The sequence below is a fragment of the Meles meles genome, chromosome 2 (genome assembly GCF_922984935.1).
Source record: "Meles meles chromosome 2, mMelMel3.1 paternal haplotype, whole genome shotgun sequence".
Taxonomy (NCBI): domain Eukaryota; kingdom Metazoa; phylum Chordata; class Mammalia; order Carnivora; family Mustelidae; genus Meles; species Meles meles.
The window spans coordinates 90,321,187-90,393,275 of NC_060067.1; positions in this window are offsets into that span (position 1 = coordinate 90,321,187).

Consider the following 72,089-nt stretch of genomic DNA (forward strand, 5'->3'; position numbering starts at 1 on the left):
TTAATGACTATAGTAGATATTTGGATTGACTTTCTCAATTTCTATTTTACCCTTCTACTTGGAGATGGTGGTAAGGTAACATCTATTTTCTATTCTCAGCTGCAACTAGATGCACACTACTAAGATATGGAATATGGGAGTGAGGTGAACAATATGTTACTACTATGCGCTTGCAAGTAGTTCGAGAAGTTCAGTGCTACTTTACCAGATTTGTGGCATAAGAACTAGTTATAGAGGTAGCAGTGGTGGCAGAAGAAGTAGTAGTTTTACGACTCCTAGATTGCAGTTTATAGTAGTATGCTTTTGAAACCAGTAGTCCAATGACAACACCTAACTTCTATGATTCCAGCCCTTCATGCAAACAATTCCCTGTGGTAAATTCCTTTCAGCTTAAAAAAAATTTCCACCTGTTTTTTTCTGTGCTCATCCTTGATTGAGTTGGTGCCAGATGTAGTTGCAAAAAATATAAGCTCACAGGTAGGTATCTTGATTGCTTATCTGGATTGATTGAGTTTGAAAGCAGTGATGACCTTATAGCCCTGAAAATAAGATACTGGTAATGGGCAGGGTGAGAGGCAGACGGAGAAGCAGCCTTCTGGGAGAGCAGGCTCCTTCCCAGGACCATGGGATCATGACCTGAGAAGGCACACTTAACTCAATGAGCTGCCCAGGCACCCCTATATGTATACATTTCAGAATAAAAAATCAAGAAGAAATAATGTTCTCTGTCCCTTTGCCTTGCATGATCACATGGAAAGTCACTCAGGATAGAAGCCAAAGGTCTATGGAAATCTAGGGTATCTAGTCTCTCGTGATAATCTTCCTTTCCTTCCCCCCGGATTCAGTTTGTAGCATCTCCGAGAATTTTTGTCTTTCTGGTCTGGGAAAGAATTGAGAATTTGGCCAAGGAACTTTCTTAGCATTACGAGCATGGTGACATCAACAAAATCTCCTAAGATCTGCCAGCCAACTAATGGTTTATGTATGTTTCTTAAGAAAAACATATGTATGTTTCTTAAGAAAAATGAAGCCAAATTAAAGATTCCTCCTGGAAGTTGACACAGTTATGGTACTGGCTATATGTGCTGAAGAACAAAGAATGTAGATTTTGGGTCAAACTGGCATGGGTTTGAAACATTTTACAATTACCCACGAACTATGTGATCTATGTAATTTTGCTTAATCCCTCAACACTTGTTTCCTTATATGTGAAATGAAAACAATAGTCACAATCCTATAGGCTTGATGTGAGGAATTAAAATTATGTATGTAAAACATTCATAACTTATATGTAGGCAGTATTTGTTAGTTATATGTTATAATCTTTTATTTCCCAGTTTTTCCCAGATGAACATAAAATGCAAAAATTATTATACAGATTAGTTCATAAATCTTCATATGGAAAGAATTTCTACAGTTCTATAAATTGCATGCTGAGAAAGTTATTTACATTAAGAGAATCTTTTAAGTTTTTTCCTGTGGGGAGGATTTTAAGCAATTTATTTGCTTTTAACTCTGTAATTACTGAAGGAAATTTAGTTAATTCTTCTATATCTGTTAAAATCTTAAGAAATAGGATTTTCTAATTGGCTTTTGCTGCTTTTTCTAAGTATGGGTGTTGGATTGTGTGTGTGTTGAAAAGGAGGGAAACAGGTAGAAAATAATAGAATAGAAAATGAGCGAGAACATTTGTTTTCATTTTCATAATGACTCATATATTTATTCCATTCATTTCTGATGTTCATATCTGGAGGCTTTTTCACAAAATTTACCATTCATTATAAGTAAAATATATTCTTAATGCGTATGTCTTTGTTTATTTCTTATGTTGTAACAATACAAGATTTCAGAAGGCATATCAAAGACATAAGATGCTACAAGATAAAAAAAAGAATGAAAGGATATGTAGGCCAAAGGAGGTCATTAAGTGAGTTTAATTCACAAGGCACATGTGAGGTTACTAAAGAGGAGTTCAACAGGCTGGGGCACATGCTCAGTTCTTGGTTCTTTCTTTCTTTTTTTTTTTTTCTTAAAGAGAGAAATGCAAGCTATATCATTCATGACATTCATAAAATAATAGTAATAATCACTATGGCCCAGGTAAGGTATAGCTCTTCTAAGTAGGGAGAACCATGGAATAACTTCCTAATAGATCAAGAAGTTATCTCAGCAGTGATCCATCTGATAGAAATATCTTATAAGTGTGACACTTGTCCCAGCCCTTTGAACGATCCACATTTTCTGGATTTTTAAATACCCTATTTCATCCATTTTTAAAATACATATTAAAAAGTATATGTTAACATCCTTGAAGATGGAATGTATTTGACAGTGGCATTTTAGATTCAATGAATTCAGTATGCTACTTTATTTATTTATTAAATTTATTTCACTTAAACTCAATTAATTAACATACAGTATATTATTCGTTTCAAAGGAAGAGTTCAGTGATTGATCAGTTGCATATAATACCTAGTGCTCATTACCTCAGGGGCCCTCCTTAATGTCCACCACTGAGTTACTCCATCCCCCCAGTATGCTACTTTATTTAGACTGAGTTTCAAGTATAAACCCAGGAGGTTACACACCTGGTCTTTATTATGTACTAACTTCAGTGTTTTAAAATGTCTGATTAAGAAAAAGAAATCATCTGACATACATTCTGCACAGGCTTATCATGCTAAATTTAAGTTTTACAAAGTCCCTTAGACTAATTTCTATTTTTTTTTTAGTGCATATTATGTTTTCACCTGTGTTCATTGTTTGCTTAGGGTAATGGGGAGTGTAGTTTGCATTTCTAAGGCCACAGAGAAAACTATCTGGGATAGTACTGGGTAGCAGTTTTGTTTGAAATTTAAAAGAATACATGGTGTTAATTCAGAGGGGTTATGAAGAGAGAAACAAGGTTTGTTATTGTAACCACAGTGTTTAATTTTCCTCTCTCTATATAGTGATTATTTTAATAAATAGCATTGCCCTATCATATAATTTTCATGAAGAAATCATTAGTAAGTTTGCCAAAAGATTTCTCTGAAATAGTGAAGACAGCAAGCTAAATTTATAAATGAAGCTAGGTAGGAGTTGGGACAGAATATACTGAGCTTACTAAACTTCTAGTGATACTTGGGGCACGTGTACCCGAATGTTTATAGCAGCAAAGCTACCTTTTGATTGAAAAATGATGTAGGCTGGAAGAGTACCATGTTCTGATCATGATGTGAAACTTTTATTGCAGTGAGCTGACTTTTTTCTCCCCATGTTATCATGCCATTCATTAAAAGCAAATTAGCGATACTTCACATTCCTGCAGCACAGACAACTAGAAAGAAAATCTATTTCAGAATGAATTGCCTCACATATTAAACTGTTGCTTGAGGGCTTTGAAAAGGCATCTAGAGACACTGATTTCTTCAGTTAATGACTTTTTGTTGTTGTTGTTCATTCTTTTCTGACGTTGGTTTGGAGACCATGTAATTACACACACACACACACACACCCACACACACGTGTCTTGATTTAAGAATAAACTTACTAAATAAATCAAGTATTTAAAGGTTGAATTAGATTATACAAAATAATAAACCTAATGAATATGTGATAATAGTGGACATTAATTGATTTTTCAAGAAGAGAGCAGGGAACAACAGATAAAAATGCTCAACAGAAAAATTCTAAAATAAAAATGTATATAGTTGTAGGCTATAGTTAAGCACCATTCTCTATATTTATACTTTAGGTTGTTTTAATAAATCTGGCTCTGGATCTAGACTTTAGGTTGTTTTAATAAATCTGGCTCTGAATCTAGGCAGATTCAAGATAGCCTGGCTTGAATCCTGATTTTACCAGTTATTCCTTACGTGCTTTGAGGCAAATTTCTTATTTGTGTATCCATTTCCTCATCTATAAAGTGGGAATAATTACTATAGTTTTTTAAGGTTTTTATGATAATAAGATGAGTAAATACATATAATGTATTTAATTAGAACAGTGTTTGACACATAAGTATTACATAAATATTCAATATGTGTGAGCTATTGCTACTACTTTAAGATGTCAATTATTCACGTATGTTGATGTTAAGATATCTAAGATCAGCCTTTATAAACAAACATGTAGGAGTAGAGAGAAAAACCCAGTCTTATTGGGCTTTATAAGAAATAGAATCACACAGGGCACCTGAATGGCTCAGATGGTTAAGTGTCTGCTTTTGGTTCAGGTCATGATCTCAAGGTCCTGGAATCGAACCCCACATGGGGCTCCCTGCTCACCAGGGAACCTGCTTCTCCCTCTCCCTCTGCCTCTCTCCATGCTTGTGCTCATTCTCTCTCTCTCTCTCTCAAATGAATAAATTAAAAGAAAGAAGTAGAATCATGCAATATTTAAGCCAAAAGGAAGTTGAGTCATCTTGTATTCAGATGATGAAGAATGTTTGTGGGAGAAAGAGATGTGTCTAACATTGTACAACAAATTATTGCCACTGTAAATTCTTAAAAAAAACCCCTTAAACCATCAATAACCAAATCTAATGCTCTTTTCAAGGCTCTAGGTTTCCTAACAGAGGTGTCATTATGGAACATTTCAAGTGGAGACTGTGAATGGATGAGGCCATGACTCAAAATCTAAAATAAAAACCAAACTAAATTTATTGCTTACCTAGTAAGGAAGAGTTAGACTGAACAGGCAGTCTTATTAAGTACAGCAAATCGCTAATGTTATATAGGGACTTGAGGAAAAGTCTGTTTAGTGTGTGTTGATTTCAGAGGCAAGAGAGAGCTGATATCAGTCCAAGAGGCATGGTTGTGTTGCTTACACAAGAGAATGGGTTGACAGTGTGTTCACGTAAGTTGGCTGCTTACTGGCTGACTTTCGAAGCATGAGAATATCACTATGCAGTTGGCTTTCAGAGACTTGTTCACTGAAGTAGTCATTGATCAATTAGACAAGTTAAACAAGTTAAACCAATTAGACAAGTTAAATCAGTTCTGCTGGTTATTACCAAGGCTAAAGAACAATCAATCTTTTCCTAGAAGAATGGGGACACTTTTTGTTCTTGAAATAATCCGCTAGTGAAAAATAATTCAGAATGGTGAATAAGTAGTTACGTAGATGATTTCTTTGAAACCATATAGAGGCAGCATGTAAAAGAAAGATAACAAAATAAATATACAGAAAAAAGGAGGTGATCCTAGAGAAAAGAAGACACGGTGCTTCCTTACAAGAGCAGCCAGAGCTTAGCAAGGCCATTTTCTTTTCCCTTATAGAGGTCCATTAAGCAGGAGAGGGCAAATGGATCATCTTTTCTTACTGGCTGGAGACCTTAAAAACCATAATTAGCTCATGAAGGAGCTTTTCTGACCTTACCATTGAGTGTATACTCTTCACCTGGCCTTGTCACTATGTCTCCTCCAGAGCTGGGTATCCTGCCTCATCCCGAGGGCTCCATCACTGTCCCCAGATCCTCTTCTGTATAACAGGACACTGAGCTATAATATGTGTCTGATGGGTCAAACCACATTCCATGAACAGGTAACATATAAATATATCTATCTACTCCTACATTTTTTTCTTCTGTCCTTACCTACTTAACATAAGATGTTAAACTAAATGTATCATTACTACTAAAAATAAAAATAAGCAAGGGGAAGGAATTTCTGCTCCTTTCTTCCATAACTAAATCATCTGAAGTGTAAGGACCAGAAATGAATGACTTTTTTTTTTTTTAAGATTTTATTTATTTGACATAGAGAGACACAGCAAGAGAGGGAACACAAGCAGGGGGAGTGGGAGAGGGAAAAACAGGCTTTTCGCTGAGCAGGAAACCCAACGCAGGGCTGGATCCCAGGACCCTGGGATCACAACCTTACCGAAGGCAGACGCTTAACAACTGAGCCACCCAGGTGCCCCAGTGAATGACTTCTTGAATCAAGGAGGCTTACCAATGCTTCTTGGTCAGTGCATATTATCTGTTGCTAAACCCTATTGTGATTATATCTGCACTGTTTCCTTTTCATAACACGAGACTTAAATTGCACAGCTCTCACCTGAATTAATGCCACCTGTTTGTCTCTGGACTTATCTGCTTATCTGCTTTATGTACAAATAAAGCTGTCTTTATTACTGGGGCTTTGATCTGGTTACTCCTCTGCACAGAGATTTATATAAAGATCAGAAGATTTAACCTATAGTTCAAAGGCTTTTACCAAAGTATTCCAAGCTTTTGGTAGCCAGGGGACTCTTTCCTACCTTGAAGCACAAACCAATGGAAAAAACATGGGCCAAACATGTTAGTGTTTGCAGACACATAGTAGATGGTCAGGCATCTCACAATTACTATTGCAATCTTTTTTCAGGGTTTCCCTAGGAAAAGCAGGGCTGCAGGGCAAACATAATAGGCTCAAGAACTTTCTGAAGTCTCAAGTTACCAAAAGACCCACTGAAAACACCTAAAAGCGTGGAACTTGTTCAGCATATGAAAAAGAAGTATTGGAAGTTGTTTCTAAGGAAGAAATAAGTAAAGCTATATAATAATTGTTATAGTTGGTGTTCACCTGCCAAAACTGTAAGAATGCCACATCTAAAATAAGAGATTGGAATGAAACTTTTATTGAATACTAGCACTGTACAAGATTTTTTATGCATATTATTTAATACATAAAGTCCCATAAGACAGGTACAGTAGGTCCTCCACCCCCTTATCCATGAGGAAGATGTTCAAAGACTCTCAGTAAATGCTTGAAACCATGGATTGTATTGAACCCTAGGTATGTCTTTTCCTATATACACATTGTCAGTGATAAAATTTCATCTATAAATTAGGTATAGTAAGAGATTAATAATAGTAATAAAATATAACAATTATAAACATGTAGTATAATCAAGGTTATATGAATGTGGACTCTTTCTGAAAATATCTTGTACTGTACTCATCCTTCTTGTGATGACGTGAGGTGAGAAAGTCTGATGAGATGAGAGGAACCGAGGTAAATGACATAGGCATTGTAATATAGCTTTAGGCTACTATCGAACTTCTAATGATATATCAAAAGGAGGATCATGTACTTCTGGACTATGGTTGACCGTGGAAACAAACCATGGAAAGCAGACACGCGGGTAAGGGAGGACTGCTTATTATTATTCTATTACTCTGTAGAAGAGGACATTGAGGCTTAGAAAAGTTATTTGCTTTAGGTCAGTAAGAAAGGAAGGACTGACATTACACCTACCAGTTTATTTGTCTGAAGGTCAATCATCTTTTTATATCATGTTGAATTCTAAAAAAATTGACACAGTTAAAAATAACTTGAATAAGATTTTCTCTGCTCTTTGGTAGATAATATGAAACAAAAATATAAAGGATCACATATCTGGAACAAAACATTTATTTTAAAAAATTTGTGGAAGAAGAAACAAACAAATGTTCCGGTGACTGAGGACGAGTATAAAAGAAGCTACTGTTAGGGTGAAATAAGGGTTGGAAGCGGAAACAAATAGGATCCTGGTGCAAGCCCTGGAGGGATGTCACTTGTGTATGGACAACAAAGAAGATATAAAGACTTATTCTGATGGTTTTCTATTTTCCTAAATTTTGTATCCTGCAGCATATATCATAGAGTAGAGTCCTAGTAGATACTTTTGAATTAATGTTAATTGTAGCAAGATTAGAGTTTGGCTTCTTTAGTATAACCTTGCACCCCAGGCTCTTAAGGAAAACTTGGAAGAAATATTGACTTGTGTATTCTTTGTGACAGGCATGTTTAATATTCTGGTCATTCAGCCTTGAAAGATACTGGCTGTGTCTGACATAGCTATTGTGGATATATGGTGGAATGAGAGCAGAGAATCCTGTGGAACCGAAACCCCAGAGGCATATCATGGCTGCATCCAGGGCTCTCTAGCCTGGCAGCCTCACATATATCACCAAAGATGGAACCCTTTTCTAGAGTTGTTGTTCTTAAAGGGTGCTTATGAGTATTTATTATTTGATTTATTTGGATATTTATTTTATGTATATCTTATAGGGACATGCAGTACTTTAGTTTCTCAAGGCTATAGATGAAAAGAGAATGAAACATCGTCCTATTGTAATGAATCCATCTTTTATTCTTAGATAATTGTGCTTAGCTTTTCTCTGCAGAGAAAAATTATCTTTCCACTAAGGATTAACAATCATCAGTGATTTAGAAAAAGAAAAGTAGGGGTGCCTGGGTGGCTCAGTGGGTTAAGCCTCTGCCTTCGGCTCAGGTCATGATCTCAGGGTCCTGGGATCGAGTCCCGCATCGGGCTCTCTGCTCAGCATGGAGCCTGCTTCCCTCTCTCTCTCTCTGCCTGCCTCTCTGTCTACTTGTGATCTCTCTCTCTGTCAAATAAATGAATAAAAAATAAAAAAATAAAAAAATAAATAAAAAAAAAAGAAAAAGAAAAGTAGGTTTCCAGCCTCTTTTTAAAAAGTCGACTTCACTGGGTGTTGTACATAACTAATGAATCATTTTACATTATATCAGAAACTAATGATGTACTATATGTTGGCTCATTGAGCAATGTCCAAATTAGCCAAACTATGGAAGGAGCCAGGATGCCCTTCAACAGATGAATGGTTAAAGAAGATTGGTACACATATATAATGGAATGTTATTCAGCCATCAGAAAGGATAAATACCCATAATTTGCATCAACATGGGTGGAACTGGAGGGGGTAATGCTAACTGAAATAAGTCAAGCAGAGAAAGACAATTATTTTATGGTTTTACTCATATGTGGAACAGAAGCAATAGCTTGGAGGACCATAAGGGAAGGGAGGAAAAATCAGAAGGGGGAGAAATCAGAGAGGGAGATGAACCATAAGAGGGTAAGGAACCTGGGAAACAAACAGAGTTTTGGGGGGAAGTGGGGGAACAGGGTAACCAGGTGATGGGTATTAAGGAGGGCATGTTTTGTGATAAGCACTGGGTGTTATACGAAACTAATGAATCATTGAACACTACATCAAAATCTAAAGATGTACTATACCATTGCTAACTGAACATAATAAAAATAAATTATGTGAAAAAAACTATATTTTGGCTAATTGAATTTAAATAAAAAAATAAAAATAAGTAAAAAAGCTCTACTTCAGAGAGAGCCAGCTGTTTCTTTTAATAGGCTTTTGCTAGATAATACTTTTAGTGGAAAAGGTCATATACCATAGATGTGCTTATAGAGGCATTTGTAGAATTCTGTTATATGGTTAATAGGCAGTATTATGCTCCTTTAAATATATAATTCATTAACTATGCAGATAATTATTGAAATTGGTATATGTTATGGGTTCTTTTGGAGAATCAATAATTTTTAATGAACAGTTGTTGGGAAATCTAATCAAAAAATTCTAAATCTAGTTAGAAAATAACAAAGGTCAGAGCAGAAATAAATGAAATAGAGACTAAAGGACAACAGATAAAATCAAACTAAGTGCTGGTTCTTTGAAGACATAAACAAAATTGACAAGCCCTTAGCTAGACTCACCAAGAAAAACAGAGAAAGGGCTCAAATTTGGGAATGAAAGAGATGTTATAACTTCTGCCTCAGGAATGCACAGGATCATAAGAGACTACTATAAACAATTATATACCAACAAATTGCAAAACCTAGAAGAAATTGATAAATTTCTAGAAACATAATCTACCAAGACTAGGTCATGGTGAAATAGAAAATCTGAACAGACCAATTACTAATAAGAAGATTGAATCAGTAACCAAAAACTTCCCAAGAATCACAAGTCTAAGAATGGATGGCTTCACTGGTGAATGCTACTGAACATTTAAAGAAAAAGAATAGCAGATTTCTCAAACTTTTCTAAAAAGTATAACAGCAAGAAATTCTTCCAAATCCATTTTTTGAACCCAGCCTTACTCTGATACCAAAACCTTGATTAAGACAAGGATACCACAAGAAAAAAAAAACACAATGGAATATTAGTCATAAAAATAATGAATTCTTGCCATTTGCAATGATGTAGATGGAGTTAGAGATTGCTATGGTAAGCAAAATAAGTCAGAGAAAGACAAATACCATATGATTTCATTCACATGTGGAATTTAAGAAAAAAAAGCTGATGAACATAGGGAGAAAAAGACTGTTAACTATAAAAATATAAAACACATAAAATGGATACATATCAATGAAACAGAATAGAGAGCCTAGGTATAAGCCCATAATATAAACCAGTTAATTTACAATAAAAGAGCCAAGAATATACAATGGAAAAAGGACAGTCTGTTCAATAAATGGTATTAGAAAAACTGAACAGCTATATGCAAAAGAATGAAACTTGATCACTATCTTAAATCACACATAAAACTTAACACAAAACAGATGAACAACTTGAATGTAAGACCTGAAACCATAAAAATTCTAAAAGAAAACATAGGCAGTAAGCTCCTTGACATAGGTTGTGGCAATGATTTTTTAAAATATGACACTAAAAGCAAAAGCAATATAAGCAAAATAAATATGTGAGAATATCATACTGAAAAGCTTCTGCTCAGAAGAAAAAAAATCAACAGAATGAAAAGGCTAACTACTGAATGGGAGAAAATATTATCAAATCAATATCTGATAAGGGGCTAGTAGTCAAAATATATATATTAAAAAACCGACACAGCTCAATAACAACAAAATCTTGTTCAAAAATGGGCAGAGGATTTGAATAGATATTTTTCCAAGGAAAATGTGCAGATGGCCAACAGGTACATGATAAGATTCTCAACCTCATCAATCATCAGGGAAATGCAAGTCAAAATCACAATAAGATTATCACCTTGCACCTGTTAGAATGGCTATTATTAAATCGACAAATAACAAATGTTGGTGAGGATATGGAGAAGAGGGAATCCTCACATACTTTAGAATGTAAATGGTGTAGCTGCTATGAAAAATGGTATGAAGTTTCCTCAAACAATTGAAATAGAACTACCATATGATCTAATAATTCCACTTTTGGGTATTTATCCAAAGAAAATAAAAATATTAACTTGAAAAGATGTATGTACCCTTATGTCCATTGCAGAATTATTTACAATAGCCAAAATATGGAAACAGCCTGTGCTCATTGATAAATGAATGACTAGAGAAGGTGTGATACACACACACATACACACACACACACACACACACACACACACACACACACGAGTATTACTCAGCCCATCAAAAAGAATGAAATGTTGCCATTTACAACATGAGTGGATCTTGAGGCCATTATGTTAAGTGAAATAAGTCAAACAGAGAAAGATAAATACCATATGATTTCTCATAACATAGGTTCTAAAAAAACAAAAACAAAAACAAAAAACCACCAAAGAAACAAGCTTGTAGAAACAGAGGACAGATTGGTCCTTGCAAGAGGCAGGGGGTAGGAGGTGGAAGGATACATTCATTTTAAAAAATTTCAAAAAGGACACACATTCTCCTAACTTACCCACCATTCCATTATTGCAGTTAAATTAATAGTAGTTTGATGATATCCTCTAGTATCCAGTCCGTATTCAAACAAAAAAATATGTAGCAATTACAATTCAGCCAGTAGCTTATTGTGTAATTATAGACCGGGTAATTGCCTTCTCTGTGTCTCTTTAGTTTTTTAATCTGTAAATTGAGGAGGATAACAGGAAAGTGTGATACTTTCCAGCTTTACGATGCCATGACATGACTAGGGGTTAGAAGGGTTTAAAAGGAAGACAAGGCAAAACAAAACAAGCAAAACAAAATTCCTTGACTTAAGGCTCCCTAGCTTTTTTCAGCTCCTGCAGCATTTCTCTGCTCCTCACAAGCATGGCAATGCTCCTAAGAGGAGTAGTCTGTAGGACAGTCTACACTCCATTGAAGATACTCATATCTTCCAATGACTGCCATGTTGACACACCCAGTGGTCACTTAGCTATCTCTTAGCATCATTTATTACGCTCATCTTTTTTTTTTAAATTATGCTTATCTTGAAACACTATCTTCTCTTGGCTTTCATGGGACTATATCTCCCTTCTGGATTCTTTTACCCCTCTTGATGATGCTTCTCTGTCTTGTTCTTTTTATTTCTTCCTTTTCTGCTTAATCTTCAAAAGTTAGAATATTCTGGAGTTCAGTTATATTCTTTATTATCTGTACTGTAGTCTTGAGTGGATCTTATCTATTCCTGTGGCTTTAAATGCTATTTATATGCTGGTGGATTTCAAAATTATATCCATCGTAGGCTTCTTCACTTCAAATGCATAGCTAACAGACATTTCCAAATCCAACATAAGTGAAACAAAACTTTTAATTTTTTCACTTCTAAACTCCTCCCCCCTCAGCCTTCCCCAACTCAGTAAGTGTCACTATTTTTTAATCATGCTGAAGCCAAGCATTTAAAACATGGATGGGACTAGAGATTATGCTGAGTGAAATAAGTCAAGCAGAGAAAGTCAATTATCATAAGGTTTCACTTACTTGTGGAACATAAGGAATAACATGAAGGACATTAGGAGAAGGAAAGGAATAGTGAAGGGGGGGAATTGGAGGGAGTAGATGAACTGTGAGAGACTGTGGACTCTGAGAAACAAACTGAGGGTTTTAGAGGGGACGGGAGTTGGGGGATGGGTGAGCCTGGTGGTGGGTATTAAGGAGGGCACATATTGCATGGAGTACTGGGTGTTAAACATAAACAATGACTCTTGAAACACTATATCAGAAACTAATGATGTATTGTATGATGACTGACTAACATAACACAATATAAAAATAAAATAAAATAAAACTCCACTTCAAATGCATGGCCAACATACATTTCCAAATTCAATGTAGGTGAAACAAAACTAATTTTTCACCTCCAAACTCTTCCCCACTCGGTATTCCCCAACACAGTGTCACTATTTTTTAACCATGCCAAACCAAACATGTAAAACCCATCCATAGGGGCGCCTGAATGGCCTAGTCATTAAGTGTCTGCCTTTGGCTCAGGTCATGATCCCAGGTTCCTGAGATTGAGCCCTATATGGGGCGCTCTGCTCAGTGGGGGGCCTGCTTTTCCCTTTCCCTCTGCTGTTCCCCCTGTTGTGCTCACTCTCTCTGTCTTTGTCCATGAAATAAATAAATAAATAAATAAATAAAATCTTTAAAAAATAAATAAAACCCATCCATAATTTTTCTGTTTCTCCTACTCCAGGTATCATCTGTTTCAGCTACATGCCACTGCAAAAAAAACTACCAAATATAGTAGCTTAAAGTAATTTATTATTTCTCACAATTGTATGGATTAGCTGAAATTTCTTTTTGTTTTTAAAAAATTTAAAAATTTTAATTTCGATATAGTTAATATACAGTGTTACATTAATTTCAGATATTACAGTATAGTGATTCACCAATTCCATATATTACTCAGTGCTCATCAAGATAAATGTATCTTATCCCCTTTTTTCATCCAACCCTCCACCTGACTCCCCTCTGGTAACAATCCATTTGCTCTCTGTAGTTAAGAGGTTTTTTTTGGTCTCTTTTCTCTCCCTTTGTTCATTTGTTTTGTTTCTTAAATTCTACATATGAATGAAACCATATGGTATTTTTCTTTCGTTGACTTGCTTATTTCACTTAGTATTATGCTTCTAGATCCATTCATGTTGTTGCAAATGGCAAGATTTCATTCTTTTTTGGGGCTGAATAATACTCCCCTATATATATTACCACTTCTTCTTTACCCGTTAATCTATTGATAAGCACTTGAGCTGCTTCCATAATTTTCTATTGTTAATAATGCTGCAATAAACAGGAAGCCATGTATCTTTTTGAATTAGTGTTTTCATAATGTTTGGGTAAATACCAAATACTGTAATTACTCGATCATAGGGTAATTATATTTTAAATTTTTGGAGGAACCTCAATACTGTTTTCCACAGCAGTTGCACCAGTTTGCATTCCCACCAACAGGCAGGAGGATTCCTTTTTCTCATATCCATGCTAACACTTGTTTCTAGTTTTTTGGTTTTTGCCATTCTGACAGGTGTGAGTTGATATCTTATTGTGGTCTTGATTTATATTCCCCTAATGATTAGTGGTGATGAGCATCTTTTCATGTGTCTGTTGGCTACCTATGTGTCGTCTTTGAAGAAATGTCTGTTCATGTCTTCTGCCCATTTTTATTGGATTATTTGGGTTTTTTTTTTGTTTGTTTTTGTCCTGTTTTGTTTTGTTTTTGCTGTTACGTAATTTCTTTATATATTTGGATACTAACCCCATATTGGATATATCATTTGTAAATATCTTCTATTCAGTATGTTCTGTTTTAGTTTTGTTGGTTGTTTCCTTTGCTGTACAGAAGACTTTTATTTTGATGTAGTCTCACTAGTTTGTTTTTGCTTTTGTTTCCCTTTGCTCAGGAGACATATCTAGAAAGATTACATCAGTAATTGCTGATGTCAGAGAAATTACTGCCTATGCTCTCATCTAGAAGAGTTTTCTTGTTTCAGGTCTCACATTTATACAAACAAAAACAGGCAAACAAAAAGACTGATAAAAGTATATGACAAGAGAAAAAAATATATATATAAGCAAAAAAGGGAAGAACCTCATCAGAAAGAACCCCAAGTATAAGATTTATGTACTATTAGGACAAACACAAATACACAGAAACACTGGCAGAAGGAAAAGTTGGGAGAGTGGTTATAAATTCTCAGTGTGGGCAAGGAAGGTTATTTTGGTTCTTCCTGGATGTATCTTGATGTTTTTGTTAAGGGACTCAACTTTCCTATGATACAGGGGGATTAAAAATTGGTTTGCCTATAGGGGTAGCATTGATTGGGGAAAGGGGATTACCTTGAAGTTTAACTCTATATGTATATTAGAAAATAAAAATTAAAAAAGAATAAACTAGACTAAACTAAGTTAAAATTAAAAAAAATTTTTTTAAATAGAAAAGCAAAAGAAAAACACGGGTGTATGTATCAAAAAGTTCAGATTAGAAGGTTATTAAGGAATTTGATGTACTGGACATCTCAGTGTGGTGGTAAATACGTTAAAAAATTATCTGTATGTATAAAAAAACAAAAAGAACCAGAATACTGGTAAAGAGTTAAAAATAAAAGTTGTATTTATGAAGTAGTGGTGGTCGTTCTCTTGTAGTCTTCTTCTTCTTTTTTTTTCTTCCTTCCTGGATGCTTTTCTGGGGGAGGGGCCTGCCACATGGGTTTTCAGACAATGATGTTCCCTGAGTTAGGTCCTCCCGCCCCTCTCAAGGGTGTGGGCTCTGAGGAAACTGTTTTTTTCAGGCTTTTGTTCTCTGGAAGTTTTTATGTTCTTTCATCTGTTTTCTCTTGCCTTGACAGTTTTTGATGGTTTTTGGAGGTTTAGAGGAGAGTAAACTGCACCCCGACCTCCCTCTCAGAGAGAAGCCTCAGAATGCTCTGCAGAGCTGCTGGCAGAGTAGGTTCTGAGTCACGGTCCCTGGGGATGCAGGATCTCCTCCTTGAACCCAAAACCATAGCAGCGGTGGCTGTCTGGGCAGCTCCAGACCGCCAGAGAGGTTCCAAGCAGCGATAGCACACTGAGATTTTCCTGCTGTCCCGGGCGGGGAATGTCTGTTTTTTCCGGCTGCCAGAGCTCCAGGCTAGCACCTATGAGCACCTCTCCCAGGGGAGGGTGTGGGATGTGCATGCGTTTCAGGATTGCCATCTGGCCAGGCTCCCAGCCCCTCACAGGAGCTGGACCCCACTAGTTCTTGGGCGTGCTGGCAGCTCAGGCGTGCTGGCGGCTCACTCACCAAGATCTGATTTCTCCACTGCACTCTCTGGCTCAGCGCCAGGGGAGGCTGTCCTGGGTCTGGGGACTTAGGTCTCTGTCCCTAACCGCCCTGGTTCCCACTATTTCCCCCGTGATCCTTTGCTCTTTTTTTTTTTTTTTTGAGTGCTTTCAACTGGACTCCAAGTTAATGCTGGTCCCCAGATGCAGGGCACTCTTGTATTGGGGTATTACTTTCCAATCGGTCGCCTCTGGTGGCTCCCTCCCCCTTTTGTTTATCTTCCAATATCAGTCCGATGTTCCCACTCTGCTTAACCTGCCCACTGGCATCTTCTGCTCCTGTAGAGATCCAGACATGTATAATTCTGATCTCAGGCTTATTTCATGGGTGATCGGAGTTCTTTGGTATGTAATCAGCTCACTTTAGGGTACAGGGTGAAACAGCGCCTCCTCCTACTTCCCCGCCATCTTGACTCCCCCAGTCCTTTGTTTTTTTAATGTGGTATATCACATTGATTGATGTTCATATGTTGAATCTTCCTTAAATCCCAGGATAAATCCCATTTGGTCATGGCATATAATCTTTCTAATATACTGTGGGATTCAGTATGCTAGTGTTTTTTTGTATTTGACAGAGAGAGGGAGACCACAAATAGGCAGAGAGGCAGGCAGTGAGAGAGAGGAGGAAGCAAGCTCCCTGATGAGCAGAGAGCCAGATGTGGGGCTCGATCCCAGGACCCTGAGATCATGACCTGAGCCAAAGGCAGAGGCTTTCCCACTGAGCCACCCAGGTGCCCCTGCTAGTGTTTTGATAAGAATTATTGTATCTGGGGGCACCTGGGTGGCTCGGGTAGCTAAGCATCTAACTCTTAATTTCTGCTTAGGTCATGATCTCAGGGTCATGAGATTAAGCCCTGTACCTAGCTCCATGCTCAGCAGAGAGTCTGCTTGATCTTTTGTCTCTCTCTGACCCTCCACCCTTCCTCATCACATGCATGTGACTCCTTCTCTCACTAAAATAAATAAACAAATCTTAAAACAATTATTGCATCTATGTCCACCAGGGATATTAAGATTCATTGTTCTTTTCTTGTGCTGTATCTCTTTGGTTTTTGTATTAGGGTAATTCTAGCTCATAAAATGATTTTGGAAATGCTCTGTTCTTTTCAGTTTTGGGAAAGAGTTTAAAAAAAAAGGCATTAATTCCTTAAAACTTTGGTAGAAAGTGAGGTCATCTGGCCCTGGGTTTTTCTTTGGAAGCTTATAATTACTGATCCAATCTCTATAGTAGTGATAGTTCTGTTCAGATTTTCTATTTCTTCATGACTTAGTTGGCAGGTTATATCTCTAGTAATTATCCATTTCTTCTAGGCGATCTAGTTTGTTGGCATGTAATTTGCTGTATCACATAAGTTTTGGTATATTGTGTTTCCCTTTTCTTTTGTCTTGAGGTATTTTCTAATTTCCTTTTTGATTCTTCTCTGACTCATTATTTAAAAGAGTGTTGTGTTGTTTATTTATTTATTTTTTTTAAAGATTTATTTTTTTGACAGAGATTACAAGTAGGCAGAGAGGCAGGCAGAGAGAGAGAGAGGAGGAAGCAGGCTCCCAGCCAAGCAGAGAGCCCGATGCGAGGCTCGATCCCAGGACCCTGGGATCATGACCTGAGCCGAATGCAGAGGCTTTAACCTGCTGAGCCACCCAGGCGCCCCAGTGTTGTGTTTTTTAATTTCCACATATTTGTAGATTTTCCAGTTTTCCTTCTGCTATTGATTTCTGGTTTAATTCTATTGTGATAAAAAGTGATATAATTTTAATCATAAATTTGCTAAGACACATTTTGGCCTTAACTTGTGATCTAGTGTATAGAAAGATATGTATATACTTTAGAATGTGTATTCTCAACCACTCTGGAAAACAGCATGGAGGTTCCTCAAAATGTTGAAAATAGAACTACCCTATGACCCAGCAATTGTACTACTGGGTATTTACCCTAAAGATAATCTATAAGGAACTTAGCAAACTCAACACCCAAAGAACAAACAATCCAATCAAGAAATGGGCAGAGGACATGAACAGACATTTCTGCAAAGAAGACATCCAGATGGCCAACAGACACATGAAAAAGTGCTCCACATCACTTGGCATCAGGGAAATACAAATCAAAACCACAATGAGATATCACCTCACACCAGTCAGAATGGCTAAAATTAACAAGTCAGGAGATGACAGATGCTGGCGAGGATGTAGAGAAAGGGGAACCCTCCTCCACTGTTGGTGGGAATGCAAGCTGGTGCAACCACTCTGGAAAACAGCATGGAGGTTCCTCAAAATGTTGAAAATAGATCTACCCTATGACCCAGCAATTGCACTACTGGGTATTTACCCTAAAGATACAAACATAGTGATCCGAAGGGGCACGTGTACCCGAAAGTTTATAACAGCAATGTCTACCATAGCCAAACTATGGAAAGAACCTAGATGTCCATCAGCAGATGAATGGATAAAGAAGAGGTGGTATGTATACACAATGGAATACTATGCATCCATCAAAAGAAATGAAATCTTGCCATTTGTGACAACGTGGATGGAACTAGAGGGTATCATGCTTAGTGAAATAAGTCATTCGGAGAAAGACAACTATCATATCATTTCCCTGATATGAGGACGTGGAGATGCAACATGGGGGGTTAGGGGAATAGGAGAAGAATAAATGAAACAAGATGGGATTGGGAGGGAGACAAAACATAAATGAGTCTTAATCTCACAAAACAAACTGGGGGTTGCTGGGGGGATGTGGGGTTGGGAGAGGGGGAGGGGGTTATGGACATTGGGGAGGGTATGTGCTATTGTGAGTGCTGTGAAGTGTGTAAACCTGGCGATTCACAGACCTATACCCCTGGGGATAAAAATACATTATATGTTTATAAAAAAAAAATTGGAAGGGGAGGCGAACCATAAGAGACTATGGACTCTGAAAAACAACCTGAGGGTTTTGAAGGGTCAGGGGTGGGAGGTTGGGGGAACAGGTGGTGGGTAATAGGGAGGGCACGTTTTGCATGGAGCACTGGGTGTTGTGCAAAAACAATGAATACTGTTACGCTGAAAAAATAAACAAATTAAAAAATGGAAGACTCAAAAAAAAAAAGAATGTGTATTCTGCTACTGTTTGGTAGAATGTTCTGTTTATATCAGTTAGGTGAATTTGGTTTATAGTATTGTTCAAGTCTTTTGTTTCCTTATTGATCACCTATCTGGATGTTCTACCTATTATTGATAGTGAGACATTGAAGTTTCCTACTATCATTGTATTACTGTCTATTTCTCCCTTCAGAAGTTCTGTTTGATTTACATATTTAGGTGCTCTAATATTGAGGCACATACATTTATAAATGTTACAGCTTCCTGGTGAATTGACCCTTTTATCATTATATAATGTCCTCCTATGTTTCTTTTTTTCTTTTAAGATTTTATTTGAGAGAGAGAGAGAGTGAGAGAAGGAGCAGGGGGAGGGGGAAAGGGAGAAGGAGAAGCAGACTTCCCACTGAGCAGGGAGACTGATGCAGGGCTCAGTCCTAGGCCTCCAGGATCATTACCAGAGCCAAAGACAGATGTTTATCTGACTGAGCCACCCAGGGGCCCTGCCTCCTTTGTTTCTTGTGACAATTTTTGACAGTCTAGAATTACGTTCAGACTTATTTTATTTGTTGCAATGTAACCACAGGTGCTATTTCTTGGTTATTGTTTGCATAGAATATCTTTTTTTCCATTCCTTCACTTTGAGCCTCTGCATGTCCTTAAATTTATTGTTTTTTTTTCAAGATTTATTTATTTATTTATTTTTTTTAAAGATATATTTACTGACAGATAGAGATTACAAGTAGGCAGAGAGGCAGGCAGAGAGAGAGAGAGGAGGAGGCAGGCTCCCAACTAAGCAGAGAGCCCGATGCGGGGCTCGATCCCAGGACCCTGGGATCATGACCAGAGCTGAAGGCAGAGGCTTTAACCCGCTGAGCCACCCAGGTGCCCCAAGATTTATTTATTTGATAGAGAGAGAATATGAACATGAGTGGGGGGGGGAGTAGGGGAGAGGGAGAGAGAGAATCCCGAACAGACTCCCCACTAAACATGGAGCCCAATGTGGGGTTCAGTCTCACAACCCGAGATCATGACCTGAGCTGAAACCAAGAGTCAGGCACTTAATCAACTGAGCCACCAAGGCACCCCATATCCTTAAATTTAAAGTAAGTTTCTTGCTGATGACATATAGGTGGATTTTTTGTGTTTTTTTTTTTTTTTCATTTCTCATTCTTTATTTAAATTCAATTTAGTTAACATACGCTGTATTATTAGTTTCAGGGGTAGAATTTAGTGATTCGTCACATGTATATGACACACAGTGCTCATTACATCAAGTGCCCTCCTTAATGACCATCACTCAGTTATCCTTTCTTCCCACCTACCTCCCCTTTAGCAACCTCAATTTATTTCCTAGAGTTCAGCATCTCTTATGGTTTGCCTCCCTCTCTATTTTTTTATCTTATTTTATTTTCCTTCCTTCACCTATGTTCACCTGTTTTGTTTCTTAAATTCCACATATGAGTGAAATCATATGGTATTTGTCTTTCTCTGACTGACTTATTTTGCTTAGCAAAATACCCTCTAGTTCCATCCATGTCATTGCAAATGTCAAGATTCCATTCTTTTTGATGGCTAATATTCCTGTGTGTGTGTGTGTGTGTGTGTGTGTGTGTGTGTGTGTGTATGTGTGTTTGTCCTCTTCTTTTTTCTTTTTTTTAAAAAATATTTTATTTATTTGACAGAGAGAAATCACAACTAGGCAGAGAGGCAGGCAGAGAGAGAGAAGGAAGCAGGCTTCCTGCGGAGCAGAGAGCCCAATGCGGGGCTTGATCCCAGGACCCTGGGATCATGACCTGAGCTGAAGGCAGAGGCTTTAACCCACTGATCCATCCAGGAACCCTGTGTGTCCTCTTCTTTATCCATTCATCTGTTAGTGGACGTAAAGGCTCTTTCCATATTTTGGCTATTGTGAACTTTGCTGCTATAAATATTGGTGTGTACATTGCCCTTCAAACGACTATGTTTGTTTTCTTTGGGTAAATACCTAGTAGTGCAGTTGCTGGGTCATAAGGTATCTCTATTTTTAACTTTTTGAGTAACCTCCATACTGTTTTCCAGAGTGGTTGCACAGCTTGCATTCCCACCAACAGCGTAAAAGGGTTCAGCTTTCTCTGCATCCTTGCCAACCCCTGTTGTTTCCTGAGTTGTTCATTTTAGTCATTCTGACTGGTGTGAGGTGGTTCCTCATTGTGGTTTTGATTTGTATTTCCCTGATGATGTGATGTGGAGCATTTTTTATTGTGTCTGTTGGCCATTTGTATGTCTTCTTTGGAGAAATATCTGTTCATTTTTTCTGCCTATTTCTTGACTGGATTATTTGTTTTTTGGTGTTGAGTTTCATAAGGTCTTTATAGATTTCGGATACTAGCCTTTTATCTGATATGTCATTTGCAAATATCTTCTCCCATTCCGTAGGTTGCCATTTAGTTTTGCTATTTCCTTTGCTGTGCAAAAGCTTTTTTTCTTGGATGAAGTCCCAGTGGTTCATATCTGCTTTTGTCTCCCTTGCCTTTAGAGATGTGTCTTGCAAGACTTTGCTGCAGTCGAGGTTGAAGAGGTTACTGCCTGTGTTCTCTACTAGGATTTTTTTTTTCCATTTTATTTATTTTTTCAGCGTAACAGTATTCATTCTTTTTGCACAACACCCAGTGCTCCATGCAAAACGTGCCCTCCCCATTATCCACCACCTGTTCCCCCAACCTCCCACCCTTGACCCTTCAAAACCCTCAGGTTGCCCCAACCTCCCACCCCTGACCCTTCAAAACCCTCAGGTTGTTTTTCAGAGTCCATAGTCTCTTATGGTTCGCCTCCCCTCCCCAATGTCCATAGCCCGCTCCCCCTTTCCCAATCCCACCTCCCCCCAGGAACCCCCAGTTTGTTTTGTGAGATTAAGAGTCATTTATGGTTTGTCTCCCTCCCAATCCCATCTTGAGCAATTCCAGAGGACAAAGTACTCTACTAGGATTTTGATGGATTCCAGTCTCACATTTAGGTCTCTCATCCATTTTGAATTTGTTTTTGTGTATGGTGTAAGAGAATGGTACAGTTTTATTCTTCTATATGTGGCTGTCCAATTTTCCCAGCACCATTTATTGAAGAGACTATTTTTTTACCAATGGATATTCTTTCCTTCTTTGTTGAAGATTAGCTGACCATAGAGCTGAGGGTCCATTTCTGGGCTCCCTATTTTGTTCCACTGATCTATGTGTCTGTTTTTGCACCAGTACCATGCTATCTTGATAATTACAGCTTTGTAATAGAGTTTGAAGTCCAGAATTGTGATGCCTCTGGCTTTCGTTTTCTTTTTCAGCATTCCTCTGGCTATTCAGGGATTTTCTGGATCCATACAAATTTTAGGATTGTTTATTCCAGTTCGTTGAAAAATGTTGATGACAGTTTGATAGAGATTACGTTGAATATGTAGATTGCTTTGGGTAGCATAGACATTTTATAGTATTTATTCCCTTGAACCCCTCTTTGTCTTTTAATTGGGGATTTTAATTCATTTACATTTAATTATTGATAAAAAGGATTTAATGTTGCCCTTTTGTTAATTGTTTTCTACTAGTCTTGTAGCTCTTTTTCTGTCTTTTCCTCTCTTGCTATGTTCCTTTATGATTTGTTGACTTTGGGTATTGTTATACTTTGATACCTTTTTCTTTTATTTTGTGTAACTTGTATAGTTTTTTTTTCATGTGTGTGGTTATCTTGGGGCTTACATAAAATATTTTTAGTTTAACACTTTATTTTAAGCTGGGAACAATTTTAATTGCATTAGAAAAGTATAATTTCCTTCTCTGAGTTTATGTTATCACAATTTACATCTTTTCATATTGTATATTTTAATATATTTTTAATTTGGTTATTTTTAATAAGTATTTTTAATACTTTTTGACTTCTGTTATACTAGAATTAAAAGTGATTTACCCACTACCATTACTCTCATGCTATCATATTTATGTTTTTGTTCTTTCATTTCAACTTAAACTCTCTTTAGCATTCCTTGTAAAGTAGTTCTACTGGTTTTTGTTTGGGAAAGTCTTTAACTCTCCTTCACTTTTGCTGACTACAGCATTCTCATTTTGCAGTTTTTTCTTTTAGTACTTTGAAAATATCATCCCGTTTCCCTCTGGCCTGCAAGGTTTCTGCTGAATATCCAATGATAGTCTTATGGGGAGAGGGTTCTCTTTTAGGGAACAAGTCTCTTTTCTCTTGCTGCTTTCAAAAATTTCTCTTTGTCTGACATTTGACAGTTTGATTGTAATACCTTAGTGTGGATTTATTTCATGTGCTATTTGGTGTTCTTTGAGATTCTTGGATCTGGATGTCCATTTTCTTCCCCAGATTTAGAAATTTTTCAACTATTATTTCTTTGGATAAGCTTTCTGGTCCTTTCTCTCCCTCCTCCTTCTGACAATCCCCCAGTGTACATATTGATATGCATGATGGAATCTTATAAGTCTCTTATACTTCACTTTTTTCATTCTTTTTCTTTTGTTTTCCTAATTGAATATTTCCAGTTGCCCATCTTTGAGATTTCAATTTCTTTTTTTTTTTCTGCTTGATCTACTCTGATGTTGAACCCCTTTAGTGAATTTTTCAGTTTCATTATTTTGCTCTTCAACTCCATGATTTGTTTAGTACTTCTTAATGTTTTTTACCCCTCTGTGGAAATTCCCATTTAGGTCATCTATTATTCTCTTGACCTTAGTGAAAAGCTCCCCCTCCCCCCATACATGGTTTTATTATTTACATGATACAATATAGCATCAATGCTGAATAGCATGGTTATGTGCAACACATAAATATAAACTATCTGTACACATCTGCAGATCTAACTCAGAACTAAGGTACATAAAATTGAAAGCAAAACTGAATGCTTTAAAGTGAACATCCTTATGACAGCAATTTTAAATTTTCTGCTGAGTAAGTCATATAACTTCATTGCACTAGAGTAAATTTCTGGAGATCTGTTCCTTTGTTTGGAGCATCTTTACTTAATTCATTGTTGTCCTTGATCCTCTGGTTTGTGAAAGACTGAAGCCAGCCCTGTGAGGTGCCTCCCCTGAGTGTATGAACTAACTTTTTCCCTCCTCTGAGAGAAGTTAGAACAAAGGAGATCTCTTCTGATCATATGGTACTGCACCAGGGTCAGCAACTCTGAACAGAGAATTTTCTGAATCTCCCTACTGGCTTCATTTTGGTTTTGTGTTTGCCTGTGGTGCAGGAAAATTTCAGTTAGTTTCTGAATTTCTCACAAAGAAAATGTGCCCATAAATTGTTGTTAACTTGGTGTGTTAGCAGAGGAAGGAAGGTCCAGTCCAGGTCTTCTTACTCTGCCATCTTGCTGACATTATTCCTTTGCCAGCCATTCTTTATTACATCACCATATATTATTTTCTTTATAGTTATTTTCACCCTCTGAAATTAACCTACTCATACTTGAATATATTTGGTTACTTTGTTCTTCTTCACTATAAAATTATAAGCTCTACAAGAGCAGGGACCTAAGCTGTTGACCTTTATGTTTCAATTGTCTTAAGCTATGCTTAGTACATAATAAAACTTCAATAAATATGTATCTGGTAAATTAATTTATTAATCAGTGTTAGGTTGTAATTGTGTCTCTGCATCCTAAAATCAAAGTTATTTTCCATGCCCTTGATAGAGACAGAGCAGTCTAATACATGGAATGATGGTGGACATTAGGTACTGCTCATTATTTTTCAAGCATATTCAGTGTAACTTGTGATTTGTCTCATATGAGATTAAGTTTAAAGTTCTTCCTTCCCTATTTCAAAGGAATGATGTCACTGTGAAATAAAATCATTTTTGCAAACCTCTTAGACAAAATTCACTGTAAACCAGACACTACGTAAGTACTTTCAGTCTGCTTTAGTCATGATTAGTTGGAAAATGTTTTATGGCCTAATAAATTGTCTTAGGGAGCATGGGTTACAGTTACTGAGTTATTTTGTATAAAATAAATTCAGTTAATAGGTATAAATATTATGTATATCAATATATTATGTCAAGTACCTAATATTCCTCCCAAATCTTTCTAGATCATTACCAAATGCTTTAGGCAACATAGTCTTTTTACCATATAGTTGGGAATATTGCAATAAAAAATAAAATCTTTTGTTTAGGTATTACCCACAAATTATTTTAAAAGCTTCCTCTTAATTTTAAAAGAAAACATACTGCTTCTGCTCATTATTGAACTACGAATATACTATCTATAAATCTATTAGCTGGCCTATATGTCACTGTGCTAAATATTTTAGATATTTTTATGTTTGATAACTATGAAATAGGTGATATTATTCTCATTTTACATAAGAGACACTTGAGGTTCAGACTAGTAAGTAAGCATAGCAGAGTTGGCTTTTAAACCCAGGTTAGTATGACTCCATTGATCAGAGAACACAAAACCAAATGTTGGCAGGAGTTAGGCAGAGAATATGAATATGTGAGGCATCTGTGTATTATATAAATGTGTATTATATAAATAGGCTCTTTAGCTAAATCAGAGGGCAAAATCCACTGTTAAAAGGCATTCCAAATTAAATCAAACAACAACAAAACCCCAGATGCAACACAACATTACGGAACACAGGCCACTACCCTGAATCCTAGAAACTCTATGAGGTCAGAGTACTTTTACTCAGAATTGTATTCAGCAGGTGCTTCACAGGTGCTCAATATTCAGAACCTACCCTCTCTACTACATTCTATTGTGTATTAAACTTTGAGAAAATTTGGGGCACCTGGGTGGCTCAATGGGTTAAGCCTCTGCCCTTGGCTCAGATCATGGTCTCAGGGTCCTGGAATGGAGCCCCGCATCAAGCTCTCTGCTTGGCAGGGAGCCTGATTCCCTCGTCTCTCTGCCTGCCTCTCTGCCTACTTGTGATCTCTCTCTCCGTCAAATAAATAAATAAAATCTTAAAAAAAAAAGTTTCAGAAAAGTTAAATATTTTATTGCTTCAGTCTGTGACAAATACTTTTGCTACTAATGTGAGAGAGAAATTGCCTATCATTATGTACTTACGTGAATTCCAGCTATTTGTGAGAAAACAAAGTAATCCTAAAAACTTCAGGTTTCAGTAAAGACAGTAGTCAACTGTACTATAATTTAACAGTAGTTACAGAAAGAAAATACCTTCAGGCAGTGATGGAAGATTGTATTTGTTGTCAGAGGAACATTTTGGCCTTTTCCTTTTTAAAAAGCAACATCACTAAAATAACTTACTAATTTATACAAAGAAATCAAATATTATTATTGAGAGCAAACTCAATTTAAATTGATTTATGCCCCTTGCCAAAAGATCCAATTTAATAAATTTTAATCATAAAAAGTGTTATTGGTCTTTAGCAGTATTGAATATTCTTTACAACTTATTATTGTATGCCTCATTTTTAGAGGCTATATAATTTAAAAGCCATGTTTAAATTTTTCAAATAAGTTTTGCTGCTTTAGCAGTGAGTTATATATGAAGCAACTACAATATGACTATCTTATGCAGGTCAACATGTAAAATTTAAAATATACATTTAAAAAATAAAAATAAAATATACAATTAAAGAGCCAATGCAATTTTTGTTTTATCTTCATATTCATTAGTAGATTCAGAAAAAAATATATGAATTTTATAATTCCACAATTAAATTTCAAATTCAAATGTATAACTCCAAGATAAGAAAAGTTTTTACAAAAGCAAGAGAATAGATTGTCGCAAGGTGTATTATTGTTTTAGTTTACTTTAATGAGTTCAGACTCTTAAGTGACTTCTTCTAGAGTACTTTAAATCATAATAAGTGTATTTGTCACTCTTGAATGACCCACCTTTAGCCCTGAAATGTATTCTAAGTGATATTGGAGTAGGATGATAATGTAAAGGTTAGTTATATTTTATTTACCCTAAAGAACTTGCTCTGGCATTGAGTTCTAAGGATGTTAGCTAGAAAAAATAATTTGGAAATAGAGGTTCATATAAACATTTTAAGGTGTATGTGACTAAATTATCTCTAATATTGTATAATTATGTATTTCAGTATTTTTTCATAGCACTTTCTTAGAATTTATATCTCAAATTTTAAAATATATGCCTTTAATTCAAAATGCCTAAATGTTACACTTGCAATTTAAAAGTTTTAATAATTGCTTGTGGTTAAAACTGGCAGTTGAAGCTCATGACTAACCCAATCCTTTTCCCCACACTCTGCAAGAAAGGAGAAAATCACAATAAATCTGGGATGTTAAAAAGCAGGTATACAAATAATAAGTGATTCAGCAGACCCAATAAACTCAAAACACATTAGTAATGGGGATAACTGAAAACCAGTCCAAGGTACACTGCAGAATCCTCAAAAGGCCTAGGAAAGCAATGTCAGGTACCTCTGAAACTAGAGATTGTCCATGGTCTGAAATCAAGAAGCCTGAATGGGAAGCTGGTTGAGTCTCAGGGTGGACATATTTTCACCTATTTTTCTGGACTTTCAGTGGAGACTTTAACCCTGGTAATTTATGTGTTTCAGTTCTGGAAGGAGTCTTCTTAAGTTATTTTGTTAATAATTGTACCCATTGTTTTAACCCTGGTAATTTATGTGTTTCAGTTCTGGAAGGATTCTTCTTAAGTTATTTTGTTAATAATTGTACCGATTGTTTTTCTCTTCTCTCTTCCTGGAATCCTTAGATTCTTCACCCACTATACACTGCTGGGTATCTGCCCTTGACCACCTACTCTGACAGAAGTCTGGTGTTCTATTCTTGGGAGAGTATCAAAAGAGAGGGGCTCTACATGGAGCGAATGAGTATCATTTACAAAAAGGAAGGATTAATTGACATTTTAAATAATCAATGCTGAATACAAAAATATTGCTCTACTTCCAGAACAATGGGAGTCAGATTTTTACCCTCTGGGAAGGAGATTAAAAAATAAAAATTCTCTTAGGAATTTGGCCAGCCCAGGATAATATTTAGTAATATTAACATTGGAGTTTTTCTCCCCTAAGGCCTCCCCTACCCCAAATTACTTTACAGTAATACTCCAAATCTACAAATACTACCTGTGTGTTTAGAGATTCCAAGCAGCATTTTATGTTCTACTGTCAAGGAGAGGAAAACAAACAATAAACAGTTAGAAAGTATATTATAAAATGTGCAGTCTCTCTAAAATTTAAGTCAGATCACATGACTTCTCTGCCCTGAGGCTTCCAAAGGCTTCCAATTTCACATAGGGTAAAAGTTCATTTTGTTACAGTCTCCAACCCCCTTTGCTTCTTCGAAATCCTCAAAATACTTGCAGCTTATGTCATGCTAGGCACCATGGCCTTTTTGCAGTTCCTTGAACACACCATGATTGTAGACATGCTTCCACCTTAAAGTACTGTTCTAGCTATTTCTTCAGTCAATATAATTTTGTCCCAAATTACTTCTTGGCCAAATCCTCACCTCTTTCAGGTTGTTACTCAAATTTTGTCTTCTCAATGAGGCCAGCATGAACCACAGAGAAAGGAATTAAGGATGAGTTCTAAGTTTTGTAGGATGGGATTGCTTTCAGCTGCATTTGGAGATTCTGGGGGTGGGAAGCTGAGGTTAGAAATTTATCTTTGTGGCCAACAGACACATGAAAAAGTGCTCCACGTCACTCGGCATCAGGGAAATACAAATCAAAACCACGATGAGATATCACCTCACACCAGTCAGAATGGCTAAAATTAACAAGTCAGGAAATGACAGATGCTGGCGAGGATGCAGAGAAAGGGGAACCCTCCTCCACTGTTGATGGGAATGCAAGCTGGTGCAACCACTGTGGAAAACAGCATGGAGGTTCCTCAAAATGTTGAAAATAGAACTACCCTATGACCCAGCAATTGCACTACTGGGTATTTACCCTAAAGATACAAACGCAGTGATCCGAAGGGGCACATGTACCTGAATGTTTATAGCAGCAATGTCTACAATAGCCAAACTATGGAAAGAACCTAGATGTCCATCAACAGATGAATGGATAAAGAAGAGGTGGTATATATACACAATGGAATACTATGCAGCCATCAAAAGAAATGAAATCTTGCCATTTGCGACGACGTGGATGGAACTAGAGGGTATCATGCTTAGTGAAATAAGTCATTCGGAGAAAGACAACTATCATATGATCTCCCTGATATGAGGACATGGAGAAGCAACATGGGGGGTTAGGGGGATAGGAGAAGAATAAATGAAACAAGATGGGATTGGGAGGGAGACAAACCATAAATGACTCTTAATCTCACAAAACAAACTGGGGGTTTCTGGGGGGAGGTGGGGTTGGGAGAGGGGAGGGGGTTATGGACATTGGGGAGGGTATGTGCTATGGTGAGTCCTGTGAAGTGTGTAAACCTGGTGATTCACAGACCTGTACCCCTGGGGATAAAAATACATTATATGTTTATTAAAAAAAAATTGGAAGGGGAGGCAAACCATAAGAGACTATGGACTCTGAAAAACAACCTGAGGGTTTTGAAGGGTCGGGGGTGGGAGGTTAGGGGAACAGGTGATGGGTAATAGGGAGGGCACGTATTGCATGGAGCACTGGGTGTTGTGCAAAAACAATGAATACTGTTACACTGAAAAAAAAATAAAAAAAAAATTTATCTTTGACATTGAGTTTCAGATATCCACTAGAGGTGTAAGTCACATTTCCAAGAGGGATATGAGTCAGAAATTTGTGAGAGAGACCTGGTGATGAATTTATTGAGGGTTGTCATCACTAGTACCCCCATTGTCATTGTATTATCTTTTTAAAATTTTTAATTGTATTATCTTTTTAAGCTGAAGACAAAGGTCAGATGATCCTGACTCCACTTTTAATCTGTACTAGGTATATCCTGAGCAGTGTGGATATCATTTCTTTTTTTAAAATCTTTTTTTAATTGAAGAATAGTTGACATACAGTGTTATATTAGTTTCAAGTGTACAACAGATTCAAAAATTCAATACCTTATTCAGTGCTCACCATTAGTTATCATCTGTCCTCATACAATGTTATTGCAATATTATTGATTATATTCCCTATGCTGTACTTTTCATCTCTGCATTTCATTCATTTTATAACTGGAATTTTGTACCTCTTAATCCCCTTCATCTATTTCACCAATACCCCCATCGTTTAGATGTCATTTTTTTCTAGTATCCCTCTCATGTCTTACAGCCTGGGTCAGTTGACAAGAGGACATTAATTTCATCCAACAGAATTGTCCTGTCCTGACCTTCTGTAGGCTGGTGGTAGGTATGGTGCACCAGGAAGAAGAAATATAGAGCCATCTACTCTTTTCCACCATCTTTATGCCAGATGTCTAATTTCTAGTTCTCCTTATAAACCTGCCCGATAACCCAACTGCAAAAGCCTAAGGATTCCCAGGACTCACTCTTAATCTTGTCCATTGCATTACTCAGGACTGATAAACTCTTAGTAAAACTGAAAAATATGTTAATTAAGGTATAACTGACATACAACATTAATTTCAGGTGTACAACATAATGAGTCAATATTTGTATATAATGCAAAATGATTACCAAATAGTCTAGTTAACATCCGTCATCATACATAATTATGGAATTTTTCCTTGTGATAAAGACTTTTAAAATCCACTGTCTTTGCAACTTTTAAATATGCAAAAATCCAGTAAAGCTAAAATTTGATTATAACTCAGACACAGTTCCACTTATCTATCTCCTAGGAGCTTTCATCTGATGGTGGCTGTATTGTCCTTTTTTTTACACAGCTGGGTTCGTCCTTGTTACTTTAAAAAAAAAAAAACAAGCAATATATTTTTTAGAGATTTTTACATTGTTAGTAAAAACCATAAGCAAAGGCAAGGAAATGATTAAGATAAAATCATGTCAGTGGTTATTTCCTGCAGGTGAGAGGAGTATACATTTAAGAGGTATATAGGGAGCTTCTAAGGTATTAGTAATATCCTATTTCTTTACTTGGATCATAGTCGTATGGGTTTTTATTTTAATATTCTTTAACTGTGCATAAATATTTTTACCATCATCTTTATGTGTGATATATTTCCTAATAAAAATTAAGTTAAAATAGCTGAAAAAAAGAAAGAAAGAAAGAAAGAAAGAAAAATATAAAAAGGAGCAAATTCCTAACAAACTGAAGGGTAAAGGGGGATTTCTATTGTGAATTTTTATAGTCAATTCTCCTGTGGATATAAGAACTGCTCTTCCTGATGGAATTCTAGTAAACGTTACTAAGTTAGTGTGAGTAGATAGAGCAGGAGGAACGAGTAGAGAAGAAAACATGGGTGGTAGATTGACAAAGTCCATGCCTGCTTCTCCCTGGAGTGTGTAGAGTGACTGGTAGGGTGGAAGGAAAACTGATTTCTAAGGAAATTGAAAACTTTGCATGCTGGGGTCTAGGGCTCTTGGTGTAGACATTAGCATCTCAGAACAATAGCATTCTCTATATTTTGGCATTTTGGGGTGGGTGGGAAAAGTGAATCACTTAAACACTGTTGTATAGCAAACTTGAAAAAGGATAGACAATTTAGGAAAGAGCACAAGAGACATGGAAAACAGTGTGATGGTCAACATTTACAAACAGATCTCCTTAAGAAGAGGAGAGAGAAGATGGGACAGAATAATGTTTAAGAGAACCTGGCCTAGAATTTTCCACATAAATGAAATATCAAACCACAGTTGCAAGAAGTTCTACGAATCCCAAGTAGGATACATTTTTGTAGGGAAGTACATCGCAGTCTAACTTTAGAAAGCAAAGAGGAAATCTCTGAAGTCAAAGGGAGAAGAAAAAATATCTTCAAAGGAAAAAAAAAAAACAACCTGTTAAGATGTCAGCTAAATTTTAAACAGAGACAATGAAGCTAGAAAATGATAAGTTATCATCTTTAACATGCTGAAAATAACTGCAACTTAGAAATCTATTCCTGGTGAAAATCTCTTTCAAAAATGAAGTATAGAGTCCTTGGGAGGCTCAGTAGGTTAAGTGTCTGCCTTTGGCTCAGGTCATGATCCCAGGGTCCTGGGATTGAGCCTTGCATAAGTCTCCCTGCTTACTTGGGAGTCTGCTTCTGTCTCTGCCCCTCCCCTCTGCTCATGCTCTCTCTCTCTCAGATAAATAAAATATTAAAAAAAAAGTAGTCACCTCTGGAAACTGAGACTACTATATAGGTCATAGCATAACAAACTTTTACTTTTTGTCTTATGGTCTTATCTACTACATTTCACTATGTACATGCAATATTGTGAGAATATGTTTTTAAGCAACATTTTTATATTAGAACATTATATACTTTACCTACTTTACTTAAAAACATTTTAAACATTTAGTTATATTTAGAGTTAGAGTTCTTTGTCTTTGTTGTACTAGTGAATTTCTGATTCTTTGAGACAGTTTAAACATTTTTTTCCACTTTATTTATTTTTTATTTTATTCTTTCAGTGTTTCAAGTTTCATGGTTTATGCACCACATCAGGTGCTCCATGCAATACATGCCTTCCTTAATACCCACCACCAGGCTCACCCATCCTCCATCCCCCTCCCTCCAAAACCCTCAGTTTGTTTCATAAGAGGCCACAGTCCACATGTTTCATCTCCCCCTCCGATTTCCCCCAATTCACTTTTCTTTTCCTTCTCCTAATGTCCTCCATGTTATTCCTTATGCTCCACAAGTAAGTGAAACCATATGATAATTGACTTTCTCTGCTTGACTTATTTCACTTAGCATAATCTCCTCCAGTCCCATCCATGTTGATGCAAAAGTTGAGTATTCTTCCTTTCTGATGCCTATGTAATATTCCATTGTATATATAGGCCACATCTTCTTTATCCATTAGTCTGTTGAAGGGCATCATGGCTCTTTCCACAGTTTGGCGATTGTGGGCATTGCTGCTATGAACACTGGGGTACATATGGCCTTTCTTTTCACTACATCTATATCTTTGGGGTAAATACCCAGTAGTGCAATTGCAGGGTCATAGGGTAACTCTATTTTTAATTTCTTGAGGAATCTCCACAATGTTTTCCAAAGTGGTTGCATCAGCCTGCATTCCCACCAACAGTGTAAGAGGGTTCCCCTTTCTCCCTATCCTCTCCAACACTTGTTGTTTCCTGTCTTGTTAATTTTGGCCATTCTAACTGGTGTAAGGTGGTATCTCAATGTGGTTTTGATTTGAGTTTCCCTGATGGCTAATGATGATGAACATTTTTTCATGTGCCTTTTAGCCATTTGTATGTCTTCTTTGGAGAAGTGTCTGTTCATGTTTTCTGCCCATTTTTTTGACATGGTTATCTGTGTTTTTTTTTTGGGGTGTTGAGTTTGAGGAGTTCTTTATAGATCTTAGATATCAGCCCTTTGTCTGTAGTGTTATTTGCAAATATCTTCTTCCACTCTTTGGGTTGCCTATTTGTTTTGTTGACTGTTTCCTTTGCTGTGCAGAAGCTTTTGATCTTGATGAAATGCCAAAAGTTCATTTTTGTTTTGTTTTTTTCCCTTTGCCTTTGGAGACATGTCTTGAAAGAAGTTTCTGTGGCTGATGTCGAAGAGGTTACTGCCTATGTTCTCCTCCAGGACTCTGATAGATTCCATTTCTTTGAAACAGTCTTCACTCTTCTGGCCAAACTTCATTGCTTTAATCTCTGAGTTGTTATAGTGCTTTGCAGTTACTGTACATCTCTTAAAGTGGCTGTGGTGTCTTTTCTTACTTCTAGTTTGCAGGCAGAGATTATTTTCTCATCCTGTTACCTCAGCACCTAGCAAAACTCTGATACTTTTTGGTTATTAATCACTAAATGTTGAAAAGACAGGAGGGTACAGATCCTTTACCTCTTTGGTTGGGTTTATTCCTAGGTATGGTCTTTGGTGCAATTGTAGATGGAATCAATTCCATAATTTCTCTTTCTTCAGTCACTCTGTTGGTGTATAGAAATGCAACTGATTTCTGTGCATTGATTTTATATCTGCCACATTGCTGAATTGCTGTAGGAGTTCTAACAATTTTGAGGTGAAGTCCTTTGGATTTTCCACATAAAGTATTGTGTCATCTGCAAGAAGTGAGGGTTTGACTTCTTTGCCACAGAACACTTATGAAAGAAATTGAGCACGACACAAAAAGATGGAAAACCATTCTGTGCTCATGGATTGGGAGAATAAACATTGTTAAAATGTCTATGCTACCCAGAGCAATCTACACATTCAATGTAATCCCTATCAAAATACAATCGACATTTTTCAGAGCTGAAACAAACAATCCTAAAATTTGTATAGAACAAGAAAAGACCCTAAATAGCAAGAGGAATGTTGAAAAAGAAAACCAAAGCTAGGGCATCGCAATGCCTGACTTCAAGCTATATTACAAAGCTGTGATCATCAAGACAGTATGGTATTGGCATAAAAACAGACACATAGATCAGTGGAACAGAATAGGGAGCCCATAAATGGACCCTCACTCTATGGTCAACTAATTTTTGACAAAGCAGGAAAGAATATTCAATGGAAAAAAGACAGTTTATAGCAGTGATGTCCATCAACAGATGAATGGATAAATAAGATGTGGTGTATAGATCTATAATGGAATATTATGCAGCCATCAAAAATGAAATCTTGTCATTTACAATGATATGGATGGAACTGGAGGGTATTATGCTAAGTGATATAAGTCAGAGAATGACAATTATCTATGATCTCACTGATAGGAGGAATTTGAGAAACAAAACAGAGGACCATAGGGGAAGGGAAGGAAAAATGAAACAAGATGAAACCGGAGAGGGAGACAAACCATGAGACTCTTAATCATAGGAAACAAGCTGAGGACTGCTGGAGTGGAGGGGGGTGGGAGGGATGTGTGGGTGGGGGATGGACATTGGAGAGGGTATGTTCACAGTGAACACTGTGAATTGTATAAGACTGATGAGTCACAGACCTGTACCCCTGAAACAAATAATACATATATGTTAATAAAAAATCAGTTAATTAAAAAAATTGTTTTTATCCATTGGATATTCTTTCCTGCTTTGCTGAAAATTAGTTGACCATAGAGCTGAGGGTTGATTTCTGGGTTCTCTATTCTGTTCCACTGATCTATCTGTCTGTTTTTGTCCTACTACCATACTGCTTTGATGATTACAACTTTGTAATAGAGCTTGGAGTCTGGAATTGTGATGACACCAGCTTTAGTTTTCTTTTTCAACATTCCTCTATCTGGGGTCTTTTCTGGTTCCATACAAATTTTAGGATTATTTGTTCCAGCTCTGTGAAAAATGCCAATGTTATTTTGATAAGGATTGCATTGAAATGTGTAGATTGCTCTGGGCAACACAGACATTTTAACAATATTTGTCCTTTCAATCCATGAACATGTAATGTTTTATGATTTCTTTTGTTTTCCTCAATTTCTTTCATGAGTGTTCTATAGTTTTCAGAGCACAGATCCTTTGCCTCTTTGGTTCAGTTTATTCCTAGGTATCTTATGGTTTGGGGAGCAATTGTAAATGGGATTGACTCCTTATCTTACTTTTGCCTCATTGTTAGTGTATAGAAATGCAACTGATTTCTGTGAACTGATTTTATATCCTGTTGCTTTGCTGAATTCCTGTATGAGTTCTAGCAATTTTGGGATGGAGTCTTTTGGGTTTTCTACATAAAGTATCATGTCATCTGTGAAGAGTGAGAGTTTGACTTCTTCTTTGCCAATTTGGATACCTTTTTTTTTTAATTTTTTTTTTTAATTTGGATACCTTTTATTTCTTTTGTTTTCTGGTTGCTGAGGCTAGGACTTCTAGAACTGTGTTGAACACAGTGGTGAGAGTGGACATCCCTGATGTGTTCATGACCTTAGGGGGAAAGCTCTTAGTTTTTCCCCATTGGGAATGATATTCACTGTAGGCTTTTCATATATAGGTATGTTCCCTCTGTCCCTACACTGTGAATAGAATCAAGAAAGGAATCTGCCGAAAATTTTTAATTGAAATATAGTTGATATTTTAATAGTTTAAAATTTTATATAATAGTTTATATACTTTTTGTAATTATTTAAAAATAGTTTAAAATTTTAATTGAAGTATGGTTGATATTAATTGCAAATATACATAATTTGATAATTCTATACATGATGTAATGCTCACAACAATAAGTATTCTTATTCTCTATCATCATATACTTTTTAAAAGATATTAGCTATATTCTCTATGCTGTACTTTTTATCACTGTGACTTTTTTAATAACTGAAAATCTGTACTTCTTAATGTCCATCTATTGTGTTTATAACCCCATGCTTCTCAGGCAACCACATTTTTATTTTTGTCTGTGCAAATGAATTTGGTTCTGGTTTTTGTTGATTTTTTTTGTTCATTTGTTTTATTTTTTAGATTTTACGTATATGTCATATTGATCATTCTCTGTTTCATTTATTTCATTTAGCATAATACCCTCTAGTTTCATGCAGGTTGTTGTGAGTGGCAAGATTTCATACTTTTTTATGGCTAAATAATATTCCATTGTGTATTCATACCACAATTCTTTACCCATTCATTTACCAATGGACACTTGGGTTGTTTATATGTCTTGGCTATTGTAAATAATGCTGCAGTAAGCACAGGGGTTTATGTATCTTTTCAAATTAGTGTTTTTCTTTCTTAGGATAAATACCCAGAAGTCAAATCACTGGATTGTTTGTTTCTTCTTTTTTCAGTTTTTTGAGGAACTTTCATGCCATAATCCAGAGTGGCTGTACCAACTTTCAGCCCCACCAATAGTGCACAAGGGTTTGATTCAGTCCATATCCTCACCAACACTTACTATTCTTTGTCTTTTTGACACAAGCCATTCTGGCTGGTGTGAGGTCTCATTGTAGTTTTGTTTGCATTTCTCTAATTATTGGTGATATTGAACATCTTCTTATGTGTCTGTCGGACATTTGTGTGTCTCATTGGAAAAAAATTGTCTTCAGAAAAATATTCAGGTTTTTTGCCCATTTTTAAATTGTGTGTGTGTGTGTGTGTGTGTGTGTGTTGAACTGTATAAATTCTTTATGTATTTTGGATACTAGCCACTTATCAGATACACCATTAGCAAATATTTTCTTCAATTCACTAGGTTTTATTTTCATTTTGTTTGATGGTTTCTTTTGCTGTACAAAAGCTTTTTAGTTTGATAGAGTTCCAATTGTTTATTGTTACTTTAACTTCCCTTATCTGATGAGACCTATCTTGAAAAATATGGCTAAGGTTAATGTTGAAGGCATTATTGCTCATGTTTTCTTCTAGAAATTTTATTGTTTCGGGTCTTACAGTTAGATGTTTAATCCATTTTGAATTTATGTTTGTGCATGGTATAAGTGGCCAGTTCCGTTCTTTTGCATGGAGCTATCCAGTCTTCCCAACACCATTTATTAAAGAGACTGTCTTTTCTGCATGGTATACTTTTGCTTCCTTTGTCATAGATTAACTGACCATATACGTGAATTTATTTCTGAGCTCTTTCCACTGTTCCATTGATATATGTGTCTATTTTTCTGCCAGCACCATACTGTTTTATTATATTTTTGTACTATAGTTTGAAATCTGTCATTGTGACACCTCCAGTTTTGTTCCTCTTTTTCAAGATTGCTTTGGCTATTTGGGGTTTTTATGGTTACATATACATTTTGGTATTATTTGTTCTAGTGTTGTGAAAAATATTGATGTTTTCAGAGGAATTGTATTGAATATATATTGCTTTAGGTAGTACAGACATTTTAAAAGTATTTGTTCTTCCAGGACATGAGCGTGGAATATCTTTCCATTTGTTTGTGTCATTTTGAATTCTTTCATCAATATTTTATAGTTGTAGAGTACAGGTCTTTCACCTCCTTGGTTAAGTTTATTCCTAGGTATTAAATTAGTTTTGGTGCAATTGAAATGGCATGTTTTCTCAATTTCTCATTCTACAACTTCATTTTATTTGTTTATAGAAGTGAAAGATATTTCTGTATATTAATTTTATATCATGCTACTTTACTGAATTAATCATTTCTAGTAGTTTTTTTTGTTGACTCATTAAGTTTTTCTATATATAGTATCATGTCATCTGCAAATATATAAAGTTTAATTTTTACTTATCAATTTGGATGCATTTTATTTCTTTTTTTTTTTTGTTTAACTGCTGTGGCTAGGACTTCTAGTGCTATGTTGAATAAAAGTAATGAGAGTGGGCATTCTTGCCTTCTTCCTGATCTTAAGAGGGAAAATTTAGTTTTTCACCATTGAGTATTATGTTAGCTTGAGTATGTCATATGTGGCCTTCATTATGTTGAGTTATGTCTTCTCTATACCCACTTTGTTGAGAGATTCTATTATGAGTAGATGCTGAATTTTATCAAATGCTTTTTCTGCATCTAGAAGATAATCATAGTATCTTTACTTTTCATTTTGTTAATATGTTGTATTACATTGAAATTAAGTCCATCTGGTGTAATGTGTCATTCAAAGAGAATATTTCTTTATGATTTTATGCCTAGTGATCTAACCACGATGTAAGTGGAGTGTTAAATCCCCTACTATTATCATATTACACTCAATTTCTCCCTTCATGTATGTTAATATTTATTTATTTAGGTGCTTCTATGTTGGACGTATATTTACAATTGTTATATCATTTTGTTGGATTTATCCTTTTATCATGTAGTGCCCTTTTTTGTCTCTTGTAATGATCTCTGCATTTATGTTTATTTTGTCTGATATGAGTATTGAAACCCTACTTTATTTTCACTTCCATTTGCTTGGAATATCTTTTTCTATCCCTTCACTTTCTGTCTGTACGTGTCTTTAGACCTGAAGTGAGTCTCTTATAGGCAGCATGTAGATGAATCTTGTTTGTTTTATACATTCAGTAACCCTATGTATTTTGAATAGGAGCATTTAGTCCACTTACAGTTAAAGTAATTATTGATATTTTGCTGTTGTTTGATTGCTTTCAACTACTTTGTCTTCCAGATCACTGATCCATTCTTCTGCATGCTCCAATCTACTGTCAATTTCCTCTAGTGTACTTTTAAAATTTTAGTTGTATTTTTCAGCTCTGACTAGTTCTTTTTTTCTCCTTTGTGAAGTTTTCACTGAATTAATACCCACTCTTCTCTCAAGTCCAAGTGAGTATCTTCATGACTTTTACTTGGAATTCCTTGTCACATAGTTTGCTTATCTTTGTTTCATTAACCTTTTTTTTTTAATTTCTCGGTAGCCTTTATTATTTTTTAAAATTTCTCCTCAGTGTTCCAGAAGTCATTGTTTATGCACCACACCCAGTGCTCCATGCAATATTTGCCCTATATAATACCCACCACCAGGCCCACCCAACCTCCCACCTCCCTCCCCTCCAAAACCCTCAGATTGTTTCTCAGAGTTCACAGTCTCTCATGGTTCATCTCCCCCTCCAATTTCCTACAACTCCCTTCTCCTCTCCAACTCCCCATGTCTTCCATGTTATTCCTCATGCTCCACAAGTAAGCAAAACTGTATGAAAATTGACTCTCTCTGCTTGACTTATTTCACTCAGCATAATCTCTTCCAGTCCCATCCATGTTGATTCAAAAGTTGGGTATTCATCCTTTGTGATGGAGGCATAATACTCTACAGTATATATGGACCATATCTTCCTTATTCATTCGTCCATTGAAGGGCATCTTGATTCTTTCCACAGTTTGGCAACTGTGGCCATTGCTGCTATGAACATTGGGGTACAGATGGCCCTTCATTTCACTACATCTGTATCTTTGGGGTAAATACCCAGTAGTGCAATTACAGCATCATAGGGGAGCTCTATTTTTAATTTCTTGAGGAATCTCCACACTGTTTTCTAAAGGGGCTGTTCCAACTTGCATTCCCGACAGTGTAAGAGGGTTCCCCTTCTCCACATCCTCTCCAGCACTTGTTGTTTACTGTCTTGTTAATTTTGGCCATTCTAACTGGTGTAAGGTAGTATCTCAATGTGGGTTTGACTTGAATCTCCCTGATGGTCAGTGATGATGAAAATTTTTTCATGTATCTGTTAACCATTTGTATGTCTTCATTGGACAAGTGTCTGGTCATGTCTTCTACCTATTTTTTGACACAATTATCTGTTTTGTGTATGTTGAGTTTGAGGAGTTCTTCATAGATCCTGGATATCAGTCCTTTGTCTATATTGTAATTTGCAAATATCTTCTCCCATTCCGTGGGTTGCCTCTTTATTTTGTTGACTGTTTCCTTTGCTGTGCAGAAGCTTTTGATCTTGATGAAGTCCCAAAAGTTCGTTTTTGCTTTTGTTTCCTTTGCCTTTAGAGACATATCTTGAAAGAAGTTGCTGAGGCTGATGTTGAAGAGGTTATTGCCTATGTTCTCCTCTAGGATTCTGATGGATTCCTGTCTCACTTGAGGTCTTTTATCCATTTTGAGTTTATCTTTGTGTATGATGTAAGAGAACAGTCGAGTTTCATTATTCTACACATAACTGTCCAATTTTCCCAGCACCATTTCTGAAGAGACTGTCTTTTTTCCAATGTATATTTTTTCCTGCTTTGTCAAAGTTTATTTGACCATAGAGTTGAGGGTCCATATCTGGGCTCTCTACTCTGTTCCACTGGTCTATGTGTCTGTTTTTATGCCAGTACCATGCTGTCATGGTGATCCCAGATTTGTAGTAAAGCTTGAAATCAGGCAATGTGATGCCCCAAGTTCTGTTTTTGTTTTTCAACATTTCCTTAGCAATTCGGGGTCTCTTATGATTCCATACAAATTTTAGGATTGTTTGCTCCAGATCTTTGAAAAATGTCGGTGGAATTTTGATCAGAATGGCATTGAAAGTATAGATTGCTCTAGGCAGTATAGACATTTTAACAGTTTATTCTTCCAATCAACAAGCATGGAATGCTCTTCCATCTTTTTTTGTCTTCTTCAATTTCATTCATAAGTGTTCTGTAGTTCCTCGAGTACAGATCGTTTACCTCTTTGGTTAGGTTTATTCCCAGGTATCTTATTGTTCTTGGTGCTATAGTAAGTAGAATTGATCCTCTAATTTCCCTTTCTGTGTTTTCATTGTTTGTGTACAAGAAAGCAACTGATTCCTGTACACTGATTTTGTATCCTGCCACATTACTGAATTGCTGTATGAGTTCTAGTAGTTTGGGGGTGGAGTCATTAACTTCTTCTTCTGGAGTTTTGTCTTGTTCTTTTGTTTGGATCATAGTCTTATGTCTCTTCCTTTTGCCTTATACCCTGTGTTACTACGCATTATGTAGGTCAGCTATGTTTCCTAATCTTGAAGGAGTAGCCTTACACAGAAAATGCCCTTGGGGCACCTGGGGGGCTCAGTGGGTTAAAGCCTCTGCCTTTGACTCAGGTCATGATCCCAGGGTCCTGGGATAGAGCCCCACATTGGGCTCTCTGCTTAGCAGGGAGCCTGCTCCGCCCCCCTCCCCCCCCCCCCGCCTGTCTCTCTGCCTACTTGTGATCTCTGTCTGTCAAATAAATAAATAAAATCTTAAAAAAAAAAAGAAAAAGAAAATGCCCTCTGGGATTCTGTGGCACAAATAGCCTGGCCACTGGAACCATGTGCTTCAAGGGTGTCCCCTGTGTGCACTACATGCCCCCTCCAGTTGTTGCAGGGGCATGACTGCTGTAAGTGTACTGGTAGGGGAAGCTGGCCCTCAGCCCAGCTGTCAGCATGACCAACCATGACTACTGAATGGACACTGATGGGTTTCCCACTGGTGTGGCTGACTGAGAAGTACACCTTCATTCATTGTGGTCACACTGGTAGGTGGGGCTAGCTTTCTCCCCTCCCTAGGGCTGTCAAAATGTTATGGCTGGTGATAGTTGCTCTGAGGGGATACTAATTTTGACAGAGGCTGCCTACCAGGTATGATGGGGCTAGAGCTGCTTTGGAGGGACAGCTGCTAAAGCAGGCAGTTTGGACATGGTGGTTCCACAGGGGACCACTAGGTTGGGACATGCAGTGCTAGCAAAATAGATGGAGAGTATCATAACTGTTTTCTGGAAGCATCCAGCTAGCTAGGTTGAAAGGAAGCAATAAAAATGGTGCTCGCCAGTACTTGTGTTCCCAGGGTGAGCTTCTACCTCTCCAGCATACATCCTAAAATTTGTCAGTGACTCTCCCCAGGTGCTTTTCAAACTGCTATTTCTATGCTGGGTCTTGGACCAAATGATAGAGTATGCTGTTCTTCATGAGAACAGACTTGGTTTCCTATAGCTCTTCAGCTCTCTTGAAATTAAGCCCTGCTGATTTTCAAAGTTCCCAATCTTAATCCCACATATTTTAAAAGCCAGACTTCATTGGGATCCATCTTCCCTGCAGGTCTCTAGGGCTGTGTGTACCTGATTTCGGGCTTGATCACCTTGCTCCTCAAGGAAGGACCTCCACACCTGTGATATCCCTCCTGTGTATGGGTCACCAATATGACTGAGGTTTGTTTTCTTCTCATATCCCTTCCCCTCTTATTCTCCATGGGGCTTCTTCTTCATGTCTTTAGCTGGAAGATCTGTTCTGCCAGTCTCAGTTCTTTACAGAGTGAGTTGAACCATATGTAGTTGTTGCCTCTATGTGTCTATGGAGTAGGCAAGCTCAGAATCTTCCTATTCTGCCACCTTCCTCTCTTTCCCTGAAAATTTAAAATGAAGTTTATAGTTCAATATTGAAAGAAATTACAATGGTCATAGCTCTTTCACAACTCCCCAAAGTAAACTCTAATAGTGACCCTAGATTATATTAATCTATAAAGAAAATACAACCACCTTTTCAAAAGTAGACTCTCTATTTTGAAGCATCCATGTATTTGAAAAGCACATTAATATCTGCCAAAATAACATGGGGGGAATGTCGCAACCAGCACGGCCAATCGACCAGAAACGTGAGGGTAAGAGGATGATGAAAAGATGAAGTCCAGAGACAAAGAGATGGGGGCAGGAGGGACACTGAGGATGATGTCCAACAGTGCCAAGTTTATTAGGGGCTTTATGGCCATATATATAGTAGTTCTACAATAAGAGAAGCAATACCTCCGTGTCTAGTTAAACAACAAGTACCTGCAATCAGTTTCCATAATCAGTCTTGTAAATGATCACACACAGACTTCATGACTCCAAAAGGCTGGAGCTAAGACATTGTTTCAATATTGATTTAAGAAATAACAACAATCCGGAGAGTAATTTACAAGTTTGTGCTGGGACAGCAAGGACCAGTTAAGGATTTACAACCCCGTCGGAATTGTGTTCAAAGCTAACTGCATGTGGGAAGTCACACAGGCGAGCGCACAACACATAGCACAGACCCTTTCTCAGTGCAACTCAACTCCATTATCTTGTGTCTTTAATCAGCCAGTTAGACAATAGAGGAGACACAAGTCAGGACCTGGTTTGGTTCTCGGCTCGAGCCTTATCGCGGCCTCCCACAGGGAAATATGTTTCAAAGAATACAAACAGAAGAAAAATGAGTATTTATTAAAAAAAAACATAATATGGGAAATTTTGCTCATGACGAGACAGGGTAGCTGATGGGAGGAAGAACTAGCTTTTCATTCTATGGGTTTAATATGTTCTACAGTTTTAATAGAATGGATTTAGTAACATTATTCAACTACATCAGAAGCAAAGGCAAATTAATGATATGCATGACCCCAGATGGGGATAAAAATCATTGGGCTGGCTTTCTTAGGGGCTTTATTGCATTCCTTCCCAAATTATTTTTCTATTGTGCCCTTAGTGTGAAAGTTCACAGATAGTCTCCTACATCACAGAACTAACCGACTCATTGTAAAAGCACCTTAATATATAGTAGAGCTAAGCAACTCAGGACAGTCAGGGAAGATGGAATTCAAAGAAAGAATAAAAGCAAGGTAGAGAACCACAAAGTTAAAATGCTATTTTGCACACTGCTTCTAATAAAATTAACTTAATGAAAATACATTTGCAGAACACCACATTGGGAATTTCTTTAACTTATAGCCATAATTAAGTGCCTTGGAGATGAGAAAGAGGCATAATAACATTTGGCAGGCTTAAAACATCCATCCTAGTCTCCGCTTCTGACCTCCCAAATGTGTTAGTTTCTGAGGTTGCTTTCTGAACAGGCTAAGGTTGCTAAGCTATGTTTATTGCTTGTTCTCAAGATGCTTTACAGCCTCATTTGTCTCCTCAACTTTCCCTACATGAACAACTAAAGTACAGACTGCAGAAATTAAGCTGGCTGTTTTAAAAATGTCAGACAATAACTTAGCATCTATTATTATAAGCTTTTAGTATGGATTCATTTATTGAAGGGGCTGGAAAGCTAGCTTACACACTTTATGGACTCTAAAATTAGTCAGGGTTTGTGATGCAAATTGGATTTGTTGGATTTCACTGATTAAATGCACTTAGTGTGATTTGGGAAATGGAAACCTTCTTTCTTTTTATTTAGTTCTTCTGTGCAGGCAAGCACAGTAGATGTGGGATTTTCCTGCTTTAGTATTAGTATCTTACACAGCAGGTTTTGGGCTGCTAAGAAACAGTTGTCATTGGAGAAACCATGGCTTCCACTTCTGCTTTATCATGGCTTAGTGAAATATTTTTGCACTCAGTTCTTTCACTGGCAGCCTCTGCAGTGTTCACCTTCCAGTTAATGACAGAGGTAATAGCTCCATAGCTTATTTCTGTGGTGTTTGGGAAGCCATTCTTGGAAGCATGGAGGCACAACCCAGAGCTTATTCTTCTAAAACTTTTGGTAAGCACCTAATCCCCATTAATAAATTTCTTTCTGCTTAAAATACCTAGAGGAATTTCTAGTTGTTACACCAAGCACTGATACAATGACCAAGAGAAGTCAGTAATTTTATATATGCAACACTGTCAGTAATTGCCCAACATCAACTCATTTTGTAACTTTTAAAGCATATGTAAATAGAGATTTTGTGTCTCCATGCCTAATTCACATCACTTGTTAATAATATAGAAACTCAACATAATTTAAACATCTTTGAAATATGAAGAAATTTTCCCAATACTCAGTGAAATAGATGGTTATGGCTTGAACGAGATGTTGTTCTTTCTTTTATTAAAAAACTAGACGCTCAAATTCATAAAGGCAGGAAACCTATCTAAGAAGGACATCAGGACTAGAGAAAATAAGATGGATTTTGTATGACTTGATGTATATATAATACCTCCTAATTTGCATGCAAATTTCTCAAAGGTGTGGAATTAATCTGAACATTTTCTAAATGTTATCTTAGTTTTCCTCAGTCTCAGTAGACACTTGAATACTTGGGTTGATGATCCTGCTAAATGTAATCTCATAGTCTTTGGGTAAAATCCTTTAAATTCACATAGATAGATGCAAAACTTTTAGGAAACAGATCATATTTCTTTTAATTTTTTAAAAGAACAAAGAATAAGAATGTGACAGATCAGTCAGTTTAAAGAATGTCATGTTAAATTCTAGGATTGATTATTTACAGCTATATGGGTCTGTTAGAAATGAATAAAATATTTTAGTAAGAAAATATGTTTATTAAGAAAATGTAGGGGCGCCTGGGTGGCTTAGTGGGTTAAAGCCTCTGCCTTTGGCTCAGGTCATGGTCCCGGTGTCCTGGGATGGAACCCCACATCAGGCTCCCTGCTTGGCAGGGAGACTGCTACCCCCTTCTCACTCTGCCTGCCTCTCTGCCTACTTGTGTTCTCTGTCTGTCAAATAAATAGATGAAATCTTTAAAAAAAATGTAATGACAAATGAACTTCTAATAATCTTTCTTAGAGTTGTTAGATTGGTAAATAAGGGCAAAACCATGGGCATATGTGGAGCCATATGGATTAGAAATAACCTCCAGCAAATACTGAGAAAATTGCAAAGATTCAGTTTATGATAAAACTTCTAATTAGTGCAGTTTTTACAAAGGGACTTAATGTCACTACAAAGGGACATAATGCAATGTCCAGGAAATAATGGCGTTATGAGATATAAACTTGGTATGATTGAATGTATGAATGCTAGGGATACATTGAATATATATTATATGTATTATAACTTTTATATATAAATGTATATACATATGTGTGTACATATGTGTATATATATAGACACACACACATTAACTGATACACAGGGAATACATGTGAGAGTAGGTTGAAACATTATTTACTGCAGCATTATTAAGCATGTTAAAAATGCAGATAAACTTTTATCTTGTGGTTAATTTCACTATAATTTGAGACTCTAATATCTAACATGTAAAGACTTTAACACACCTCTCCCACTGCATCTCTTTTTAATCTTCCATTTATTTCTCTCTCCACTGCAAGTTGGCCCTCTGACCTCCCTTCCATTGAAATTTTTTCTCACCCATAACATCTTGACTTTCTTATTACTAAATCTGGGGAATACCTCTAGATTATTCTCTTAATTCATTTACTTCTTGACAGTATTTTATACTTCTGAAAATTCCATTCCTTCTCTTAACTGCTACTACTCTTCCTCTAATTCCATTTTAGAATCATGACTGTTATTTTAGAAAAATGATTTTACAAATGAATACAGAAAAAAGATTACAAACAGGCAATACAGAAAAGTATAGAGATGAAAGTCAAATAACAATTCCCAAAACTAACTTAAAATGCCTATTAGTAATATTCAATGATTATCATTTTAGACATCTGCAAGTGAACTTATATAAATACACATAGTATGTAAGAAAGAAATTACAATTTGTGTTATTTTCACTAAAAGTTGATAAATTTTATTTTATTTGCACTAAATAGGACATAAGGAATTGATGAACTTTATACAGTAACCACAATCACTTACGGTCAGAAACTATGATAAATATTTTTTAAGGGAAAATGATTAGTAGAAAACTTAGGCTTGGGCATTTTTAAAAATATACTCAACTTTAATTGGTCCTGTTATAAAAGTTAAAGAAATCAGTGCATGTATACTTCCTTCTAATTCTTAGCTCCTCCATCTGATTCATATTACATTATTATGCTTACCCTATCAAAATTTATAACATGGAACATTCTGTCCTGTCTCCATAATTGTCACATTAGTGTAATCTTAGTCCTGTATTTCAGTTGGTCAAATGCTCACCATTAGTCCTTTATCATAACTTCTTAATTTCTGATCTCTTTTTTTAATTTATCTTTCAGCTGGCTGGATTTTTCTACAATTCTTTTTTTTTTACATGTTTGTCTTATTTATATATTTTTATTTTTTTTGCCAAATTAGTTTATTTTACAAAATGTAACAAAAAGAAATTAAATAGAGATAATTTACAATCATAAAAAATCAAGTAGCTAGGAATGATTCTGATAAAGTATAGGACCTATGTTGGGAAAATTATGATTTTATAAAGAGTTGTTAAGATGACTTACATAGTGGAAAAATATATAAGGTTTGTGAATCAGAAGATTGAGTATTTTAAAGTTACAAATTCTCTTCTTGAAGAGGCATTACTTGAAATAAAACATTAACATTACTTTGGAAATTTATATGAAAGAATAAAAGTCAATAACTAGGAAACATTTTTTTAAGCTTAACTATTTTGCATTTATTTATTTATTTATATTATGTTCAGTTACCCAACATATAGTACAGAATTAGTTTATTGAATTATAACTAACATATGTTACTTTCAGATGTATAATATAGTGATTTGACAATTTTGTACATTACACAGGGCTTACTATGGTAAGTGTAGTTATCATCTGTTAACATTCAAAATAATTAAAATATTATATACTATATTTGCTATGTCATATTTTATCACTGTGATTTATTTTATAAATGGGAATTTGTATCTCTTAATTCTTTTCATCTATTTTGCCTATCCCATCAACTCTTCTCCATCTGGCAACCACTAGTTTGTTCTCTAGACTTGTGAGTCTATTTCTCTTTTTGTTATTGTAGCTTGTTTTTTTAGATTTCACATGTAAGTGAAATCATATGGTATTTATCTTTCTCTGTCAGACTTATTTCACTGAACATAATACCGTCTAGGTCAATCCATGTTGTTATGAATGACAAGATTTTATGCTTTTTTATGGCTGAATAATATTCTGTTGTGTATATATACCACATTTTTATCTATTCTTCTATCAGTGGACACTTAGGTTGCTCCTATATCTTGGCAATAGTAATTAATGCTGCAACAAATAAAGGTGTGTGTATCTTTTTCAATTATTGTTTTCATTTTCTTTAGATAAAATCACTAAATTTTATGGTATTTCTATTTTTAGTTTTTGAGGATCTTCCATACTGTTTCTTATTGATACAATCCATTCTGATTGGTGTGATATCTCATTGTGGTTTTGTTTGCATTCCTCTGATGGTTAATAATGTTGAGGATCTTTTTATGTGTCTGTTGGCCATCTATTTGCAGTCTTTGGAAAAAAGTCCATTCAGGTCCTCTGCCCATTTTTTGACTGGATTCTTTGTGGGGTTTTTTTGGTGTTCACTTACAGAAGTTCTTTATATATTTTGAATATAACTGTCCTATCAAATATTTCATTGGAAAATATTCTCTCATTCAGTAGTAGGTTTCCCATTCATTTTGTTGATTGTTTCCTTTGCTGTGCATAAACTTTGTAGTATGATATAGTCTCACTCATTTATTTTTCTTATTGTTTCCCTTGCCTAAGACATAAACAGAAAAATATCCCTAGAGCCAATTTCCAAAAGATTATAGCTTATGTTTTCTTTTAGGAGTTTTATGGTTTAACATTTTACATTTAGGTCTTTAATACATTTTGAGTTTACTTTGTATATTTTGTAAGAAAGTCCAGTTTTCCCAGCATCATATTGAAGAAACTTTGTTTTCCCCATTGTATATTCTTACCTCCTTTGTCATAGACAATTTACCATAAAAGCGTGGGTTTTTATTTCTGGGATCCCAATCCTATTCTGTTGATCTATGTTTTTATTTTTGTGCCAATACCATACTGTTTTGATTACTATAGTTTTGTAGCATAGTTTAAAATCTGGCATTGTGATACCTTCAACTTTGTTCTTTTCTATTAAGATTGCTTTGGCTATTTGGGATCTTTTGTGGCTCCATCAAATTTTAGGATTATTTGTCATAGTTCTATAAATGTTGTATTGGAATTTTGATTAAGATTGCACTGAATCGGGGCACCTGGGTGACTCAGTGGGTTAAGCCTCTGCCTTCACTCAGGTCATGATCAGGGTCCTGGGATCAAGCCCCACATTGGGCTCTCTGCTTAGCAGGGAGGCTGCTTCCTCCTCTCTCTCTCTCTCTGACTCTCTGCCTACTTGTGATCACTCTGTCAAATAAATAAATAAAATTAAAAAAAAAAGATTGCATTGAATCTGTAGACTGCTTTGAGTAGTATGGACATTTTAACTATTAATTCTTCCAATTCACAAACATATACTACCTTTACATTTGTTTGTGTCATTTTTCTTTCATCAATGTCTTATAGTTTCCAGAGTACAGGTCTTTTACCTCTTTGTTTAAATTCATTCCTAAGTATTTTATTCTTTTTGTTACAAATGTAAATGAATTTTTTCTTTTTTGTCTCTTTATGCTAGTTTGTTAGTAGCATATAAAAACACAACAGATTTCTGTATGTTGATTTTGTATCTCACAACTTTACTGAATTCATTTGTTAGTCCTAATATTTTTTTTTGTTGGCTCTGTAGGGTTTTCTATATAAACTAGTATCATGTTATCTGCAAATAGTGAGAGTTTTACTACTTTCTTACCAATCTGGATGCCTTTCATTTCTTTTTCTTGCATGATTGCTCTGGCTAGGATTTCCAGTACTATGATGAATGAAAGTGGTGAGAATGGACATTCTTATTCATAATCTTAAGGGAAAAGCTTATAGCTTTTACTTTGGCTATAATGTTAGCTGTGGGTTTGTAATAAATGTCCTTTATTATTAATGTATTCTCCTTTTAGATCTACCTTGAGTGTTTTTATCATGAGTAGCTGTTGAATTTTGTCAAATGTTTCTTAATCTATTGAGGTAATCATGGTTTTTATTTTTCATTGTGTTAATGTTGTGTATCACATTGATTTAGTTGAAGATATTGAATCATCCTTGCATCCCTGGAATAAATTACACCTGATCATTATGAATAATCATTTTAATGTATTTTTGAACTTGGTTTGCCAATATTTTGAAGATTTTTGTATTTATGTTCTTCTATTAATTCTATAGAATTATAGAAAATTGCAGTATGAAATATTTTTGAGATTATTTTTGTTCACCTCAGGACTCAAGTCATCATCTTCTATATGTGATAGTCTACTTATGCAGTAGTTCTAGCTATGGAGCCAGTTTCTTTTTTTTTCAAGATTTTATTTATTTATTTGACAGAGAGAGAGATCACAAGTAGGCAGAGAGGCAGGCAGAGAGAGAGAGAGGAGGAAGCAGGCTCCCCGCCAAGCAGAGAGCCCGATGTGGGACTCGATCCCAGGACCCTGATCATGACCTGAGTGAAGGCAGAGGCTTAACCCACTGAGTCACCCAGGTGCCCCGATTCAATGCAATCTTAATCAAAATTCCAATACAACATTTATAGAACTATGACAAATAATCCTAAAATTTGATGGAGCCACAAAAGATCCCAAATAGCCAAAGCAATCTTAATAGAAAAGAACAAAGTTGAAGGTATCACAATGCCAGATTTTAAACTATGCTACAAAACTATAGTAATCAAAACAGTATGGTATTGGCACAAAAATAAAAACATAGATCAACAGAATAGGATTGGGATCCCAGAAATAAAAACCCACGCTTTTATGGTAAATTATCTATGACAAAGGAGGTAAGAATATACAATGGGGAAAACAAAGTTTCTTCAATATGATGCTGGGAAAACTGGACTTTCTTACAAAATATACAAAGTAAACTCAAAATGTATTAAAGACCTAAATGTAAAATGTTAAACCATAAGACTCCTAAAAGAAAACATAAGCTATAATCTTTTGGAACATTGGGGTACATGTACCCCTTCAAAGCAGTATTTTTGTATTCTTTCAATAAATACCTAGTAGTGCAATTGCTGGATTGTAGGCTAGTTCTATTTTTAACTTTTTAAGGAAACTCCATACTGTGCAAAAGCTTTTTAGTTTTATGTGGACCCACTTTTTTATTTTAACTTTTGTTACTTTTACTTTTGCTGTCAGACTCAAAAAATGATCTCCCAGATCTAGGTTAGAAAGCTTAACACTGAAGTTTTCTTCTAGGAGTTTTATGGTTTCAGGTCTTATATTCAAGTCTTTGATCCATCTTGAGTTAATTGTTGTGTATGGCATAAAATAGAAGTCAAATTTTATTCCATTTTATGTAGCTATCCAACTGTCAAAACACCATTATTAAAGAAACTGTTATTATTTCCATTGTATATTCTTGGCTCCTTTGCTAGAAATTGACCATATATGCCTAGATGTATTTCTGAGCTCTCGATTCTGTTCCATTGATCTATTTTGTCTATTTTTTATAGACAGTACTATAGTATTTTCATTACTATAGTTGGAGTAGAGTCTTAAATCATGAAGTGTGATGTCAACAGCTTTATTCTTTCTCAGGATTGCTTTGACTCTTTGGGGTCTTCTGTGGTTCAATACAAATTTTAGGATAGTTTGCTCCAATTCTGTGAAAAAGGCAATTGGTATTTTGATAGGGATTGCATTGTATCTGTGTATTGCTTTTCTCTTGTTTTTTAAATTCCACATATGGGTGAAATCATATGACATTTGTCTTTCTCTACTGGTTTATTTCACTTGGAATTGAATTTTTTTAGTGTTTTATTTTTTAATGTATTATTTCAGGGGTACAGGTCTGTGAACAATAATTCTTTTAATCCATAAGCACAGAATATTTATCTGTCTTTATTTTATGAATGTTTTATAATTTTCAATATACACATTTTTCCTTTTTCTTTGGTAAATTTATTCCTACATATTTTTCTTCTATTATAAATGGGAATGTTTTCTTAATTTTTTGAATGTTTGTTAGTGTATAAATATGCAAGTATTTTTGTGTATTGCTTTTGTATCCTGCGACTACACTGAATTCATTTATTAGTTCCAGCAAATTTTATGACAGTCATTAGGGTTTTCTGTATAGGTCATTTGCAAATACTGACAGTTTTACTTCATTTCTGATTTGGATGTCTTGTTTTTCATTTTCTTCCCCAGTTTCTCTGGCTAGGACTTTTATGTTGGATAGAAATGGCAAGAGTGGGCATCTGTGTCTTATTCTTTGGGATGAAAATTATCAGCTTTTCACCATTGTATATGATGCTAGTTATGGACTTGTCATATATGGCCTTTATTTTGTTGAGGTACATTCCCATTATACTAGCTTTGTTGGGAATTTTTTTTCTTTTTATTTATTTATTTTTAATTTCTTTTCAGGGTTCCAGAATTCATTGTCTATGCAACACACCCAGTGCTCCATGCAATGCATGCCCTCCGTAATACCCACCACCAGGTTCACCAAATCCCCCATCTCCCTCAGTTTGTTTCTCAGAGTCCACAGTCTCTCATGGTTTGTCGCCCCCTCCAATTTCCCCCAACTCCCTTCTCCTCTCCATCTCCCCATGTCCTCCATCTTATTCCTTATGCTCCACAAGTAAGCAAAACCATATGATAATTGGATCTCTCTGCTTGGCTTATTTCACTTAGCATAATCTCTTCCGGTCCCGTCCATGTTGATATAAAAGTTGGGTATTTATCCTTTCTGATGGAGAATTTTTAAACATAAATGGATATTATATATCACTAAATGATTTTTCTTCTTCTATTGAGATAATAACAGGTTTTTAATCCTTTATTTTGCTAATGCATATTACATTCTGATTTGTGGATGTTGAACCATCTTTGAATCCCTATAATAAATTCCATTTGATCATTTTATTGTTGAATTTAGTTAATGTTTTGTTGGGGATTTTTGCATCTATGCTCAACAGCGATATTAACCTATAATTTCCTTCTGGTATTTTTGTCTGGTTTTGGAATCAGGGTATTGCTGGTCTTGTAAAATAAATTTGGAAGAATTCACTCCACTTTTTTTGTAGAGTCTGAGAAGGATTTCTATTAATTTTTCCTTGAATGTTTGTTAGAATTCACCAGTGAAACTGGCCCTGGACCTTTGTTGAGAGGTTTTTGACACTAATTCAATTCATAATTTTCATGAGTAATCAATCTGTGCAGATACCCTCTTTCATGATGATTCAGTCTAGGTAGGTTGCATGTTTCTAGTAACCTATCCATTTTGTCGTCCAATCTCTTAGTGTTTAATTCTTGATAGTAGTCTCATTTTCCTTTCTATCTCTATGTTATCAGTTACAACAACTCCTCTTTCATTTCTAATTTTATTAATTTGATTTCTCTCTTTTTTCTTGGTTAATCTAGTTGAGGGTTTGTCAGTTTTGCTTATTGTTTCATTGATCTTTTCTATTTTATTTTTGCTCTATTTTTTATTGGTATCTTTTATTAATTTTAGGTTTTGTCTTTTTCCCATTCCTTGAGGTGAAAAGCTAAGGTTATTTGAGTCTTTTCTAGTTTGTTTTAAAATTGTTCCTCTTGAAGTATTGTTGACCTATTAATTACAGATATACAACAGGTTTGACAGTTACATACATTACAAAATACCACAAGAAGGGTAGTTACCAACTGATACCATGCAAAATTATTATTACACTGCTTTGGATTATATCCCCTATGTTATACTCTTCATTTCCATAATTTATTATTTTATACCTGGAAGCTTGGACTTCCTAATCCCCTTCATCTATTTCATCTACCCCCTTGCTCTAGCAACTACTAGTTTTTTGTTTTTTTTCTCTAAATTTATGAATGTATTTCTCTTTTTCTACTTATTGTTTGTTATTTGTTTTGTTTTTAGACTCCACATACAAGTGAAATATTATGGTATTTATCTTTTTCTGTCCAACTTATTTCAGGTAGCATAATACATGCTAGGTCTATTCATTTTGTCATGGATGGTAAGGTTTCCTTTTGTTTTAAGGCTGAGTAATATACCATTGGGTATATATGCTACCTTATCTTTATTCATTCATCTATCAATAGGCACATAGGTTACCCTAATATCTTGGCTACTATAAATAATGCTGTAATAAATGGGTGCATATATTTCTTTGGGTTAGTGTTTTTGTTTTCTTCAAGAAAATAGCCAGAAGTGGAATTACTGGGTTATATAGTACTTCTATTTTTCATATTTTCAGTAAACTCTATATTGCTTTTTATAGTGTCTACACCAATATACAATTCGACAAACAGTACACAACCATTTTATTTTCTCTACATGCACCAACACCAGTTATTTCTTGTCTTTTTGATATCAGCCATTCTGACTAGTTTGAAGTTATCTCATTGTGGTTTTGATTTGTATTTACCTAGTGATGTTGAGCATTTTTAATGTGTCTGTTGGCCACCCATAGGTTTTTGGAGAATATCTATTCAGGCTCCCTGACTATTTTTTAATTGCATTAGTTTTTATTTACTTTTTATTTTTGTTTCAAATTTTTATTTAAATTCTAGTTAAGATATTGTATAATATTAGTTTCAGGAGAATTTAGGGATTCATCACTTAAATATGACACCCAGTACTCAACATAACAAGTACCCTCCTAAATACCCATTTAGCCCATCCTCAATCTACCTCCCCTCCAGCAACCCTCAGTTTGTTCTCTGTAGTAAAGGGTCTCTTATGGTTTTCTTCCCTCTCTTTTGTTCCTTCACATATGTTCATTTGATGTTTTTTAAATTCCACATATGGGTGAAATCATATGGCATCTGTCTTTCTCTACTGGTTTATTTCACTTAGCATAATATACTTTAATTCCATCCACGTCATTCCAAGTGGTAATATTTCATTCTTTTGATGTCTGAGTAATATTCCATTGTATATATATACCAAATCTTTTTTATCCATTCATCAGTCAGTGGGCATTTGGGCTCTTTCCATAGTTTGGCTAATGTTGATGTTGATAAACATCAGGGTGCCTGTGCCCCTTCAAATCAGCATTTTTGTATGTTTTGGATAAATACCTAGTAGTCCAATTGCTGGGTCACAGACTAGTTCCATTTTTAACTTTTTGAGGAACCTCCATACTGTTTCCCAGAGTGCTTGCACCAGTTTGCATTCCAACCAACAGTACCTGAGGGGGCCCTTTCCTCTACATCCTCACCAACACCTGTAGTTTCCTGTGTTGTTAATTTAAGCCTTTCTGACAGGTGTGAGGTGGTGTCTCATCATGCTTTTGATTTGTATTTCCCTGAAGATGAGTGATATTGAACATCTTTTCACATGTCTGTCAGTCACCTGGATTTCTTCTTTGGAAAAATGTCTATTCGTGACTTCTGCCCGTTTCTTAACTGGATTATTTGTTTTTTGCGTGCTGAGTTTGATAAGTTCTTTGTAGATTTTGGATACTAGCCATTTATCTGATATGTCATATTCTCCCATTCCATAAATTGCCTTTGTTTTGTTTTCTTTGCTGTGCAGAAGCTTTTTATTTTGATTAAGTCCCAATAGTTTATTTTGGCTTTTGTTTCCCTTGCCTCAGGAGACCTATCTAGAAAGAAGGTGCTATGCCTGAAGTCAAAGAGGTTACTGCCTATGTTCTCCTCTAGGATTTTTATGGTTCAGGTCTTACATTTAGGTCTTTCATTTATTTGATTTTTTTGTGTATGTATGGTGTAAGAAAGTGGTCTAATTTCATTCTTTTGTATGTTGCTGTTCTTTCCCAACACTCTTTGTTGAAAGAATATCTTTTCTCATTTGGTATTCTTTCCTGCTTTATCAAAGATTAACTGACCATATAGTTGTATATTATCCTCCAAAGTCTTTATTACTTAGGTTAAATGGATATCTAAGCATTGTTTCACAGTGACTTAAGATCCTATTTAATAATGTATTTCAAAATCTTTTTAAATCTTTGACAATATTCCCTAAATTCAAATTCTAAATGAAGTCTTTTTATCTCAAGACAACTTTAGAATATTCATAAGGTTTCTGAAATACCTCAAAATACTTGTTCTCCCTCCTTATAAAAAAGAAACATTAAACTAATTAGACATATTTGATATGTTAAATTAAATGGAAAGCATTGTCAAAAAGTCAGGTTAAACTTTCTTTAGGTTATATATTTATGTATGTATGTTGTTGTAAGTGTTTCAGAGATTATATCAAATTTTTAAAAATCAGATATTTCCTCATAAATTGATACCAGTCATAATTTTAGGTATTACTTTCAAATGCATGTCACATAAATGGCCAGATTTCCTTGCAACTGCATTATCATGAAACCTCATATCTTTTTTTTTTTTAAAGATTTTATTTATTTATTTGACAGAGAAAGATCACAAGTAGGCAGAGAGGCAGGCAGAGTGAGAGGGGGGAAGAAGGCTCACCGCTGAGCAGAGAGCCCGATGTAGGGCTCGATCCCAGGCCCCTGGGATCATGACCCAAGCTGAAGGCAGAGGCTTTAATCCACTGAGCCACCCAGGCACCCGAAACCTCATATCTTTAACCACCGCTATTTTTAAGCCTGTTCTCATTTAAAGGCAGTGCTTTTCTCTGATGCTTTTACAAAAGTGTTCCTACCTAAGTGTTCTCATCTTCAAGTAGATTCATGAAAAACACTGACAAGAACAGGTTTCATATAACTAAGATCATGTCATTGAATTAAATAAGAACTATAGAACTCTGATGGAAAAAGTGATACAACCATAAAACTGATACAAAAGATCAAAATCAACACGAATTGATTACATAGAACTCAATGAAGTCATGAAGAGGAATATAATTATTGATTTTGTCTTTAAAACATTGTTGGTTCTTTTATGTTTTATATTCCATGATTTAAGAAAATCTTTTTCTCTTATATAAAGCTAGCAGGAATCTGTTAACATATACATATGTGAACAAAGATGAAACATATCTTTTTCTCCCTATCTCATCCATCCTGAATTTGACAATTCTTAATATTTTTATATTCATGGTAATATAGTTATTTGTATAAGCTCAGTAAGAATGCCGTGTAAAGTGTAAGACTGATGAATCACTGACCTGTACCCCCTGAAACAAATAACACATTATATGTTAAAAATTTTTTTAAAAAGAATCTGTTCTTCTTGTAACAGGACATGATTGGAGACACTGGTTATATTTACAGTATCTTCTATGCTTTTTTCAAGCCCAGCTAGTATCTTTATAATTCTTATTCTGAACCCTAATTCTGACTTGGTTATATTTCCAAAGCTTTGACTGGAATGCCATATTTGAGAATATGCATAGAGTTGAGTATGATCAGATATCTTTAAGGAACATACTATTATAGTAAGAACCTCTCTTCCTATGAAAGTCTGGATTGAAAATATGTTCCATTGACCCACTTCTGCCCTGGCTTGAACTCCCACATGACCAAGTGTCATACCTATTTGCAGCAGAGGAGCATTCTGTCTGCTAGTCTGCTATCTCAGAAATGGAGGTGGGGGTTTGCTACTAGGCTCTAAAACATGTAGATCCTCCAAATACCTGAACTCCTATTTCTCTTGTGGTCCCTGTGGCCTATATAAAAGCAGTAAAGGAAATTCCCACTGATGGCTGGGATGCAAATAGGTCTAGTCAGGACAACCTATCCACAGGGAATACACTTGCTATTCTGTCCAACACTGACACCATCTGAATGGAGAAAGGAACAAACTGCATAACTAGGAATCTGAATTCTGAATATGTTGGCTGGTGATAACTCAGGAGTCCTGGCCATTAACTCTTCACACTGACAGTGGGCTATACTAAAGGAATTAACTATATAGATAATGGAAAGAAGTAGGTAATCATGAATAAGCACTTATGGGGTCAGGATATGTGGAAAGACATTTGGGTTGGCCTGCAAGAACCCTAGACTGTACTGTTTCTACTTCCCAGCTCATAAGGTACAAGTTTAGCCCCTGACAATCAAGACACTGATGTCTTAGATTAGGCATGAGCCCTAGCAACTGACCCTTCAATAGATACAGCATTGCATGTATAGAAAGAGCAGTAACAGTGGTGCCTGTGTGGAATGGTGTAGTGAAGAATGCTATATTGTTCTTGAAATGCAGGGAATTACAAAACAACCAGAAAACAATGAACAAAATGGCAATAAGTCCTTACTTAACAATAGTTACTTTAAAAGTAAACAGAGACAGGGACACCTGGATGGTTCAGCTAAGCAACTGCCTTTGGTTCAGGTCATGAACCCAGGGTCCTGAGATGGAGTCCTTCTTTAGGCTCCTTGCTTGGCATGGAACCTGCTTCTCCTTCTGCCTGCCACTCCCCCTGATTGTGGTCTCTCTCTCTGACAAATAAATACAATCTTTTTTAAAAAAGTGAACAGATTCATTCTCTAATCAAAAGACAGAATGGCTGAATAGATAAAAAATAAAATCCAGGGCGCCTGGGTGGCTCAGTGGGTTAAGCCGCTGCCTTCGGCTCAGGTCATGATCCCAGGGTCCTGGGATCGAGTCCCACATTGGGCTCTCCGCTCAGCAGGGAGCCTGCTTCTCTCTCTCTCTCTCTGCCTGCCTCTCTATCTACTTGTGATCTCTCTCTCTGTCAAATAAATAAATAAATAAATAATCTTTAAAAAAAATAAAATAAAATCCAACAATATGTTGCCTGCAAGAGACTTATCTTAGCTTTAAAGACACAAATAGACTAAATGAAGGTATGGAAAAAGATATTTCATGTAAATGGTGACCAGTATAAAGAAGGGGTAGCTATACTTATATCAGACGAAATAGTCCTTAAACTAAAAAGAAATTAAGAGTTCATTACATAATAATAAAAGGGTCACTATATGAAGAAGATAGAGCAAGTATTAAGACTTATGCACCCTAACTCAGAGAATCTAAATACAAAGCAAAAACTAATAGAGCTAAAAGGAGAAATAAATAAGCAATACAGTATTTGGAGACTGCAATACCCCAGTCTTAATGGATAGATCATCCATACAGAAAATCAATAACAGTGCTTTGAATAGTACTATAACAAAATGGACCTAACAGACAGATACAGAACAGTCTACTCCACAATAACTGAATACACATTTTTCAAGCACATATAAAATATTTTAAAGAATAGACCATATGTTAGAATTCAAAACAAGTCTTAGAAAATTCGAGAAGACTAAAATCATGCCACAGATCTTCTTGGACCACAATGGTATGAAATTAGAAATCAGTAATAAGAACTGAAAAATTCATGAATACATGGAAATTAAACAATACTCTCTGGGACAACCAATGGATCAAAGAAGGAATTAAAGAGGAAATAAAAAATAGCTTGAGATATACAAGAATGGCAATACAATACACCAAAACTTACACAGTGCCACAAAGAGGGAAGTTTATTGTAATAAATGATTACATTAAGGAGAAAGATCTTAAGTAAACAATGTAACTCTAAAGGAGCTAGTAAAAGAAGAACAAACTGGTCCCAAAATTATCAGAAAAAAGAAACTAATAAAGATTAGAAAAGAAACAAATGAAACAGAGAACAGGAAAACAATAGAAAAGATTAATCTTTAGCTAGACTAAAGGAAGGGAAAAAAATAACAAAATTATAAAATGAAAAAGAAGACATTACAACTGACACTACAGAAATTAAAAATGTCATAACAGGCCTAAAACTGGACAACCTAAAAGAAAAAATTTGAAAAATCATTTATCTAATAAGTTAATATCCAAAATATACAATTCAATAAACAAAAAAACAAGGCAATTTAAGTGGGCAAAAGTCATTAATAGACATTTTACCAAAGAAGATATGACAAAAGCTAACTGGTACATGACAAGATGCTCAACATCACTAGTCATTATGGAAATACAAACCAAAACCATAGTGAGATCACCTCATTCAAGACCCTCTTCTGTTCCCCTGACTTGTGCTCTCTCAAAAAATAAATAAAATCTAAAAAAAAAAAAAAAGGAATATCATCAAAAAGACAAACAGATAACAAATGCTGGTGAAGATGTGGAAAACAGGAAATCCTTGTGCACTATTGCGGGGATTGTAAACTGGTACAGCAACTCTGGAAAACAGTATGGAGGATCCTCAAAAAATTAAAAACAAAACTACCATATTATCTGGGAATTGCCTTTCTGGGAATATATTCAAAGGAAATAAAAACAAACTCAAAAACAACCCAGTATTTACAGCAGTATTATTTATAAAAGCCAAGACATGGAACATGGAAACAACCTAAGCGTCCATCAATGTATAAATAAAGAAGGAAATTGTGATATATATTACACACATACAGAGGAATATTTTTCAGCCATAAAAACTGATCCTGCCACTTGCAGTAACATGGATATACCTTGAGGGCAATAATATAAGTGAAATATGTTAGAGAAAGAAAAATACTGTAGGGTCTTACATTTGTGAGATCTAAAAACAAAACAAGACACTCATAGGAAAAGGGATCTAGTTTGTGATTACAAGAGACAGTGGGTAAGAGGAGGAGTTATAGGAGATATGTGGTCAAATGGTACTTCCAGTAACAAAGTATGTACTAGGAATATAAAGTACAGCATGATGACTATAGTTAGTACTGTTATATGATAGATACACATACACTGGGAAATTATTTAGAGAGTAAATCCCAAGTTCTCAGCACAAGGAAAAATGATTTTTCCATTTTTATTTCTTTTTTGTTGTATTTATGAGATAAATGCTACTTAAATTATAGTGATAATAATTTTATAGTATATATAATAAGTCATACCATTATTCTTTGCCCTTAAACTTATAAGGAGATGTGTGTCAATTATATTTCCATAAAACTGGAAAAATAAACAACAAAAAAGTATAATGACTTGGTAATGCTGTAACTTGACTCAATTACTATACATTGGAATGATGGACCAGTACAGACAATCACCATGTATAACAGACTGGGAACCCTTGCCAAACACCCAATTCCATAAAAGTGGAAATGGAAGTGGAAGATGAAGGGAATGGAAATGGAAATGGAAGATGCAGGAGACAAACATTGCCCCCACTCTCACTGTGGATCAATGTGCGATGCTGCTAAGAACACCAAACCACATCATGCCTGGGGAAGATCTTTCTTAATGGAATTTGCAATGAGATATCCCACCAGGATGAGTGAGTTACTTCACACCCATAAATGAGAGGGGCTACTCACTCTCCACTAGACGGATTGTCTGCTGTAATCCAAACTGGTTGAAACATGCTATACTAGGAATAGGACACACACCACTGAAAGAGGGGAAAATGTGGGAGTTCTGGTGTGGTACATCCCACTGCCCAGCCCATCTTCTTATGACTGACAGTGCACCCTCCCCCAGCCAACATATATCGAGTGCACAACCAGGTAAAGCCTGGAAAAGTTAAAAGCATTTCTAAAGCTGCAGCCACATTAACATATAAGGATCAGATAGCAAATGAAATTTTTAGAGAAGGGTAAGATCTTTAACAAGATGGGCACCTGATGGAAATATCAGTCATGGACCCTCTTTCTATGAATTAAACTACACAGTCTGCTCATGATGACTGGCAGGGTCCTAAAAATACCATCATCAGAGCCATGAGTGGCTACACTCACCCTTAAGATGGATCCATGTAGGGGGGGAGGAGTCAAGATGGTGGAGAAGTAGCAGACTGAGATGATATCAGGTAGCAGGAGATCAGCTAGATAGCCTATCAAACCATTCTGAACACCTACTAATCCAACAGTAGATCAAAGAGAAGAAGAGCTGCAATTCTAGAAATAGAAAATCGACCACTTTCTGAAAGGTAGGACCTGCAGAGAAGTGTAGACCACGGGGGGAGGGACTGGTTCCTGGCAAGTGGCAGACCAATGGAGCACAAAAGCAGAGTCTGCTTCACTGAGGGACAGTGCTTCACCCGGACTTCACAGCCGGGGTAAAGTCCATGTGGGGACAGCATGGTCTCAGGTCCCACGGGGTCACAGAAGGATCAGGGGTGTCTGAGTGTCACAGAGCTCACAGGTATTAGAGCAGGGAAGCTCGCTCCAGAGACGGAAACCAGAAGTGAGCTCTCAACTTGGAGTTACCTTGCACCGTGATCCATGGCAACTGCTCTGTGAGCAGAGACCCTATAAGATCTGGGGTGACCACCCTGAAAGAGCTCAGGGATCTGCAGGGTTTGGAGACTCCAGGCGGGGTGTGTGTCAGAGACAGAGATGCTTGGTCACAGTCTGGGTGAGCTCAGAGTGCAGCTGGAGGCCAGGGAGAGAGAAGTGATTGAGAACTTTTCTCTGAGGGCTCACTGAAGGGTGGGGCCCTGTGCTCTCCGCTCCTCAGGGCCAGAGATTGGGAGGCCACCATTTTCATTCCCATCCTCCGGAACTCTATGGAATGCATTTAGGGAACAAAAACTCCTGAAAGCAAACCCGAGTAGTTTACTTAGCCAGGCCCCTGGTAAGGGTGGTATAATTCCGCCTCAGGAAAACACACTTGAGAATCACTACAACATGCTCCTCCCCCAGAAGATCAATAAGAAATCCAGCCAAGACCAAGTTCACTTACCAAGGAGAACAGCAGAATTCCAGAGGAGGAAAAAGCAAAGCGTGGATTTCATGGCTTTCTCCCCATGATTCTTTAGTCTTGCAAAGTTTTTTTTTTTAATTTTTTTTCCTCTGCTGAATTTTTTAAAAATTTTACCCTTTCCTCTTTTAATGTTTTTAACTAGTTTATCTTAACAATACCTTTCATAAAATAAAAAAAACTTTTTTGAACCTTCATTATTATAGTCATATTTTATGCTTCATTGTATCTAACTTTATTTTTTGTATAAACATAGGGATTTTTCTTCTAAAAAAATTTGGGGTACAACTTCTAATACATCAAAATAAACCCTAAATTTATCACAGGACTTCGTTCTGGTCTCCAACCTGAGTAAATTCTCTCCACTTTTTCTTTAGTCTCCCAACCAACTTATCATATTGACTCCTGTTTTAAAATTTTTTAAAAAAAGAATTTTTATCTTTCCCATCCCTTTCCCATCACTCATATCCCATCCCTTCATCGTGTTTACCCTTATATATGTTTTTCTTTCTTTAAAATTTTGGGAGGTGCTTTCTTCTAAGAGACCAAAATACTCCCCAAATTAAGTGGGTGACCCTATTCTATTCAGCAGCCTAATATATATTTTCTTTTTTATATTTTTCCTTTTTTTAAACTTTTTTTCTGAACTTTTTTACCCCCTTTCTTCCCCCCATTATTTGGGGTCTCTTCTGATTTGGTTAAAGAACATTTTCCTGGGGTCTTTGCCACCCTTTTAGTATTTTATTCGCTCCTTCATATATTCTTATCTGAAAAAAATGACAAGGTGGAAAAACTCACCACAAAAAAAAAAAAAAAGAACAAGAGGGGCTCCTGGGTGGTTCAGTGGGTTAAAGCCTCTGCCTTCAGCTCAGGGTCCTGGGACTGAGCCCCACATTGGGCTCTCTGCTCAGCAGAGAGCCTGCTTCCCCCTCTCTCTCTGCCTACCTCTCGCCTACTTGTGATCTGTCAGGTAAATAAATAAAAACATCTTAAAAAAAAAAAGAATAAACATTCGGGTACACGTGCCCCTTCGGATCACTATGTTTGTATCTTTAGGGTAAATACCCAGTAGTGCAATTGCTGGGTCATAGGGTAGTTCTATTTTCAACATTTTGAGGAACCTCCATGCTGTTTTCCAGAGTGGTTGCACCAGCTTGCATTCCCACCAACAGTGGAGGAGGGTTCCCCTTTCTCCACATCCTCGCCAGCATCTGTCATTTCCTGACTTGTTAATTTTAGCCATTCTGACTGGTGTGAGGTGATATCTCATTGTGGTTTTGATTTGTATTTCCCTGATGCCGAGTGACGTGGAGCACTTTTTCAGGTGTCTGTTGGCCATCTGGATGTCTTCTTTGCAGAAATGTCTGTTCATGTCCTCTGCCCATTTCTTGATTGGATTGTTTGTTCTTTGGGTGTTGAGTTTGCTAAGTTCCTTATAGATTTTGGATACTAGCCCTTTATCTGATATGTCGTTTGCAAATATCTTCTCCCATTCTGTCAGCTGTCTTTTGGTTTTGTTAACTGTTTCCTTTGCTGTGCAAAAGCTTTTGATCTTGATGAAATCCCAATAGTTCATTTTTGCCCTTGCTTCCCTTGCCTTTGCCGTTGTTCCTAGGAAGATGTTGCTGCGGCTGAGGTCGAAGAGGTTGCTGCCTGCGTTCTCCTCAAGGATTTTGATGGATTCCTTTCTCACATTGAGGTCCTTCATCCATTTGGAGTCTATTTTCATGTGTGGTGTAAGGAAGTGGTCCAATTTCATTTTTCTGCATGTGGCTGTCCAATTTTCCCAGCACCATTTATTGAAGAGGCTGTCTTTTTTCCATTGGACATTCTTTCCTGCTTTGTCGAAGATTAGTTGACCATAGAGTTGAGGGTCGATTTCTGGGCTCTCTATTCTGTTCCACTGGTCTATGTGTCTGTTTTTGTGCCAGTACCATGCTGTCTTGATGATGACAGCTTTGTAATAGAGCTTGAAGTCTGGAATTGTGATGCCACCAACTTTGACTTTGTTCTTCAATATTCCTTTGGCTATTCGAGGTCTTTTCTGGTTCCATATAAATTTTAGGATTATTTGTTCCATTTCTTTGAAAAAAATGGATGGTATTTTGATAGGGATTGCATTAAATGTGTAGATTGCTTTAGGTAGCATAGACATTTTCACAATATTTATTCTTCCAATCCAGGAGCATGGAACATTTTTCCATTTTTTTGTGTCTTCCTCAATTTCTTTCATGAGTACTTTATAATTTTCTGTGTATAGATTCTTAGTCTCTTTGGTTAGGTTTATTCCTAGGTATCTTATAGTTTTGGGTACAATTGTGAATGGGATTGACTCCTTAATTTCTCTTTCTTCAGTCTTGTTGTTGGTGTACAGAAATGCAACTGATTTCTGTGCATTGATTTTATATCCTGACACTTTACTGAATTCCTGTACAAGTTCTAGCAGTTTTGGAGTGGAGTCTTTTGGGTTTTCCACATGTTTATAGCAGCAATGTCTACAATAGCCAGACTATGGAAAGAACCTAGATGTCCATCAACAGATGAATGGATCAAGAAGATGTGGTATATATACACAATGGAATACTATGCAGCCATCAAAAGAAATGAAATCTTGCCATTTGCGACGACGTGGATGGAACTAGAGCGTATCATGCTTAGTGAAATAAGTCAATCGGAGAAAGACAACTATCATATGATCTCCCTGATATGAGGACATGGAGAAGCAACATGGGGGGGTAGGGGGATAGGAGAAGAATAAATGAAACAAGATGGGATTGGGAGGGAGACAAACCATAAATGACTCTTAATCTCACAAAACAGGGGCGCCTGGGTGGCTCAGCGAGTTAAAGCCTCTGCCTTCGGCTCGGGTCATGATCCCAGGGTCCTGGGATCGAGCCCCGCATTGGGCTCTCTGCTTGGCTGGGAGCCTGCTTACTCCTCTCTCTTTCTCTCTGCCTGCCTCTCTGCCTACTTGTGATCTCTATCTGTCAAAAAAATAAATCTTTAAAAAAAAAAAAAAAAAAAAAACAAAACAATCTGGGGGTTGCTGGGGGGAGGTGGGATTGGGAGAGGGGGAGCGGGCTATGGACATTGGGGAGGGGAGGCGAACCATAAGAGACTATGGACTCTGAAAAACAACCAGAGGGTTTTGAAGGGACAGGGGTGGGAGGTTGGGGGAACAGGTGGTGGGTGATGGGGAGGGCACGTTTTGCATGGAGCACTGGGTGTTGTGCAAAAAGAATGAATACTGTTACGCTGAAAAAATTAATAAAAAGGGAAAAAAAAAAAAAAAAAGAATAAGAGGCAGTACCAAAGGCTAGGGACCTAATCAGTATGGATATTGGTAATACGTCAGACCTAGAGTTCAGAATGATGATTCCCAAGGTTCTATCCGGGCTTGAAAAAGGCATGGAAGATATTAGAGAAACCCTCTCTGGAGAGATAAAAGCCCTTTCTGGAGAAATAAAAGAACTAAAATCTAAACAAGTTGAAATTAAAAAAGCTATTAATGAGGTGTAATAAAAAATGGAGGCTCTTGCTGCTAGGATAAATGAGACAGAATAAAGAATTAGTGATATAGAAGACCAAAGGACAGAGAATAAAGAAGCTGAGCAAAAGAGAGACAAACAGCTACTGGATCACAATGGGAGAATTTGAAAGGTAACTGATACAATAAGAGGAAACAATATTAGAATAATTGGGATTCCAGAAGAAGGAAAAAGAGAGAGGGGAGAAGAAAGTATATTAGAGAGAATTATTGTAGAGAATTTCCCTAATATGACAAAGGAAACAAGCATCAAAATCCAGGAGGCACAGAGAATCCCCCTTAAAAGTCAGTAAGAATAGGTCCACATCCTGTCATCTAATAGTGAAACTTGCAAGTCATAGTGACAAAGAGAAAATCCTGAAAGCAGCCCGGGACAAGAAGTCTGTAACATACAATGGTAAAAATATTATATTGGCAGCAGACTTATCCACAGAACCTGGCAGGCCAGAAAGAACTGGCATGATATATTCAGAGCACTAAACGAGGAAAACATGCAACCAAGAATATTATATCCAGCTAGGCTATCATTGAAAATAGAAGGAGAGATAAAAAGTTTCCAGGATCAAAAAAACAAAAAAACAAAAACACAAAACAAAACAAAAAACAACTAAAAGAATTTGTAAATACCAAACCAGCTCTACAGGAAATATTGAAAGGGGTCCTCTAAGCAAAAAGGGCCTAAACATAGTAGATCAGAAAGGAACAGAGACAATATTAGTAATAGTCACCTTACAGGCAATACAATAACACTAAATTCGTATCTCTCAATAGTTGCCCTAAATGTAAATGGGCTAAATGCCCCAATCAAAAGACAGGGTATCAGGATGGATGAAAACACAAAACCCATCAATATGGTGTCTACAAGAAACTAATTTTAGACCCAAAGGCACTTCCAGATTTTTTTAAGATTTTATTTATTTATTTGACAGACAGAGATCATAGGTAGGCAGAGAGGCAGCCAGAGAGAAAAGAAGGGAAGCAGGCTTGAGCCTGATGTGGGGCTCAATCCCAGGACCCTGGGATCATGACCTGAGCCAAAGACAAAGGCTTTAACCCACTGAGCCACCCAGGCACCTGGCACTTCCAGATTTAAAGTGAGGTGGTGGAAAACAATTTACCATGCTAATGGACATCAAAAGAAAGCTGGGGTGGCAATCCTTATATCAGTTCAATTAGATTTTAAGCCAAAGACTATAATAAGAGGTGAGGAGGGACACTATATCATACTCAAAGGGGCTGTTCAACAAGAAGATCTAACAACTTTAAATATCTATGCCCCTAACATGGGAGCAGCCAACTATATATATAAACAAGTAAATAACAAGATCAAAGAAACACATCAACAATAATACAATAATAGTACGGGTCTTTAACACTCCCGAACTGAAATGCACAGATCACCCAAGCAAAAAATCAACAAGGAAAGAAAGTCCTTAAAGGACACACTGGACCAGATGGACATGACAGATATATTCAGAACATTCCATCCCGAAGCAACAGAATACACATTCTTCTCTAGTGCACATGGAACATTCTCCAGAATAGATCATATCCTGGGTCATAAATCAGGTCTCAACTGGTATCAAAAGATTGGGATCATTCCCTGCATATTTTCAGACCACAATGTTCTGAAGCTAGAACTCAATCACAAGAGGAAATTTGGAAAGAGCCCAAATACATGGAGACTAAACAGCATCCTTCTAAAGAATGAAAGTGTCAACCAGGAAATTAAAGAAGAATTGAAAAAACTCATGGAAACAAATGATAACAAAAAGGCAACAGTTCAAATTCTGTGGGACACAACAAAGCCAGTCCTGAGAGGAAATGATACAAGTCTTTCTCAAGAAACAAGAAAGCTCTCAAATACACAACCTAACCCTACACCTAAAGAAGCTAGAGAAAAAACAACAAAGAAAGCCTAAACCAACAGAAGAAGAGAAATAATAAAGATCAGAGCAGAAATCAATGAAATAGAAACCAAAAGAACAGTAGAACAAATCAATGAAACCAGGAGCTTGTTCTTTGAAAGAATTAATAAGATAGACAAACCCCTGGCCATATTTATCCAAAAGAAAAGAAAATGACCCAAATAAATAAAATCATGAATGAAAGAGGACAGATCACAATCAGCACCAAAGAAATACAAACAATTATAAGAACATATTATGAGCTACTATATGCCAGCAAATTTGACAGTCTGGAAGAAATGGATGTATTCCTAGAGACATATAAACAACCACAACTGAAACAGGAAGAAATAAAAAAACCTGAACAGACCCATAACCAGTAAGGAAATTGAAGCAGTCATCAAAAATCTCTAAACAAGAGCCTAGGGCCAGACAGCTTCCCAGGGGAATTCTACCAAACATTTAAAGAAGAATTAATTCCTATTCTCCTGAAACTGTTCCAAAAAATAGAAATGGAAGGAAAACTTCCAAACTCATTTTATGAGGCCAGCATCACCTTGATCCCAAAACCAGACAAGGATCCCATTAAAAAAGAGAACTACAGACCAATATCCTTGATGAACACAGATGTGAAAATTCTCACCAAAATACTAGCCAATAAGATTCAGCAGTACATTAAAAGGATTATTCCCCATGACCAAGGGGGATTTATTCCAGAGCTGCAAGGTTGGTTCAACATCCAGAAATCAATCAATGTAATACATTACAGTAATAAAAGTAAGAAAAAGAACCAAATGATACTCTCAATAGATGCTGAAAAAGCATTTGACAAAGTACAGCATCCTTCCTGATCTAACATGTGGGGATAGAGGGCACATACCTCAATATTATCAAAGCCATCTATGAAAAACCCACTGCAAATATCATTCTCAATGGAGAAAAACTGAGAGCTTTTCTGCTAAGGAACACGGCAGGAATGTCCATTATCACCACTGCTATTCATCATAGTACTAGAAGTCCTAGCCTCAGCAATCAGACGACAAAAAGACATTAAAGGCATCCAAATTGGCAAAAAGGAAGTCAAACTATCACTCTTTGCAGATGATATGATACTATATGTGGAAAACCCAAAAGACTCCACTCCAAATCTGCTAGAACTTGTACAGGAATTCAGTAATGTTTCAGGATATAAAATCAAGGCACAGAAATCAGTTGCATTTCTCTACACCAACAACAAGACAGAAGAAAGAGAAATTAAGACGTTAGTTCCATTTACAATTGCACCCAAAACTATAAGGTACTTAGGAATAAACCTAGCCAAAGAGGTAAAGAATCTATACTGAGAAAACTATAAAGTAATCATGAAAGAAACTGTGGAAGACACAAAGAAATGGAAAAATGTTCCATGCTCATGGATTGGAAGAACAAATATTGTGAAAATGTCTATACCTAGAGCCATCTGTACATTTAATGCAATCCCTATCAAAATACCATCCATTTTTTTTCAAAGAAATGGAACAAATAATCCTAAAACTTATATGGAACCAGTAAAGACCTCAAATAGCCAGAGGAATATTGAAAAAGAAAGCCAGAATTGGTGGCATCACAATTTCAGACTTCAAGCTCTATTACAAAGCTGTCATCAAATCAATATGGTACTGGCACAAAAATGGAAACATAGATCAATGGAACAGAATAGAGAGCCCAGAAATAGATGCTAAACTCTATGGTCGACTAATCTTCAACAAAGCAGGGAAGAATGTCCAATAGAAAAAAGACAGTCTCTTCAACAAATGGTGTTGGGAAAATTGGACAGCCACATGCAGAAAAATGAAATTGGACCATTCCTTACACCACACACAAAAATAGACTCAAAATGGATGAAGGACCTCAATGTGAGAAAGGAATCCATCAAAATCCTTGAGGAAAACACAGGCAGCAACCTCTTCAACCTCAGCCACAGCAGCGTCTTCCTAGGAACATTGCCAAAGGCAAGGGAAGCAGGAGTAAAAATGAACTATTGGGACTTCATCAAGATCAAAAGCTTTTGCACAGCAAAGGAAATAGTTAATAAAACCAAAAGACAACTGACAGAGTGGGAGAAGATATTTGCAAACAACATATCAGATAAAGGGCTAGTATCCAAAATCTATAAAGAGCTTATCAAACTCAACACCCAAAGAACAAATAATCCAATAAAGAAATGGGCAGAGGACATGAACAGACATTTCTGCAAAGAAGACATCCAGAATGCCAACAGACACATGAAAACGTGCTCCACATCACTCGGCATCAGTGAAATACTAATCAAAACCACAATGAGATACCACCACATACCAGTCAGAATGGCTAAAATTAACAAGTCAGGAAATAACAGATGCTGGTGGGAATGCGGGGAAAGGGGAACTCTCCTACACTGTTGGGAATGCAAGCTGGTGCAATCACTCCAGAAAACAGCATGGAGGTTCCTCAAAAAGTTGAAAATAGAGCTACCCTATGACCCAGCAATTGCACTATTGGGTATTTACCCTAAAAATACAAATGTAGTGATCCGAAGGGGCTTAGGCACCTGAATGTTTATAGCAACAATGTCCACAATAGCCAAACTATGGAAAGAACCTAGATGTCCATCAACAGATGAATGGATAAAGAAGAAGTGGTATACATATACAATGGAATACTATGCAGCCATCAAAAGAAATGAAATCTTGCCCCCTGGAATGTGACATGAATGGAACTAGAGAGTATTATGCTGAGCGAAATAAGTCAATCAGAGAAAGACAACTATCATGTGATCTCCATGATATGAGGAAGTGGAGATGCAATGTGGCGGGTTTGGGGGGAAAGAAAAGAATAAATGAAACAAGATGGGATTAGGAGGGAGACAAACCATAAGAGACTCAATTCCACAAAACGAACTGAGGGTTGCCAGGAGGACGGGCTTAGGGAGAGGGTAGTGGTGGGGGTATGGACATTGGGAACGGTACATACTATGGTGAATGATGTGAAATGTGTAAACCTGGCGATTCACAGACCTGTACCCCTGGGGCTAATAATACATTATATATTAATAAAAAAATTAAAAAAAAGATGGATCCATGTGGCTTATCTGGGGTTATGGACAGTTGAGCATTTATGCACCTTGTATTGGGATTAGAAAAATCACTCTAAACAGAGCCAACTGAATTGTTCCAGGGCAATAAGATCTGTATCACCAGAACTTTGTAGTCATTTTGTCACACCAAAGACTGACTGGTTTGACACAATCTGGTTATACCACCCAGGTATTTTGTAGTCTCAAATAGGTTGTGTGGCAAAAATCTGACTGTGCTTTCTCCCTGATTAAATGATTTGTTGCATTCTGGGTTTTTGCTGGGCACAGAAGAGAATCCACCCCATGATAGTAAAGTTTGCCAGCCAATCATCCTCTCCTCAGAGCCAGATAAGTACATTCTGTATTAGCATGAAGGACATTATAGCACACATAGTACTTACAAAGCAAGAACATTAAATGAGCTGATAAAGGCTGTAATAACTGAACATTGAAATGTCTGAGAAAAACTGTCCTATGAAATAAGATAAACTTGGATGTTGTTACTGCCTTGCAAGGAGGCACCTATGTCATTAATTAAGCAGAATTTTGCGTGTTTGTACCTGATGAATTTTCTAATGAACCCTCTGAGTGATCCAAAACCCCAGCCTAGGGAACTTAATAAATCAGTGGCTTGGACTGTGGGTCTCTTGAAAGAAAATATTACTTTTCTTTCTTTCTTTCTTTCTTTCTTTCTTTCTTTCTTTCTTTCTTTCTTTCTTTCTTTCTTTCTTTTTTATTTATTTTTTCAGCGTAACAGTATTCATTGTTTTTGCACAACACCCAGTGTTCCAAGCAAAACGTGACCTCCCTATTACCCACTACCTGTTCCTCCAACCTCCCACCCCTGACCCTTCAAAACCCTCAGGTTGTTTTTCAGAGTCCATTGTCTCTTATGGTTCGCCTCCCCTTCCAATTTTTTTTTTATAAACATATAATGTATTTTTATCCCCAGGGGTACAGGTCTGTGAATCGCCAGGTTTACACACTTCACAGCACTCACGATAGCACATACCCTCCCCAATGTCCATAACCCCCTCCCCCTCTCCCAACCCCACATCCCCCCAGCAA